At 37.8% G+C, this 72,089-nt stretch overlaps 1 protein-coding gene across 1 annotated transcript; it reads left to right on the forward strand.

The window, feature by feature from the left end:
* Positions 1-5,025: 5,025 nt before the first annotated feature.
* Positions 5,026-52,018, forward strand: SMARCA5 (SNF2 related chromatin remodeling ATPase 5). The gene is made up of 24 exons (XM_060012092.1): positions 5,026-5,611; positions 8,794-8,868; positions 14,063-14,229; positions 16,620-16,720; positions 18,212-18,312; positions 19,081-19,260; positions 20,626-20,781; positions 20,880-21,011; positions 23,310-23,378; positions 26,525-26,634; positions 34,747-34,973; positions 36,813-36,934; positions 37,012-37,164; positions 39,453-39,585; positions 42,370-42,518; positions 42,720-42,839; positions 43,617-43,727; positions 44,050-44,163; positions 44,623-44,745; positions 45,497-45,629; positions 46,618-46,736; positions 47,155-47,367; positions 49,837-49,944; positions 50,748-52,018. The coding sequence occupies exons 1-24, from the start codon at positions 5,435-5,437 to the stop codon at positions 50,811-50,813; spliced, it is 3,159 nt and encodes a 1,052-aa protein (XP_059868075.1). The 5' UTR covers positions 5,026-5,434; the 3' UTR covers positions 50,814-52,018.
* The last annotated feature ends 20,071 nt before the right edge of the window (positions 52,019-72,089 follow it).

Below are 72,089 nucleotides of genomic sequence, written 5' to 3' on the forward strand. Positions count from 1 at the left end.
TGAATTTAATTTCCTAAATAGTTATAAGGCTATTCAAATTATCTATTTCATATTGTCTGAGTTATGGTAGATTTTATTTTTCAAAAAAGCAGTCTATTTCATTTAAGTTGTCAAATTTATGTTTGTAGTATTCCCTTTTACCCTTTTGATGTTTTCAGGGTCAGTAGTCATAGGTCCTGTTTCATTCCTAATATTGGTGATCTGTATCTTTTTTCTTTGTCAGTTTTCCTAACAGTTCGTCAATTTTATCCTGTCAAAGAACCAATTCTTTGTTTTATTTTGTCTAAGTTTTTCTGATTTTAATTTCAATGATTTCTGCTCTTGCTTTTATTATTTCCTTTCTTCTGCTTACTCCAGATTTATTTTGCTCTTCTTCTAGGCTTCTGAGATGGAATCTTAGATTTGAGACTATTCCTTTTTTTCTGAATGTAAGCATTTAGTACTACAATTTTCTTTTCAGCACTGCTTTAGCTGTTTTCCACAAATTTTGATATATTGTATTTTTCATTCAGTTCAAAGTACTTTTTCTCTTGAGACCTCCTCTTTGACCCATGGGTTATTTAGAAGGGTGTCATTAAGTTTGGAGATGTAATTTTTGGTTATTGATTCCTAGTTTGATTCTACTGTGGTTGAAGAACACTGTATAATTTCAATTCTCTTAAATTTGTTGAGGTTTGTTTTATGGTTTCTCTTGGTATATTTTCTGAAGGTTCTCAAAAAGTATGTATTCTATTTCTGTATGGAATGTTCTATAAACGTTAATTAGATTCTCTTGGTTGATGGAGTCATTGAGTTCTATATCTTTCCTGATTTTCTGCTTAGTTGTTCTATTAATTATTAAAAGATACCATAGTCTTCACCTATAATTGTGGATTTTTTATTTCTCATTTCAGTTGTCAGTTATTGCTTCTGATACTTTGCAGCTCTGTTGTTTGGTGCATACATGTTTCAAATTGCTATGTCTTCTTGGTGAACTGACACTTTCATCATTATGTAACGTTTTTGCTCTTTGTAATTTCCTTTGCTCTGAAGTCTACCTAATAATGATATAGTCACTCTTGTTTTCATTTGAATAACGTTTGAGGGATACATCTTCCCATCTTCTTACTTTCAATCTTTTGAGCAAAGGAACACCAAATTTCTTAACCACAGCTTTGGCTACAGTTAATTCATTTGAAAATATTTCAGGAGTAGTGGTGGTTAAAATTTCATTTGGGATTATAATATTTGGGTTCCAAGAAGTTTTTTACCTAGAGCCAATTCAAGAAAGAAGAAAATATCTTTCACAAGGAAGGAAATGCACAGAGGACTCGAATTTTTAACTTGTAAATAGTAGGGGAAAAAAAGGTAATTTTAAATGACTACATAAATACATGAATTAACATCCAGCAGACACAAAGTCACCCACTGATATGAGTTGGTGACCAAATATGAGGGGGATGCATTGGAACCTTACTTAATGTTTTTGTTTAATAGTAGGAGAATTCTGAAAAAGATACATATGTGATCATTGGTACCTAGTGTTGGAAATCCCCATTCTTAAGATACTCACAAACTCAACACTGTTTTATTGTTGTCACGTAGTAGTCAGACTTTATTTTCCTAGGCTTTCACAAAATAAATGAGTACGTGAGGAAGACAGCCTCAACATTACTACTTTGCTTTTGATAAACTTAATAAAATCCTTTCTGTTACCATTCAAGGCCAAAATGTTGAGAGAGTCCTGGCTCTTTGGCATCTTTTGTCCTCTGGCAATATCTCTTTGCTCCACTCTATTCAGCATACAACATGCTGTTCCAGCACACTAAATCCAATAGAGGGAATTTTAGGTGTAAACAAAATGCATTTGCATATTTGAGATTAACATGATTTTACATTGTAGTATTCTATATCTGGGAACATGTTTAAAGTAGTAATTCCTTCTAGTGTTTTCGTGACACTACTCCCTTTACCCTCCTCCTTATTAAAAAACAATTAGATTACCCTTCCTACAGCTAGAGGCTGACCCTTAGGCTTATGAGTCTTCAAGATTAGAATACCCAAGACTTGAACCCAGAGCTCACTCTATGTCAGGCACTGTATTAAACACCCTATGTACACTAGGGTGTTTTACAATTAAATGATTAAATGTCATTTAATTCTTATGACATTATTATAAGAATGTTATCCAAACATAAAGGCGGCATAATATAATAGCAAAACGATGAGAAAAGACTGACTTCAGAGAAGTTAGATAACTTGCCTGCATTCACACAACTACTAAGTTCTTGAGCCTGCATGGGAATCTAGGCTTGCCTGACTCACTAACCTATTCTCTTGCCACTATACCAATCCTATGTTATACTATCAATTTCGGAACTAGCTGTTAGTTTTAGCCTCTTAGTATTTGAAGAACAACAGGCCTTTGTCATTTGGCCACCATATAAGTACTACCATCTGCCTAACTCAATTAACGTCCCTATAGCTCAATTTCCGGGCATCCTGTCTTTTCTGTAACTCCTCTCTCCCCTTCCTCCCTGCTTCTAGACCCTGCTCAAAATTGGTTTCTCTGTCCCTGTTGCTAGATTAGTGATTCAAACATTCAAACATTGTTTTCTCTTCTTCCTTTTTTTTTTTTTTTTGGCTGCATTGGGTCTTCGGTGCTGCACGGTCTTCCTCTAGCTGCAGCAAACGGGGGCTTCTCTTGTTGTGGAGCACGGGCTCTAGGCATGCAGGCTCAGTAGTTGTGATTCATGGGCTCTAGAGCACAGGTTCAGTAGTTGTGCACAGGCTTAGTTGCTCCGCGGCATGTGGGATCTTCCCAGACCAGGGCTCGAACCCATGTCCCCTGCACTGGCAGGCAGATTCTTTAACCACTGTGCCACCAGGGAAGTCCCTTCCTCCTTTCTTTTAAGTATCTTTTCTCTATAATTTTCCCCACAAGATTCTCATACAGTGTTCATATGCTCATATGAGAAACGCACTCACAATATAAATGTGTATGTTAAAAAAGACAGTTGTCATTTTGGAGGCAATTTTATTTATTGTTTTTCTTGCTATTTGTTTTTCTTAAATTGTCAGACTTAAGCTTCATCCATTTATATATTCAGTATATTTTTAGGGTTTCCAAATCAGGACCCAAGATATTTACCTTTCATTATAGGGTGAAGAAATACTCTGAATATTAAATAAATGTTATATTCTTTCTACTTAATGTCAATATTAAATAAATATTTACTCATAAGTATTTATTTTATTTTTATTTTTAAAAATATTTATTTATTTGGTTGCGCCGGGTCTTAGTTGTGGCAGTCTGGTTCCTTAGCTTTGGCATGAGAACTCTTAGTTGTGGCATGCATGTGGGATCCAGTTCCCTGACCAGGGACTGAACCCAGGCCCCCTGCATTGGGAGCGCAGAGTCTTAACCACTGTGCCATCAGGGAAGTTCTCATAAGTATTTATGGAGTGTCTATATGTCAGCTACTCCCCTAGACACTAACTTTTTACCCTTCCACACAATCTATTTTTGGTGAAAGTATTTTTTAGATATTAAAAATAAGTTTGCTCAATATAATAATACACAAATTCATTTTAGAAAAAATTAAAAAATACAAACAAAAAAGAATTAGGAAATATACACCAACAACAATCACTTTCAATACTTTTATGATTATCCTTCCAAAGTTTTATTCATATTTTTGAACTGCTAAATTTTCTTTTCAGTTAACACTATAGAACAAACATTCTTCTACATTAATTGTTGTTAAAGGTCAAGAATAGTTCATTTTGTGGGTGTACAATAGTTTTAAAATCATACTTTCAATGTTGGACTCTTAGCCTATTGCTAGTTTTTTTGCAATTACATGCGAAGCCTGTGATGAACATCATTTAGGTATTCTTCTTTTCATATATCCTTAGGCGGTTCCTTATAGTCTCAGAAATAGCATTTATAATGGGCTGGGGGACATTTTTCCAGATCTCAATTAAAGAATTATCACTCGATTGGTTAAAAGTTTGCAGCCTATATATTCATAGGAGATCCCTTCTGTTTGAAATTCAACATAATCAACAGTTTGCTCAAGCCTTAACTCTTTAAAAGTGTGTCTCCTTTATTCAATACGTACTGATAAGATACTGGACATGGGGATACAAAGATGAATAAGAGCCTGTGCAGGGCAGATAGCAATTTATTGCAGTGTGCAGATTTGCTACTGAATAGAACACGCTGCGCTTAAAATCTGCAGCAGATGGGTGCGCAAGACCCTCAGGCTGTGTTGAAGAGCGGGCAAGGCAGGGTACAAACCAGTGGTGAATAGTTGTAACATTTCTTAAGAAGAGAAGAATGTACATTTTAATTTAATATTTGGTGGTTGAGGAAAAGATACAACCCATCGCCTCTTATCTATTGATTACTCACGTTTCTCACTTACATGGTGGTGGGCACAGTTTGCTTACTTTCAGCATGTAAATTCAGAGGAAATATCGCCTAACTCTGCACCGAAGAGTAGAAGGAATTTAGAAATGACTGATATAGCTAACATCTGATGACAGAAAAATAAAAAATCACACTAACGGGCACTCTTCCTTAGACAACAAAACAGTGAGACGTCAACTGGAATAACCACAACGTCGTCAACACAGTGGCGTCACGCGTATAAGCGAAGGCGGTTAAAGTGTTAAGGCCTGCCCAGACCTCCATGCTGCAGTAGGCAGCGCAAAACCTGTGCAAATTTTCAGGGAGTGCTGCCGATCGCTGCCAGCCACAGGAGATGCGGCGTCCGGGGACCGTGTGCCGTTAAGAACGCCTGTAGGATTGCACTCGCGTCTTGCCCGGGAGCGGAAGCACAAACCTACGCGTCCGAGCCCTCCCTTGAGGCCCCGCCCACTCCTTGCCCTAGAGCTTGCTGGGGGCCCTGGAGGGGGAGTGGCCAAGGGCGAGGAGGAGAGAATGCGCATGCGCAACTGGAACTCAGTCATTTAGCCAACTATCAATCTCGCGAGTGTTGAAAGTCGGTGGCGTAGGTAGTAGACCTGGATGCAGGCGAGATAGATGATATCTACCACAGGAAGAAGAGGAGGCGGCCAAGTCACTGTGCGCTCCCGGTCCCTCTTTCGCTTTCCTTTCCTTCTCCCTCAACCCTCCGCCCTACAGTAAATCAGCCCGCCTTCCTGACCTCAGTGACCCGGGTGACCCCGCCCACTCTCGTCGACGTGATTCCCGCCGTGAGGTAAAGCGCTGGTGGAACCCCGAGCCCGGCGGAAGAGGAGGACGACGAGAGGGGGAGGCTGCTGGGCCTGGCTAGGGCTCGTCGCGGAGCCGCGGCGAAGGGGGCGTTCGGGTGGTCCTCTCGCTCCTCCACCAACTCATTGCGACGTAGCCTCCCAGGCCTAGGCCTCCTCCTCATCTCTGCCGGGCCCGGCCTCTGGCAGCAGCGGGTGACGCAGAAGGAACATCATGTCGTCCGCGGCCGACCCTCCGCCACCCCCGCCTCCCGAGAGCGCGCCTTCCAAGCCCGCAACCTCGGCCGCCGGCAGCGGGAACAACAACAGCAACAAAGGCGGCCCCGAGGGCGTCGCAGCCCAGGCGGCTGCCTCTGCGGCCAGCGCCGGCGCCGCGGACTCTGAGATGGAGGTGAGAGCGGCTCGTGGCGTGGGGAGACGGCGGGATGGGGAGGAGGAACTGGTTCCCTCGCCTCTGTGTTAGTGATGAGACGCAGAGCCGAACTTCACCCCTGTGCACCCAGACTCGGCCTCGGACCCTGTGGATCCGAAATGATGCTCTCACCCTTGCGCCCTGCGCCTAGCCTATCCCAGCCAACTCAAATGGATCTCTGGCACCTCACATTTACATTATTTGTCTCTTTGGCGAACCTTGCCAAACCCTCGAACGCTCTTGTTAGACACATGTTCTTGATTACTGAGGCCGAGTGGGATCTACCTTTTTTTTTTTAAGCTAGACTCCCATAATTCCCTCGCCCATCTCTGAATCTCGATTTTAGTTTCCACTAAACTTGGGGGGAAGGCGAGGGAGATTTCCCCTTAGGAAAGAGGGTAGATGGGCGCGGTGGGGAAGGCATTTAAAAGGAGCGCCTCTGAGGACTTGGGCCTCCTTTTCTTCATCCCGGTCCTTGCGGGGGAGGTATCTGTTCCGGGCAGAAACAATGGCGAGAGCTGGATAGCCGAGGGCGCAGTGGGGATAAGCGGGGCGCAGCTGCTCCCTTGGAGGGAGAGGAGGCTCCTCCCAGGCACTGTTCCATGGGGAGGGAACTGACCAAGGCGGCAGCAGCTGTCTTGAACCCCCATCTCATTTGGGGAGGAGTGATGGATGGATGGATGGATGAATGAGTTAGTGAGTCAGGGGCTTTCAGACCAGCGCAATTCGTCTTTGGGGGCCTTGGCCTTTTTTTCTGAAAATTGGTACTTTTCGCTGCCGAGCCTGTCTTCTGGGCTGGGGCTGGCCGGCCAGGGGATGGTGACAGTACTGCGGGGGTGGAAAGATTGGGGAACTGCCAGGCGGGTCTCTTGGGTGTGCTCCAAGGCTTTGCGATGTCTGGGAACAAAGTGATTGCTTGCTCCTTCCAAATTTTATTCTTGGCCTTCAGTCTGTTTTGAGATATTTTATAGTTGCAGCCCAAAGATTTCTGGGAGTTTTCCATCCTTGGACAGATTGAGCGAAGGTAATACTGTTCTAAAAACGAACGTTGCTGCAGGATTAATAAGGAATTGGTAGCGCAGTTTACCATTGAAGCATTTGGCGCAGTAGTTTTATTTGGGCAACAGCGGTCTAATCTAGGGTGAAGTAACATGTTACTAGTTTTTCAAAGAACTTTTAGGTGACGGTGGGTTTTGGTGGATTAGGACATCTGGTGTTCTGTAGTTTTCAGTGACGAGATTTGTTTCAAATTCATATCTGGTGTTACCTGTTTTCTCTTTCTTCAGGTTTTAAATGGTTCTTTTGCATTCCCAGGGTTAACTTGGATTCCTGCTTCGTGGTTTAAGGGGGTTTGAAGTTTGACACTAAAAGCAATTGTATGTAAATATGCAGTTCTCTGCAAATTGCTGTCCTTGGTTGTCCTCAGCTTCTCAAAAGGGGCTGTCATTCAACTGTTGGAATAACAACCAAAGTCTCACAAGAGGTGTTACGGAAACATCAGAAAGCAGAATAATTTAAAGCCTAAACTAAATATTTTGGCTTTCAGTTGCTATTTTTAAGTTAAAGTAGAATTAAAATTTAACTATGAATATTAATGTTACAACAAGTACCAAATGATGTCAGTGGTATTTTTATTTGCCGGATGGGGAAATTGAGTCTTCTGGTAAGTAGAACCCACATCTGGCTCTGAAGCTGACCCTTTCCCCGAATATCTTGCCCTTTCATATTCTTACAAAAAAGGTGTTTGACGATTTCATTTATTGAAGAGTGACTTAGTTATTTTTACCTTCTTAGAATAGGAACATCAGTAATTTTATCAATCTTTTTACTGACTAGTTTTAGTTTTTATTTTTTCCTTCACATTATACTGTGATTTTTCTTTTCTTGGTCTTTTAATTTGGGTTTTTCCAAAATCATCTATTTTCTGACAGAGCCCACTTTCCTAGAAATATTAGCTAGCTTTCCTATGTATTAGGTTAATTTTTTCTTTTTGCTTGGTACTGATAGGTCACAGAAGCAGTCTCATTTTTTGTTTATTATTGTGATCTTTTTGGCAATGTGGATGGGGGCCTGTCTTTGTTCATCCTCATTTCTCAGTATTGACTCGACTGATAGGTAGGTACACTGTATACCAATAACTATATGACCTCAAGAGTCCTAAATCCAAACCTTTTTTTTTTTAAATTAAAACTGTGAAAGAAATAATGACTGCTGTTGGAAAGCACATCTTATTTTTTTAGTATGTATTTGACCTTCCATGGTATCCCATTACCATTTTGTGAAGTAGGCTAGGTTGGTGGCTTTGTCATTTTTACTTGTGGAGACCAGAGATTTGTGATGAGCTTAAGGTTACACAGGTTCCTACAGGTCTTAGCAATGAAGTTAGACTTGAATTTGGGTCAGTTGACCTCTTAATTTTAGTGCTATACCAGCCCCATCCCCCCAACTTCTTAATCACAGGTAGTTTTATTACAGTATGTATTGACACACACAGATTAGTACATCATTAATGAAAATTAGACTTTCACCAGCTCTTCTTATGTTCTTTTAATGGATGAGTGGAACTTTGCAGTGTAGTTGTTGCTGTTATTTTGTTGTTTGTGGCGTTTTGAATGTCAGGGTGAATAAATTTGCAAAAATAGCACATTTATTACCAGTTAAGGAATCAGATTGTACTTAAAGGGTATTCACTTTAGGCTGCATGATGAAATTTTTTAATTTTCCAGAAGATGGGAATCACCGTTACTAATGCGGCTTTCCAGGTGTATATTTGTGTAGCAGTACAGTAGATACTGCAATTTTATGATTAAAAGGGAACGTATTTTCTTCACATTTTATACTGTTGAATTTAGCTTCATAATTTTTGATTAGAAAATGAAACATTTGCTGAAAGTAATTTTGTTCTGGGATGATGGAGATAATAATCTTGTGTTTCAGTCTTGGCAATAGCCATGCAGTTTACATATTTGGATTAAATAAGTTGTTATCATCATGGTATTTTTCATCAAGGTTTCCTATCAGGTAGGATGACAGCCATTTAAGTATCTGGGAAATTTGGGACAGGAGTGTATTACTTTGAATGTGTTTTGGGCAGAAATCAGTCTAATAATGGTGTGTTGAGTATTCTTGAAGAACAATCCATGATTTTTCCCTCCTACCAGGAAGTATTTGATGATGCGTCTCCTGGAAAGCAAAAAGAAATCCAAGAACCAGATCCTACCTATGAAGAAAAAATGGTATGTTCTAGGCATATGAAGAGTTTTATATCAGCTTTTATTAGGTGATTAAGTGTACCAAAATTGAAGCACAGATACCCAATTTAAATATGTATAACGTGGAGTACTATAACTTTTGTACCTTACTTGACTTACTTGACTGTGTAAACCAAATATAGAAGTATGGCATGAATTCACATATTATGTAAATATGTGGGTTATGCTAACACCCCTTATATTTTAAGATTTAGCATTTGGGAGTGAGGTGAGTTAAAGACCAGAGAAGTAATTATTCAAGGTAATGTTTATTCTGCATGTGTCTGGCATTGTACTCTACTGGTTATAAAGGAAATAATACATGCTCCTTGCCTACAGCCTTCTTATAATATGGATGGGATCTTTACAAAAGAGAATATGAATGTTATACTTGAAAAATACCCAGCTCATGTTTCATATCCTCTTAGGAAACTTTATTTTACCCTGAGTTAACCAGTACCTACAAAGAGCTTTAAATTTAAATTTAGATTCGATAATAATGACTAATAGTGAATGATTATTATGTAGCAGGCCCTGTTCTAAGTGCTTTGTATGGATTAAACTCATTTAATTGTTTTGAAGTCTTAAAAAGTTAAAATAGCAGGTGTAATAATAACACCACTACACAACACAGTATGCTTCTTAAGAGTGGGGACAGTGTCTTCATCTTTCTGTCTTCAACCCCCAGAACAATATCTGGCACATAGTACATTTTAACAAATCTTACTTTCCCCTTGTTCTTTGACTTTCTCTTCAATATCAATAAATGTTTCTGAATCTCTTAAATAGCTTCAAAATCCTAAAAGTATGCACATGTGTATATGTATACACACATATAGTGTGCATAATACATATTGCAATATGTAAAGTAGAAATGATGTATTATTCTATATGAATTCTATTACATTTATATATGTGTATATCTGTAACTGTCCTGCTGCCTTTCTTTGCTGTCAAACTTAATTGAAGGAAAAGATATAATTTCCAGCTCTACTTTTCCCATTCGTTCCATTAACGCTTCACAACTTAGATTCTGTCATTAACACTGTACTAGTGATTCTAATGGCCAGTTCTTTGGCTTAATTGTAGTTTGATTTTCCTTGCTGTCACTTGTGTTTGACACCATTGACCACTCCACAGAATTTTTTCTTGGCTTGAGAGACCTTTTTTTCCTTGATGATATCCTATTTACTTGACTAATTCCTTTGTCCTTCTCATTACATTATGAACATTTGTTCTTGGACAGTTTGATCCTTGTCACTGGTTTTCATCTGCCATCTCTAAGTGAATACTTCAGATGCCTCCAACCATTGCATTTTCATTTGTTTGTTGGACATTTAAGTTCCTTTGGTACCTCTTATATAGGAGTATCCAAAATTGAATTCCTTATCTCTACCTCACACTTACACTTAGGATTATCTCAATGAATGAAACTTTCTCTTAATAAATACCCAAGCTGTTACAGTACCTCATAGTTTTAATAGTCTTGGCAAATTTAACTTCATAAATATTTCTCTTATCTTTTCCTCATCACCCTAGTTCAGTATTCTTCTGTTGCATGAATAATTGTGTTGGCATCTTTATTTGGCTCCTTTCTGATGCTCTGGCTTCTTCCACATCTCTTTGTGTTTTTGCAAAGTATATTTACAACACAAATCTGATTATATAATGGAGGTTTTCATGGTTCTTTACAATGCTTCTTGTCTTCACGGTTCCCTTTATTGTAAATTTTTTCTCACTTCCTACAGATTTTTTAGTCTCCTAGTTTAATTTCCTTTTTCAACATCATGATCTTGAGAAGCAGTTTTCTTCCAAGCAACTTCTTTATCATCTGCTAGATCCTATTCATAGGTAAGTCTTGATATCCACTCTTCATTCTTGAACCCAAGATGCTGAGTACTACTTGAGAAAACTAAAATAATAGTGCTGACTGGTACCGGAATAAGTTTATGGTTTTTACTGTCTTTGGCTTTCAACAATCCCATTTAGCCATTCTAAAACTTTGCCACTCTGATTAAGTGTTCTACTCCTTTCTGCCACACCCTCATTTTCAGTCTTCCTCCACAAAGAATTGCAGGCCCATCATCAATTTACTTCCTCTCTGTTTCCAAGCATGTATGGCTTCTACTGTCCTGGTCGTTTCCTTCTGTCTCAGAGAAAGAAGCTTTTTCCAAGGCTATTGATTTTAATCTTCCATTTGATTTTATGCTTCATTCCTTTTAGGTTCCTAATCTTATTCTATTGTTTCTGATTTTTAGGAAGCGATTTTTCTCCTTAAACCTTTTTTTTTTAATTGAGGTGTAGTTGATTGACAGTGTTGTGCCAGTCTGTGCTGTACAGCAGAGTGACTCAGTTTTACACATATATGCATTCTTTTTTTAATATTCTTTTCCATTATGGTTTATCCCAGGAGATTGGATGTAGTTCTGTGTGCTAAGAATAGGACCTTATTGTTTATCCATTCTAAATGTACTAGTTTGCATCTACCAACCCCAAATTCCCAGTCCATCCCTCTTCCTCCCCTCCCCCCCCATTGGCAACCACAAGTCTGATCTCTTATGTCTGTGAATCTGTTTTTATTTTGTAGATAGGTTCATTTTCCTTACCCCTCTTTTAAGATCTCAAGTCATTTTTTTTTCCTGCTGAAATGTAATTACTTTATTTTTTTTAATTTTTTTAAATTTTTTTAAATTTTTTTTGTTTTTTTTTTTTTTAAGTCATTTTTATCTTAACCTTCTCATTTTTTCAAGCAGCAAGGTCTTTGCCTGTTATTCCCCTCAAACCTTTGCCACAGTTCTACTGAAAGCTTATTCTGTGTGTTCTGAACTTGGTTTTTTGCAACTAGTTTGTAACCGAGAGAGAATTTTGGAAATTATGGAATCTTTTGTAAGGCCCTGGTGAAACTTATATTTAATTCTTTAAGACAGTAGTTCTCAAACTTGACCTTGTAGAAGATAACAGAGAACAGAGATCTTGGATATTTTTGGTCTGATGGATCATGAACCACACTTTGAAAAAATACCACCTTAAGACATCTAGAGCCATTAAAGGTTTTTGAGCATTAGAGAGGTGTGATAAGGTCTAAGAATTGGGGGGACCCCCTCCCTTCTCTGTTGAAACATTACCTCTGTTCGGATTTTCCTGATCTTCGTGGTTAAAATTTCAGTGCTCCTTGCACTTGCCATCACTCTGCTTTATTTTTACTTCTGAGTATTCATCATTTTCTGACAATCTTACATAATTTACCTATTTTCTGTTTTCAATATTGGATTATAATGAAAACTTCCTAAAGAAACAAAACACCTTTTCTGGTAGACACACAGAAGTATTTTTTGAATTGAATAGGTATTTATGAAGAAAATTTTGATTTGAAAATGTTTTTAAAGAAGTGAAGAATACATATTCAGTGATTTGAATACTGTAGAGTACTTTTACTTTAAAATATCTAGACTCTGACCTATCTGAATTTATTTCCAGAGCTTATTTATCTTGATCCAAACATAGCAACAATAATAGTCTTTTTTAAGTAGCAGCATCTTTCTCATTGCATGTTCTTGGCTTTTCTTTTATTATACATGTATTAGGAAATGAAATTGTGCAAAATACATATATGTATATGGATCTCAGTTCAGTACTTTAAAACAGTTTTTTAGTCTTCAGAAACAAACAACTGAAGCTTGTCATCTATAGAACATTACTAAGGAGAAACATGTTGACCTGTTGTTAGTTGTATGGATTGGGCTACATTTGTGGTCCAGTGAAACAGTCACCCTGTGCCTTCCTGATAGCAAATTGGGCTTCAGTTTTACCTTGGTATGATTTAAAAAAATTATGTTTTCCTTTAAAAAATACATAGTTTTTACAACATTACGATGTTTGAGTATCTCTGGTGTTTGCTAGGTAAAATATTGTTTTGGAATTCATTCTAAAATTGACATTTTAAGCATTTATAGGTAGAGATGTTGAGTTGAGTAACTGGTTTCTCTGTTTATTGAACTCTTGTCTTCTTGTTTCTCCTTTTTTTTAACCAAACTGTTAGAGTGTCTGTAAAAAGTCTGTTGTCTTAAAGGCTCTCGATTTCCCTTGTTTATTTATTTTTATTTTTTAAAATTTTATGCAGTGTTTCACAGAACTAACCCCCAAGGGTTTTTTTTTTTAAATAATTCTACAGCATTTCTATTTATTGACTGATTGATTGATAGGCTGTGTTGGGTCTTCGTTTCTGTGTGAGGGCTTTCTCTAGTTGCGACGAGCGGGGGCCACTCTTCATCGCGGTGCTCAGGCCTCTCAGTGTCGCGGCCTCTCTTGTTGAGGAGCACAGGCTCCAGACGCACAGGCTCAGCACTTGTGGCTCACGGGCCTAGCTGCTCTGCGGCATGTGGGATCTTCCCAGACCAGGGATCGAACCCGTGTCCCCTGCACCGGCAGGCAGACTCTCAACTGCTGTGCCACTAGGGAAGCCCCACCCTTGTTTATTTTTATAAAAACTTCATTTCAAGATCTTAAATGTTTTTTGGTTTAAATTCTTCCATTCTCTTTGTGTGATAATAGGGAACATTCAAAGCAGTAGATCTTAGATATGAAAATAAGAAATGGTATTAAGAACTGCATTGGGTTAATGAATATTTCATGAACTTAATAGATGTTTTTCAAGCCTTATAGCCTTTTAAAATTTAAAACAGCCTAACTGATGAATGACCAATGCATTTTCCCCCTTCTGAATAAATACACTTGTATTGCATAATGTCTTTTGATTTTTTATTTGATATTTTTTCCTCAACTGTATTGAAGTATAATTGACACACAGTAGTTTTATATTTGTAATTCAGTGAGTTTTGGCAAACACATGCGGTCATTTAACCACCTTACAGTCATGATGTAGAACAGTTCTGTGATCCCCAAAACTTTTGCTCCTGCCCTCATCCCCTTGCCACTTCAGATCTGCTTTCTACGAAATCACTGCTTAGAATTTCATATAAGTTGGATCGTATAGTATGTAGTCTTTTATGTTTGGTTTCTTTCATTTAGTATAATGCTTTTGAAGCTCATCTGTGTTGTTACCCATAGCAGTAGTTTGTTCCTTTTAATTTCTGAGATTGTTGTGTGGAGGCATGTTGAAACCTTGATTTCTGAAGTTGTATTAATATTCTGATAAAATGTGTTTTAAAATTTTTTGCAGCAAACTGACCGGGCAAATAGATTTGAGTATTTATTAAAGCAGACAGAGCTGTTTGCACATTTCATTCAGCCTGCTGCTCAGAAGACTCCAACCTCACCTTTGAAGATGAAACCAGGGCGCCCACGAATAAAAAAGGATGAGAAACAGAACTTGCTGTCAGTTGGCGAGTGAGTAATATTTGATACTTAATAGTTGAAGCAAACTTATTTTTGATAGTCTTCATTAGGAGCATAAAATCACTTTATTAAAAAAAATTGTTTTGGTGCTGTTATTTATTTGGCCTGATTGGCTTGGCAGGATATAGCCATACATGTATAAATAAATAAAAATTTGCATAATGCTTTATTTTTATATGGACTGAATAGGGAATTCAGATGTATTCCACTCCTTGGAGTGGAAACAAATGCAGAGGTTAAGCGGCCTATTTAACATCACCTAGAAGGAATTAGAATAATCCAGCTTTGAACTTAGATCTGACTTGGGGTGTGCTCTGGTCTCCTAAACCACATACATGCATTGAGGGTATTGCTATTATCTGAAGTCTGTGCTTGTGTGTGGATGTTGTGATGATTTATGCCACAGCAGTTTGTTTAAAATTTTTGTTACATACTTAGTTTTCTTTATATAAATTGAAGTGTCAAGGTGTATGATGACACTGTTAGGTGGTGGTTCAATATGTGTAAAGTAATTCTTACATGTTGAATTTATAGATTTTTTTTAGAATTTGTGCTGGTTGGATAACTAAGATGTTCAGTTTGTAATAATAAATTTAGGGCAATCTCAGCTCCCTGGAATGGCTATATGTAATTTCCAAAGTGAAAAATGAAATGTGATCAGTAATTAAAATATGCTAGGTTATCTAAAAGAGGAGAGTACAAACTGTTATCAACACTGTTAAATTTACTACATAGTATACAGAAACATGGAGGTATTAGCTCTATCTCGAGGGCATTATCATCAAAAAGCATATTACCTTAATTTTATTTGGGGTATTCTACTCATCTGATATATCTTTTTTGCTAATCCATTGTTTGTAACCAAAGTGCTTTTGTTTTAATACGTATGAAACTTCATGAGAACTTTGCAATTCAGATGTATTTAAATTTTTCAGACTTGAAGTTTGCAGCTGTTTAAATAGCGTCAGTCTCGTGCTCTGGAAATGCAGACTGCTGTAATGGATATTGTTATGGGGTCATCAGTATGATGGCATGAGAAGAAACACTTCTATTAAGAGCCTGTAAGATAAAGATACCATGTAGTAAATAGATAAAAAATTGTTCAGCTTTGATCTTATTAGTGTTGGTGAAGAAAAGGAGTCTTGGTTAATAGATTTCTTTTCTACCCATCAAACCATCTTAAATGGAAAATTAGCTTAAGTGAAGTAATTAGGGTAATGGTACTGTCCTGTCCTTCAGTAAAAGTAGATATATGCTTTTTTTCCCCTTTCCATCATCCAGTTAACAATCAACGATGCCTCAATTTGACGTAATAAAGCATATTCCAGCTTTTATCTTCAGTTTTAACAACCATAATAATTATCTTGATAATATATTGTGAAGGAGATTTTATAAAGAAAAAAACGAAGTTAATATTCTCAGTTTATGGAGAATAACTTGGGGTTGGGGGGGCGGGTAGATCTTTGCACTAGGTTTCATAGGGTTGGAATGCAGAGAAGCACAAGAAATAACACTTTTCACTAAGACCTGATTAGAAGCACATAAAACAAACAAAAACATCCTTGCGTTTTTATTGCCTTGGCCTGTATTTCTGAGGAATATTTCTCTGTCTGGGAAGGCTGATTATCCTCTCCCATCAAGCATGTAGTTTTGGTAGAAATAAGCAGTAAGTTAGATTTAGAGGTCACAAGAGTGGAATAATCTACTGTTTTCTAATTTAAATGAAAATATTTGTTGAAAATATGAAGGTATAATTGGAAACTTGAGAATTGGGGAGTAAATAGTTTTACTTACCTGAGTCCTTTAGAGATTAAGACATCTGGCAATATTATAACTACAGAAAATTAGTTATTAAGAGGAAGTCTCTGATTCTCTTGGGATGTAGAATCTGGGCAAGTGTATTTAAAATGCTTTGAGTAATTCTGATGAATCTAGTTAAGAGTCATTGCTTAAGCCCAAAGTCTCTATTCTGCATATTCTGCAGCTTTTGGTGAAAGCTGTAGTTTTAAAAATGTGACTTTTGGTACTATTTGAGGTCGGGGGGCAAAATACTTAACTTTAAAATGCAAATTATGAGGTTTTTCTGACTGCATATTTCCTTGAAATTAGATTATCACATTTATGTTTATCAGGTTCTGGTTAACCTAAGGTATTACTCTATTTTGAAAACTGTATGTATATCTTAGAAAGCCATGTAAAACATTTCAGGTTTAAATTTACTAATTATTTCTACTGTTTACTTTTTTGTCTTAATTTACATCCCTGTTAAGAGATTATTGTGTAATCTTGGTCAGCCTCTTGACTATTATGTTGAAATAGTAGCTGGTAGTCAAAATTAAAGCCAAAACTCAAATCACTTGATTTTATTTTAAACTTGACAGCTATCGGCACCGAAGAACAGAGCAAGAGGAGGATGAAGAATTATTAACAGAAAGCTCCAAAGCAACCAATGTTTGCACTCGATTTGAAGACTCTCCATCATGTACGTTACACATATTTAATTACTTGATCTCTGAAACATCCCCTTGTGAGATATCCTTTGGTTAATGTTCTGGATTTTTCTTGGCTGTAATTTATAAATGGAATTTTTAGTGATCTTTTGAAATTTATTGATAATGAAATGAACTTCAGATATTTTTTGGATGGAAGCCATAGTATATTAGTACAATAGTGGTGCTGTATTTCAAAGGGTCATAAAACGCCATTGTGCTAGTTGTGGCCTGAATGTATATGTAAAACTGGGAATGAAGTTTGCCTTATATTTGCCCCAGATAAGAAGACTAATGTGTAAAAAAGGGCACTTCATAAAGACTGTTTTTACTCATCTTCTGATTTTCTATCTGTTTTAAATTTTTTTCCAAAATGTACTTGTTATTAAAGGTTTTCCAAGAGAAAACATGGTTAACAAGGTTTAGGTTTTACCCATATATGATCTTGGTTGTCTGGTGGCACGGTTGTCTTCACTGAAGCCCAGCGTTTTTTTCCTGACCTCCTTTCTCTGTCTCACTTGATGACAAGTTTGTATGATCATAGTGGTTGTGAGCAAAAAAAAATTTATAATAGTCAATATAGGATGTATAGTTTGGATTTGTTATCTTAATAATTAGCAAACTGAACTTCGGGGAAGATAGGATTTGGTTAGAAATTCAGCAGGCTGGTTAAAGCGTGTACCTCCAGATTTTTTTTTTGTTTTGCTACACAGTACGCAGTTTCCATTTCTTTTCATGAAGCTAGAGGCCAGAGCCAGATTTACCAGGAGAAAGGAAATTTGAATGATTTGTTATCTCTTTCTCACATTCCTACATTGTAACTAGTTTTCCCAGCATTGATGAACTCTTCATCTCAAAGCAGTGTTTTTCAAAAGGGATGGAGTACAGAATACATAGTTTTTTAAAAAAGTTGGGTTATTTATGTTCCATATACTTAGTAATTATTATGGGGTGGGAAATATGTAATAAACCCTGAAAGAGATACAGTTCCTTTTTGTAGGACCCCTTGGAAAAGTAAAAAAAGTAAATTAGGGAAGGGTAAAGGAAAAATGATCTCTTCTAATTCCTATTTCCTCTTTGTTAGGACAAAAACAAAGTCCCCAGAGGTCATCAGGGAAGGTGAAAATGTTTGGTTAGAAACACTTGTAGTAACATTGAAAAAGGAAATAGAGAGGCCAAAGAGTCTCTAGGACCAGTATATGGGTAACATAGGAACTGAGTGATTGAGGTACTCTGATGCCACCTGTCATGGTTCCTGTACTCGGTTGTCTTCCATATCCGTCATCTCCACTCCAGACCACCGCCACTACCTCCACTGATTTGAAACTTGCAAAATTCCCATTCTTAAGACCTAGTAAAGAAAGTACAGTCAGAATAAACATGTGTAGGCCCAAGTTAAACCTCTGAGTATCAGATGGAGGGGGAGCTTCCCACCTGTTTTTATTGTCTTTAAAATGTGCATGTCGTTTTTCTTTTGTTCTTAGATGTAAAATGGGGTAAACTGAGAGATTATCAGGTCCGAGGATTAAATTGGCTCATTTCTTTGTATGAGAACGGCATCAATGGTATCCTAGCAGATGAAATGGTATGTGTTTGATAGCTTTGTACAAGTCCACATTTTATAATTTAAAACCTTATACATCATTAGATTTATAAAAGTTAAGGCTTGCAGCATATAGTTTATTGATTATACTCTAGAACTGTTAGCAAACTAACCCTCTGTCAAACTGATAAAAGCTCACTTTAGTTGCATAAGTGGGATCTTACATCTGTACTTCAGCTGTGAGGAATTATTATCTATGAAAGTATAATAAATTTAAAAATAATACATTTTGAGAAACATGCCTTTGGTTGACTTTTACAATGTAATGATTTGGCCATCTCCCTTCAATTCTACAAAACACAGGTGGGGGTCAATTGAATGTCATCGAGAAATATTTTATCCATGATGGTAGCTTGTACAGTTCTGTCCCATAAAACATTATATCTTGTTTACTATTTACTAGTTATGTAGTGAATGTTTTATGTTTCCCTATAGCTATAGTGCCAAGACAATTGCTTAGAGAAAGTATGGAATCAAAAGAAATAGGTATCAATTCTAGCTCTGCTAGGTGACCTTGGGAAAGTCACTTAAATATCTGGGCCTTATGGAGATGGTAATAGTACATCCTTCAAAGGCTTGTGAAGGTTAAATGACGTAACACTTGTAAACTTGACACATACTAAGTTTTTGCCATTTGTTAGCTGTACACATAGCTTTTCTTTTAAATGTTTCCATATATGTCGGGAAGGATGAATATGGAAGTCTGTTTTGTTTTTGTATTTCATTGCTTTGTGTTTATTTTTCTTTCAGGGCCTGGGAAAGACTCTTCAAACAATTTCTCTTCTTGGGTACATGAAACACTATAGAAACATTCCTGGTCCTCATATGGTTTTGGTTCCTAAGTCTACATTACACAACTGGATGAGTGAATTCAAGAGATGGGTACCAACACTTAGGTCTGTTTGTTTAATAGGAGATAAAGAACAAAGAGTAAGTTTCTCATATTTCATTACATTTTTGATATTAAAAGAATTTGAATTTAGGTTTTGTGGGAGGGGGATAATTAGAGGAGGGATAAAAGGAGAGGAAAAAGGGTCCAATAATAAGCTTGGTCTTCACAAATATTAGTAATTTATAAGTGGAATATTTTTTTGATGGTTAAGATTTATACTATGAAAATGGAGTTGTAGACTGTAGAAAGCTATAAGAATATAGTTGTTTTCTCCTGCTTTCTGGGGGTAGTTACAAAATCAAAGGCTGTGTCTCATTCTAGCAGCATTTTCTTTTTTTTTCTTTTTTTTTTTTTGCCGTACGCGGGCCTCTCACTGTTGTGGCCTCTCCCGTTGTGGAGCACAGGCCCCGGACGCGCAGGCTCAGCGGCCATGGCTCACGGGCCTAGCGCTCCGCGGCATGTGGGATCTTCCTGGACCAGGGCACGAACCTGTATCCCCTGCCTCCGCAGGCGGACTCTCAACCACTGCGCCACCAGGGAAGCCCCATTTTCTTATTTTTAAAAGAAGTTTTGAGTGTGTGAGGTGGTTAGAAATTTAAGGAGCCAGATTTTTAGATTGATGTATATAATGGTAATAGTCATGGAATAGTAATTTGTAATAGTAAATAATAATGTAAATAGTAACATGATGAGTCGGTGTGATAACTATCGAAATAAGTTAAAATATTGATAAGTTGGCACATCCTTTTTGGAAGAAGATATGGAAATAATGACACTATTAAGAGTATAAAATTCAGATTAAAAAATGTACTCATACTGCATTGAAGGACTATGTACCTAATTTTGTTTTCTCTTTATTCAGATATCAGTGATGACTCTAGATTTCTTTTCTCCCTTTTTGTATTCTAAGTTACAAAATTGCTTATTATGCTTTGAAGCCCAATTGTTTAACCAGTCTTTAGTTTCCTCACCTGTAAAATGAGAAAATTAATAGCAGTGTCTTAATAGATCTATAAACATAAAAGGAATGAAAGTGCTTACTGCAAACTAGCCTTTACTCCTTATCTATCTTTATGTCAGAAAACTCTCTATCCTTTTCTAAACCTATGTGCTAAGAATTTCAGCACCTAGTGGAATCGAGGAAAGAAGACATTTTAATAGTTAGTCTGTTGACTTTTGTACCGAAGAATTTTGTCAGTTTGTTTTTACTAAATGGCTCTGACATGATTACTTCATGGTTAATGAAGTTACTTTGAGCTGGTTCTAGCTGCTTGCGTACTATAGATGACTCTTCTTTTTACTCTTCCCACCCCCTTTTACATAGTAGATTACCTCCTTGTCATCAGTAAATTTAATGTATAGTTTATTTCTGCATGGTGTAAATTTTTTCTTTTGCTACACAGGCTGCTTTCGTCAGAGACGTTTTATTACCAGGAGAATGGGATGTATGTGTAACATCTTATGAAATGCTTATTAAAGAGAAGTCTGTTTTCAAGAAATTTAATTGGAGGTACTTAGTTATAGATGAAGCTCACAGGATCAAAAATGAAAAATCGAAGGTAATTTGATATTTAGATGTGCAAATCATTTGTACCTTAGTTTAGAATTCGATCGATGTACAGAATATTCATCCTAATGATGAATTTGTTTCTTTCAGTTGTCAGAAATAGTGAGGGAATTCAAGACTACAAATCGACTATTATTAACTGGAACACCTCTTCAAAACAACCTGCATGAGCTTTGGTCACTTCTTAATTTTTTGTTGCCAGATGTCTTTAATTCAGCTGATGTAAGTATTTCTTATTATTTTCTAGTTGGAATAATGTTTTTTAATACTATACATTTTTGTAATAGAATTGGCCTGCTTCAGAAATCAAACAAATGGGGCTTCCCTGGTGGTGCAGTGGTTGAGAGTCCACCTGCCGATGCAGGGGACACGGGTTCGTGCTCTGGTCCGGGAAGATCCCACATGCCGCGGAGCCTGTGAGCCATAGCCGCTGAGCCTGCGTGTCCGGAGCTCTGCAACGGGAGAGGCCACAACAGTGAGAGGCCTGTGTATCGCAAAACAAACAAACAAACAAATGAACTCATAGAAAAAGAGATCAGATTTGTAGTTACCAGAGGCAGGGGGGGGGGGGAATGGGATGAAGCCAGTCAAAAGGCACAAAGTTTATTGTACTTATTTATCTTCCACTTACAAATAAGTAACAGAGATGTAATGTACAGCGTGATAAACGTAGTTAACACTGCTGTATGTTATACATGAAAGTTGTTGAGAGTAAACAACAACTAAGAGTAATTAATAGTAATAAATCCTAAGAGTTTTCATTACAAGGAAAAATATTTTTTCTGTTTCTTTGATTTTGTACATATATGAGATGATGGATGTTCTGTAAACATTGTGATAATCATTTCATGATGTGTGTAAGTCAAATCATTGTGCTGTACACCTTAAACTTACCCAGAGCTGTGTGTCAGTTTATCTCAATAAAACCAGAAGAATAAAAAAGAATTGGCCTACCTTTCAGTCTACTTGAGATAATCATTACTTTTTTACGCCTTTAGGTAGTTAGCCTCGTGTAACCTACTAAGTTTTGTATGCATTCTGAGAATTTACTTTTGTGCCTTTTGATTTTAGTCTTATTTTAGAAATCATGGTTGGTTCTCTCTGGAATGTCATAGAGTCACATTCTTATTTGGTGGTCCTGTTGGCCTGACATTGTTTCAGTGGCTCTAGGTGGATTGCTTATGTTTTTAAGGTAGTGCTCAGGGTGTTCCCCCAAGTGAATTTGCGTACTTCATGTTGCCTGTGTTTTAAGTCCCCAGGATGCCCTCTCCCCAAGATGGCCTTCAAGTTTGGTGAAATATGTCTAACCATTCTTTCTTACGGTCTAGCAAACATAGAACCTAATCCTCACCTTTGATAGATTATTTGCAGTGATGGAAATGGTTAATTAACTATTTGAACTGTTGGTTGTACTTAGGAACATAATGTACATTATGTCGAGAGTCTGTGCTTATTAGTAATTTCATTTTTTTGTTGGACTAGAATTCATTTTTGACCCTTTGTTCCCATTGCTGGAGTGTGTGTGGCTTTGAAGAGCTTATTCAAATAAGTTCCAAAAAGGTGTTAATTTTGGTTTGTTGTGTTAAGTAAGGATCATTTTAAGAGTAGAGAAAATTGTGTTCTTGAAAGACATTTAGTCAGTGTCATCAAGCTACTTTAGTTCTGCTTTATGTATTTTGATTTTGTTTTTGAGATAATTTTTTTCCTACCACATTGACACTTCCATTTGTTTAATAATCTCTGCTAAAGCTTTGTTTTAGTTAACACAGTGAACTCTAAGATTATGTTTACTAACAAAGCAAATACAGTTGACCCTGAACAATACAAGTTTGAACTGGGCGGGTCCACATTTTTTTTTTTCAGTAGTAAATACTATAGTTCTGCATGATCCACAGTGGGAGGGCTGACTATAAGTTACATGTGGATTTTCAGCTGCATGGAGTATTGGTGCTCCTAACCTCTGCATTGTTCAAGGGTCAGCTGTATATAATAAATATGCTAAAGAGGTAAGGATAGGGAAACTATCCTTGTTCAAATCCTACCCAAATACTAATGAAATGCTGATAATCTCAATTTCACTTTTAGTAAGTTTAATGAAAATTGACATTGCTCTAGAAAGCTTGTGTTTGAGTAGTCTGAATGGTCTTTGAGAACAAACCGTGAAGTGGTTTTAGTTTTTAAGGTTTTCTGAAACTGAAGAAGGATATTTTTTCAAGGATATTGATTTTCTAATTCTGTAAAACTTGGTTTCTAACAATTTTCTTTTCACTATGAAACTTGGCATCTGGATGTTTTTGAGAAAAATGTTAAGGAAATTATGATTCTCAAACTAGTTCTAAAATTAATTGCTAACAATAGCGCATATGAAAAATAAAGAATTGAACTAAATGATATTTGTGGTTCACAACTCAAACATTGAATTAATTTTAGAAATTATTATATGCTATATAACTAGCATAACAGGGTATTTGTAGTTAATATTATCTCTGATCTTAACGTATTTTTTATTTGTTAATCTAGGACTTTGATTCCTGGTTTGATACAAACAATTGCCTTGGGGATCAAAAGCTAGTTGAGAGGCTTCATATGGTAAGTATTTTGGAGTAGGGTTAGAAAGCATATTTCCAGTGGGAAAAATGCTACAGATTTAAATTAGTGCATTATTTTTCTGTTAACAAAAAGCACAGTGGCTTTAGCATCAGATCTGTTTGAATCCTGCCCACTTAACTGCTTAATCTTATGATGGGAGGAGGGGTAATATAGGCAGTTTTAGCCTTAGAACGAACCTAGGGTGGAATACTAACTTTATGAAGGAAAAAAGTAATCCCTTAGGGTTAAAAAAGTACAGTGGGGGAAAGAAGAGTTGCATAAGGACTTAATATAGATAAGTTTTGGAAGCTTAGTTCCATTTACATTCCGTAGGAGAATCTAACAGATTTTGTTCTAAAAGGCCAAAGGTCCATCTGTTGTTCTTAAATCCAGTGACTGTGTGTAAGCAGTTGCTAATAGCTCAGTGCGAGAAGAGTTGATATGTTTTTGCCGTGAAGTATGGCTTCGTTTCTTCCTGTGGAGATTCACAAGTGAAAGTTGGTAGGAAGATAGAAATTTCTCTGATAGACCACAAATTGTGATACCCTGGCCTGCAGGGTAAATCATGTAAGCATGACATAGAAGGCCTTTCATGACCTAACTTAGGGTTCCTCAACTTTTGTTGACATTCTGGTATAAATAATTTTTTGGAGGGCGAGGAAGGGTGGCTTTCTTGTTTGACAGCATCCCCAGGGCTTCTGTGCTCTAGATGCCAGAGTATATGCCCTCATTTGTGATAATGAAAAATGTTTCTAGGCATTATAAACATGTCTTGCAGGGCAACATTGCCCCTCCTCCAAAACGTTAACCTTTCGAGTATTTTCCAACTTCTGTTTCACTTCTTGTATCAAGCTTTAATTTGCTAGAGTTGCTGGCTCGATTGTCAGTTTTCTGTAAACATTGTGCTAATTTCAGTCTCTCTGCTTACCTTTTTTGCCACATCTAGTATCCCCTTTCCTGCCCTCTTACTGATAACACCTAGGCCAAGACTCAGTGGTGATGTCACTTTCTCCATGAATACCCAGGCTGAGGCCAGCCTAGAGACTCCTTCTGTATATTCTATCTTTACTAATCTTGACATTCTAAGTTATAGGACTTTGCACAGGGTACTGAAATGACTTATTTACACATGTTTTCCCTGCTGCATTGTAAACACAAAGGCAGAGTATGTCTTAACATTTGTTCTTGTATCCCTAGCACAATGCCTGGCTCAAAGTGGATATTTGATTAAGGGGAAAAAATTAAAAATTTTATGAATGTTCCGATATTTCTTTCTACATAAATTAATTTTTAAGATACTTTAAAATTCTATGTACTGAAATTTTATTTTGTTAAACATTTGAAGATGATGATCTAGACACCTTTGTTTCAATTTAGATGGCATTCAAGCATGTAAGCACTTAGATTTATCTGTTTGAAGGACTGTGGAGTATATATGTAGGCTTTGCTTTAATAAATAGATGGGTATATGTAGGTAAAGCATACTAAAATCCACACAACAGAATACCAGTTTTGGCATTTGTTTGTTTGTATGAAGATACTTACCAAATCAGGGGAAAAGGTCTGGTGGCTACCATTCTGCTCTGTCCTGAAAATCCCACCATAGCTCCTGTGATCTCATAATGAAAGAGTATATTCACAATCACATGGGTGTACTTAGGAATGAGATAATTCTTGTCGTATGAGTTTTCTATTGTTGCAACACCCCCCAGCACCCCCAAAAACCCGCACCAAAACCTAAATTGTATGTGTTTTAATAATTCCAGAAGTTATGAGTTGGCTGAGAGGGCTCTTTGCTGGTTTTACCTGTACTTATCCAGCTGCATATACCTGGACGGTTCTGGAAGAGGGCCAGTGGGGCTGAAGGTCCTTGCTCATGTGTCTGGCAGTTGGTGCTAGCTTCCGGCTAGGGCCGCACTAGCTTCCTTACGTGATGGCATTAGAGTACTGTTGCTTATTATTTTTCTCACCAATTTTTAATTTGTTTTGTGGTGATTATATTTTTATAAGCTAGTGTAAATAGAACAAAGGATGACACAAATAAAAGAATATCTTTAGTTTTATAGATGTCAACTGCATACAACATTGGTATGTCTCACAAGTATAATGTTGTGTAAAAGAAACCAGATATAAATGAGCATGAGTCTTTATAGTTAAAAACAGGCAAAACTAATTTATGATGTTAAAAAGTATGAATATTGCTTACCTTTGGGAAGAAAAAGGGGGATAGTGACTGGTAAGTTTACAGAAGGATTTATGGGATGTTCTGTTTATCTAGGAGATGGTTACATGGGTATGTTTACTTGATTAAAATGCATTCACGATTTGTATACTTTGTATACTTTACATTTGTATACTTTACATTTGTCTACTTCCATAAGAAAATGGTAGTAAATTAAAAAACTGTAACCATGAAGACATCTTAATGTAGACCTAGCTATTTCTTAAGTAATGTTAGACAGTCTACATGCAGGTAACTAGTTTGAAATCTGAGAGGCAATGAATGTTGAAAATATCATCTTGAAAATTTACTATTTTTAATACTTTATGACAGTATATATTTTTAAAAAATTTTTGTTGGAGTATAGTTGCTTTACAATGTTGTGTTAGTTTCTGCTGTACAGCAAAGTGAATCAGCCATAGGTATACATACAACCCCTCCTTTTTGGATTTCCGTCCCATTTAACTCACCACAGAGCATTGAGTAGAGTTCCCTGTGCTACACAGCAGGCTCTCACTAGTTATCTGTTTTATACATAGTATCAATAGTGTATATATATCAGTCCCAATCTCCCAGTTCATCTCGCCCTCCCCTTCTCCCTTGGTATCCATACATTTTCTACATCTCTTTCTGCTTTGTAAATAAGATCCTCTATACCAGTTTTTTCAGATTCCACATATATGCGTTAATATAAGATATTAATTTTTCTCTTTCTGACTACATATTGAAAAAATATTAATCTTAACATTACTCTTTAGGAAATCACTAATAATAAGCTGTATATTTGGAAGGAAGAAGTCCTAAGAATAATTTGATGTCCAAGAAGTTACATTTCTTTCTATGTATTTAATAGACACTTTTGAGATCCTGAAATAATACTTATATTACAGATAAGGTCATCTGCATTTCTTTTTGCTCTTTTAAGGTTTTGCGTCCATTCCTCCTTCGTCGAATTAAGGCTGATGTTGAAAAGAGTTTGCCTCCAAAGAAGGAAGTAAAAATCTATGTGGGTCTCAGCAAAATGCAAAGGGAATGGTATGTGTTCTGAGACGTTTTTGAAATCACTCTTGATCCTGTACTAACTTTCATTTGTATTTTATTTTCCTAACTTGTGTTGTCAAGGAATTCTGTTTGCTAGATTGAACTCAGCCTAAAGAGTTTCCCAGTCGTATAATTTGATTAGGACTTGCTAATCAAATTTGTGATGCAAAGCCTTTATTAGATGAAGGAATCAAGTTGGGAGGTTTATGAATTCAAAAATTAAACTTGGCATTTAACAGGGATGCATTTAAAGCCTGCTGCTTGGGTTTCTATAAAAGAAGCTGTGGTGGCACAGATGTGAGACATGTGGTTAACCCGGTGGTTCATAAATACTGGCCCGTGGACTAGTGTTAGTCCCTGATGAAGTTGGAGATTGCAGAGGTATGAGAAAACTTAAGTGCTTTCTCTTATCGCAGAAAGCTACATTTATTTAATTTAAAAGACTCCGTTCTGAGTTGATGTTTTATTTTAGGCAGGATAAAATATCCTTTTGTGAAATTATGGTGATGACACATGGTAGCTACTTCTACAATACTTGAATAGGACATACTAAAAAAGTTGAAAACCTTGTAAGTTTTTATTATCTTTTTCTTCTTTTCTTTTTTTTTGAATTTTATTATTTTTTTTATACAGCAGGTTCTTATTAGTCATCAATTTTATACACATCAGTGTATACATGTCAATCCTAATCTCCCAATTCATCACAGCACCACCCCCACCACCCTGCGGCTTTCCCCCCTTGGTGTCCATACGTTTGTTCTCTACATCTGTGTCTCAGTTTCTGCCCTGCAAACCGGTATATCTGTACCATTTTTCTAGGTTCCACATATGTGCGTTAATATACGATATTTGTTTTTCCTCTTTCTGACTGACTTCACTCTGTATGACAGTCTCTAGATTCATCCACATCTCTACAAATGACCCAATTTCGTTCCTTTTTATGACTGAGTAATATTCCATTGTATATACGTACCACATCTTCTTTATCCATTCATCTGGTGCTGGGCATTTAGGTTGCTTTCATGACCTGACTATTGTAAATAGTGCTGCAATGAATATTGGGGTGCGTGTGTCCTTTTGAATTATGGTTATCTCTGGGTATACGCCCAGTAGTGAGTCATATGGTAATTCTGTTTTGAGTTTTTTAAGGAACCTCTGTACTGTTCTCCATAGGGGCTGTATCATTTACATTCCCACCAACAGTGCAAGAGGGTTCCCTTTTCTCCACAACCTCTCCAGCATTTGTTGTTTGTAGATTTTCTGATGATACCCATTCTAACTGGTGTGAGGTGATACCTCATTTTACTTTTGATTTGCATTTCTCTAACAATTAGTGATGTTGAGCAGCTTTTCATGTGCTTATTGGCCATCTGTATGTCGTCTTTGGAGAAATGTCTGTCTAGGTCTTTTGCCCGTTTTTGGATTTGTGTTTTTGATATTGAGCTGCGTGAGCTGTTTATGTATTTTGGAGATTAATCCTTTGTCCGTTGCTTCATTTGCAAATATTTACTCCCATTCTGAGGGTTGTCTTTTTGTCTTGTTTGTAGTTTCCTTTGCTTTGCAAAAGCTTTGAAGTTTCATTAGGTCCCATTCATTTATTTTTGTTTTTATTTCCATTACTCTAGGAGGTGGGTCAAAAAAGATCTTGTTGTGATTTATGTGAAAGAGTGTTCTTCCTGTGTTTTCCTCTAAGAGTTTTATAGTGTCCGGTCTTACATTTAGGTCTCTCATCCATTTTGAGTTTATTTTTGTGTATGGTGTTAGGGAGTGTTCTGACTTCATTCTTTTACATGTAGCTTTCCACTTTTCCCAGCATCAGTTATTGAAGAGACTGTCTTTTCTCCATTGTACATGCTTGCCTCCTTTGTCATAGATTAGTTGACCATAGGTGTGTGGGTTTATCTCTGGGCTTTCTATCCTGTTCCATTGATCTGTATCTCTGTTTTTGAGCTGGTACCATATTGTCTTGATTACTGTAGCTTTGTATTATCTGAAGTCAGGGAGTCTGATTCTTCCAGCTCTGCTTTTTTTCCTCAAGACTGCTTTGGCTATTCGGGGTCTTTTGTGTCTCCATACAAATTTTAAGATTTTTTGTTTTAGTTCTGTAAAAAATGCCATTGGTAATTTGATAGGGATTGCATTGAATCGGTAGATTGTTTGGGTAGTATAGTCGTTTTCACAGTGTTGATTCTTCCAATCCAAGAACATGGTATATCTCTCCATCTGTTTGTGTCATCTTTAATTTCTTTTATCAGTGTCTTATAGTTTTCTGCATACAGGTCTTTTGTCTCCCTAGGTAGGTTTATTCCTAGGTATTTTATTCTTTTTGTTGCAATGGTAAATGGGAGTGTTTCCTTAATTTCTCTTTCAGATTTTTCATCATTAGTGTATCGGAATGCAAGAGGTTTCTGTGCATTATTTTTGTATCTTGCTACTTTACCAAATTCATTGATTAGCTTTAGTAGTTTTCTGGTGGCATCTTTAGGATTCTCTCTATATATTATCATGTCATCTGCAAACAGTGACAGTTTTAGTACTTCTTTTCCAATTTGGATTCCTTTTATTTCTTTTTCTTCTCTGATTGCCATGGCTAGGACTTCCAAAACTATGTTGAATAATAGTGGTGAGAGTGGACATCTTTGTCTTGTTCCTGATCTTAGAAGAAATGCTTTCTGTCTTTCACCATTGAGAATGATGTTTGCTGTGGGTTTGTCGTATATGGCCTTTATTATGTTGAGGTAGGTTCCCTCTATGCCCACTTTCTGGAGAGTTTTTATCATAAATACGTGTTGAATTTTGTCAAAAGCTTTTTCTGCATCTATTGAGATGATCATATGGTTTTTATTCAATTTATTAATATGGTGTATCACATTGATTGATTTGCGTGTATTAAAGAATCCTTGCATCCCTGGGATAAATCCCACTTGATCATGGTGTATGATCCTTTTAATGTGTTGCTGGATTCTGTTTGCTAGTATTTTGTTGAGGATTTTTGCATCTGTATTCATCAGTGATATTGGTCTGTTATTTTCTTTTTTTGTAGTATCTTTGTCTGGTTCTGGTATCAGGGTGATGGTGGCCTCATAGAATGAGTTTGGGAGTGTTCCTTCCTCTGCAGTTTTTTGGAAGAGTTTGAGAAGGATGGGTGTTAGCTCTTGTATAAATGTTTGATAGAATTTACCTGTGAAGCCATCTGGTCCTGGACTTTTGTTTGTTGGAAGAGCTTTAATCACAGTTTCAATTTCAGTGCTTGTAGATTGATCTGTTCATATTTTCTATTTCTTCCTGGTTCAGTCTTGGAAGGTTATACCTTTCTAAGAATTTGTCCATTTCTTCCAGATTGTCCGTTTTATTGGCATAGAGTTGCTTGTAGTAGTCTCTTAGGGTGCTTTGTATTTCTGCGGTGTCTGTTGTATCTTCTCCTTTTCCATTTCTAACTTTATTGATTTGAGTCCTCTCCCTCTTTTTCTTGATGAGTCTGGCTAAATGGTTTATCAATTTTGTTTATCTTCTCAAAGAACCAGCCTTTAGTTTTATTGATCTTTGCTATTGTTTTCTTTGTTTCTATTTCATTTATTTCTGCTCTCATCTTTATGATTTCTTTCCTTATACTAACTTTGGGTTTTGTTGTTCTTCTTTCTCTAGTTCCTTTAGGTGTAAGGTTAGATTGTTTATTTGAGGCTTCTCTTGTTTCTTGAGGTAGGCTTGTATTGCTATAAACTTCCCTCTTAGAACTGCTTTTGCTGCGTCCCGTAGGTTTTAGATTGTCATGTTTTCATTGTCATTTGTCTCTAGGTATTTTTTAATTTCCTCTTTGATTTTTTCAGTGATCTCTTGGTTATTTAGTAACATATTGTTTAGCCTCCATGTGTTTGTGTTTTTTTTACGTTTTTTTCCTTGTAATTGATTTCTAATCTCATAGCGTTGTGGTCAGAAAAGATGCTTGATATGATTTCAATTTTCTTAAATTTATTGAGGCTTGATTTGTGACCCAAGATGTGATCTATCCTGGAGAATGTTCCATGCGCACTTGAGAAGAAAGTGTAATCTGTTTTTGGATGGAATGTCCTATAAATATCAATTAAATCTGTCTGGTCCACTGTGTCATTTAAAGCTTGTGTTTCCTTAGTAATTTTCTGTTTGGATGATCTGTCCATTGGTGTAAGTGAGGTGTTAAAGTCCCCTCACTATTATTGTGTTACTGTCGATTTCCTCTTTTATAGCTGTTAGCAGTTGCCTTATGTATTGAGGTGCTCCTATGTTAGGAGTATATATATTTATAATTGTTGTATCTTCTTCTTGGATTGATCCCTTGGATTGATCAATCCCTTAATTGATCATTATGTAGTGTTCTTCCTTGTCTCATGCAACATTCTTTATTTTAAAGTCTGTTTTATCTGAAATGAGTATTGCTACTCCAGCTTTCTTTTTGCTTTTTTTTTTTTGTTTATTTGTTTTTTTTGCGGTATGCGGGCGTCTCACTGTTGTGGCCTCTCCCGTTGCGGAGCACAGGCTCTGGACGCGCAGGCTCAGCAGCCATGGCTCACAGGCCCAGCCGCTCCGCGGCATGTGGGATCTTCCCGGACCAAGGCACGAACCCGTGTCCCCTGCATTGGCAGGCGGACTCTCAACCACTGCGCCACCAGGGAAGCCCTCCAGCTTTCTTTTGATTTCCATTTGCATGGAATATCTTTTTCCATCCCCTCACTTTCAGTCTGTATGTGTCCCTAGGTCTGAAGTGGGTCTCTTATAGACAGCATACATATGGGTCTTGTTTTTGTATCCATTCAGCGAGCCTGTGTCTTTTGGTTGGAGCATTTAATCCGTTCACGTTTAAGGTAATTATCGATATGTATGTTCCTATTACCATTTTCTTAATTGTTTTGGGTTTGTTTTTGTAGGTCCTTTTCTTCTCTTTGTGTTTCCCACTTAGAGAAGTTGCTTTAGTATTTATTGTAGAGCTGGTTTGGTGGTGCTGAATTCTCTTATCTTTTGCTTGTCTGTAAAGCTTTTGATTTCTCCATCGAATCTGAATGAGATCCTTGCTGGGTAGAGTACTCTTGGTTTTAGGTTCTTCCCTTTCATCACTTTAAATATGTCATGCCACTCCCTTCTGGCTTGTAGAGTTTCTAGTAGAAATCAGCTGTTAACCTTATGGGAGTTCCCTTGTATGTTGTTTTTCCCTTGCTGCTTTCAATAATTTTTCTTTGTACTTAATTTTTGCCAATTTGGTTACTATGTGTCTCGGTGTGTTTCTCCCTGGGTTCATGCTGTATAGAACTCTCTGCGCTTCCTGGATTTGGGTGGCCATTTACTTTCCCATGTTAGGGAAGTTTCCGACTATAATCTCTTCAGATATTTTCTCTGGTCTTTTCTCTCTGTTCTCCTTCTGGGACCGCTATAATGTGAATGTAAGTTACGTTTAATGTTGTCCCAGAGGTCTCTTAGGCTGTCTTCATTTCTTTTCATTCTTTTTTCTTTATTCTGTTCCACAGCAGTGAATTCCACCAGTCTGTCTTCCAGGTCACTTATCCGTTCTTCTGCCTCAGTTAATCTGCTATTGATTCCTTTTAGTGTATTTTTCATTTCAGTTATTGTATTGTTCATCTCTGTTTGTTTGTTCTTTAATTCTCCTAGGTCTTTGTTAAACATTCTTGCATCTTCTCGATCTTTGCCTCTGTTCTTTTTCTGAGGTCCTGGATCATCTTCACTCTCATTATTCTGAATTCTTTTTCTGGAAGGTTTCCTATCTCCACTTTGTTTGATTGTTTTTCTGGAGTTTTATCTTGTTGTTTCATCTGGTACATATACATAGCCCTCTGCCTTTTCATCTTGTCTTTCTGTGAATGTGGTTTTTGTTCCACAGGCTGCAGGATTGTAGTTCTTCTTGCTTCTGCTGTCTGCTCTCTGGTGGATGAGGCTATCTAAGAGGCTTGAGCAAGTTTCCTGATGGGAGGGACTGGTGATGGGTAGAGCTGGGTGTTGCTCTGGTGGGCAGAGCTCAGTAAAACTTTAATCTGCTTGACTGCTGATGGGTGGGGCTGGGTTCCCTCCCTGTTGGTTGTTTGGTCTGAGGTGAGCCAACACTAGAGTCTACCCAGGCTCTTTGGTGGGGCTAATGGCGGACACTGGGAGGGCTCACGTCAAAGAGTACTTCCCAAAATTTCTGCTGCCAGTGTCCTTATCCTCACAGTGATACACAGCCACCCCCACCTCTGCAGGAGACCCTCCAACACTAGCAGGTAGGTCTGGTTCAGTCTCCTATGGGGTCACTGCTCCTTCCCCTGGGTCCCGATGCACACACTACTTTGTGTGTGCCCTCCAAGAGTGGAGTCTCTGTTTCCCCCAGTCCTGTGGAAGTCGTGCATTCAAATCCCAGTAGCCTTCAAAGTCTGATTCTCTAGGAATTCCTGCTCCCGTTGCTGGACCCCCAGGTTGGGAAGCCTGACGTGGGGCTCAGAACCTTCACTCCAGGTGGACTTCTGTATAAGTGTTCTCCAGGTTGTGAGTCACCCACCCAGCAGTTATGGGATTTGATTTTATTGTGATTGCCCCTCCTACCGTCCTACCGTCTCATTGTGGCTTCTCCTTTGTCTTTGGATGTGGGGTATCTTTTGGTGAGTTCCAGTGTCTTCCTGTCGTTGATCAGCAGTTAGTTGTGATTCTGGTGCTCTTGCAAGAGGGAGTGAGAGCATGTCCTGTACTCCGCCAGCTTGAACCAATCCTCACTGTGGTTTTAATTTTCATTTCCTCCTCTTTTTGTCTTTTTTTAAAAGTTTTATGGGTATCTGAAATCTAAAAGGCTGGAAACCGCTGACTTAAGTGTAGTGTTCAGAGGAGGGGAATAAATAGCCAATGTGGTATAACCAGGAGAGAACACATCTCAAGTATATTGTTTCATACTTTATATTGATAAGTATTTGCAAGGGTCTGCAGTTGTTGGTAAAAGGACAGAAGGGATGTAAGGCAAAGAAATGGGGATGTTATCTGGTAAAGAGATGACCAGTGTAGAAGATAGGCCATCCTAAAAATTTTGAAAGGTGTTAGGGTTAGGCTTGTCTTATATAGTTCTAAAATACAGAATTAAGACATGAGTCAATGCTGAGGGAAGACAAATCTTTTTTAGTTATAGTCATATTGAGGAACTTTATATCAGTCAGAATTGTGGGTGCCTTGAGTATTTCGTGCCCCATAATTGGAGTTGTTAAGCATAGATTGCTTTCATTGTTTATGTTACTTTGCTCAGTGGGTTCAAGGTGCTGAATATTTGGTATTTGGACAGATTGCTCTTTCCTTTAGAATAATGTCTAACTTCTTAGTGTATACAGTCAAGGCTTTTCATAATCCAGCCTTAGCTTAACTGATCTCTTCCCTCAGCCTGTACACTTTTACTTATATTTAAATCGCATTGTATTCATTTTATCATCATCATATGCTTTATGCTCTCATGATTCTTTCTCCCTCCTTAGCTCTTAATGTTCTTACCCAAATGCTACACTAGCTACGTTGAATTATAATGGAATAGTGGCACTCTTCTGTTGGAAAAGACTACGAATTGAAATTATGTTTAGGGCTTCCCTGGTGGCACAGTGGTTGAGAGTCCGCCTGCCGATGCAGGGGACACGGGTTCGTGCCCCGGTCCGGGAAGATCCCACATGCTGTGGAGCAGCTGGGCCCGTGAGCCATGGCCGCTGAGCCTGCGTGTCGGGAGCCTGTGCTCTGCAACGGGAGAGGCCACAACAGTGAGAGGCCCGCGTACCACATACACACAAAAAAATTATGTTTAAAACTGGTCTTTTAAGTTTTGCTTTATTACTTAAAAATGTTGTATCATACTGTTTCATTTCAATTCATCCCAAGGAGACGAATTTACTCTTTCGGGCCTCAAGGCCCAAAGCATTAATGGTACACATTAGAACACTGGGGGGAATAAAGAGAAACAGAAGAAGAAAGAGGTTATAGGTGATAGACTCCTAACTACACCTTAGAAGTTGATGGGTTGTTTCTTACAGGTATTTTGGGTTGAGATGGGATTGAGGATGTAAAGTGGCAGAGACTCGTCCCAGGAACATTTGAGCCCTCTTAAAATGTTTTTCTTCTCACTAGGTATACTCGTATATTAATGAAGGATATAGATATACTAAACTCTGCAGGGAAGATGGACAAAATGAGGCTACTGAACATCCTGATGCAGTTGAGGAAATGCTGTAATCACCCATATCTCTTTGACGGAGCTGAACCTGGTCCACCTTACACAACGGACATGCATCTAGTTACCAACAGTGGCAAAATGGTGGTGTTAGACAAACTGCTCCCTAAATTAAAAGAACAAGGTACTTACGTTACTGGTATCAAATGGAGAAGTAATGGAAACTGTCTTAAGACAGAATCTTAAGATTCTGATGTTAAGATGAAGGAGCCATCCTACCCTATGAAATGACTACTCTGGCACTTTCTAAAGTTGAAGTGTGGGACATTTAAAAACTTCTGTCCATTATCTGAGCTTCCCCCCCGCCCTCCTATTTTAAGCCTTAAATCTTTTAGAAAGTGATCAGTAGTTAGGGTAGCCACACTCCCTGGATTTGGGGGAGAGTTCTTTCTTATTTTATACATGCTTTCCTAGAAATGTCAACTTTTTGTTATAAAATGCCAAGAATGCTCTTCTCACCCATATGTAGTTCCCAGAGCCTTTGGTAGACAGTGGTGTTGTGTTCATGGTATTTTTTCTTAGCTGTTGGTGTGGATTTTTAATTTAATTAAATGACATGTGCACGGACCCAAAGCGGTTTTGTTTGTAACACATTGGCTTTTAATATGAAACTGAGTATGTGTACAGATGTATTTAAATTACAAGAATGTAGAGAGAATTTAGTAGGAAGCCAGCTTCAACAGTTATAAATTCATGGCAAAACTTGTTTTCATCTACATCGTACCTACTTTCCATCTCTGAGAACGTTTTGAACCAAATCCCAGACATCAAAGCATTTCATAGACAAATTATTCATTCTGTAATACGAAGTATACAGCCAGATTTAAAGTTTCTCCATTTGTGTTTCTCTGTATATTTTGGTAAGAATGAAAATTGTACCAGTAGATGAATTTCCTCTAGCATATTGACTGTTGAAAACATTGTAAGAGTTGCCAGTGAATTGGTTTACTTTTTTCTTTTTATACCTTTTTCTAAAATGTATTTTGTAAAATGCTTTCCTTGGGCCTCAGCCTGGCCTCACTGCATTCTAGGGGCAGTATCCCCCGCTTCTCCCGCCACTGGCCTTAACCGGCCCTCGGGCCCTCCCACCTCCCAGGACAGGGTGGCACCTGCCACTCTCAGGACCACCCTTCCAAGGCAGAGTAAACCGGGACCCTGTTGCTAAATAAATAAATAAAGATAGATAGATAAATAAATAAATAAATAGTTTTCCTTAAAAGCTTAGTAATTGAAGAAATTGAATACATGGGGAGGAGTGGCAGGAACTTGCTAGGAGACTACTGAACGTCCGTATGCATTTAGGATGTGGGAGGGTGGACAAGAGCAGATTATGAGCCTCAGCTTCTAAGAGAAGATAGTTTCGTAATCATTATTTTTTAAAAGGATCCCTTTGTCTTCGTAAGTCCTATTGAAGGTGGTGTGCAGCTGGCTGAAGAAATGCAGTTGGATAATTTGAGTCACGGCATAAGTGAAGGGTGATGGTCTAGATGTGAGGCGCATATTTATGGTCCTTCCATCTGGATTGGGTATGGAGAACTAGAATGAGACCAGGGTGTTGGGTGTGTGTTCGGAGATGTGTCGGGCTGTGCACAGGGAGGAGCTGTGGTGGAGGGTTATTTTTAAGTATGTGGGATAAAAAGATAGTGATTCTCTCAGCCTTTGGGATGGCAAGACCTCCCAGGCCAGAGGTGTAAATACCCTTTTCTGTTTACAAAAACACTTGCCTTCAGTGTGTTGTGTAAATACTACCCTTTTCTATTTGTGCATTGATGGGAATAATGTGGGGAGTGACTAACTTGGATAATAAATAATGTACAGTTTTTTTCTTGTAACTAACTACGTAACCTGGAATTAAGGAGTAATTGGTTAGTCTTGGTTTTGGTTAGCCTTAAATTTAAATAATTTTTTTTTTTCTTTTTACTTTTGAAGCTTCTGATAATGGGCTGTTAATGTTTGCTGACAGGTTCACGAGTACTAATCTTCAGTCAGATGACGAGGGTATTGGATATTTTGGAAGATTATTGCATGTGGAGAAATTATGACTACTGTAGATTGGATGGGCAGACACCTCATGATGAGAGACAAGTAAGTAAAATCTGGGGAGGGGAGATCAAAAAATTATCAGATAAAATAATTTTCTGACATTTATTTTGTGTCTATAGGAGTCCATCAATGCATACAATGAACCAAACAGCACAAAGTTTGTTTTCATGTTAAGCACACGTGCTGGTGGTCTTGGCATCAATCTTGCTACTGCTGATGTAGTAATTTTGTATGACTCGGATTGGAATCCCCAAGTAGATCTTCAGGCTATGGTAAGAGATAAATATATTCTGTGCCTAACAGACGTTTTAAAGTAAACTGATAAACAGTCTACAAATGTCAGTGACTTAATCCCGTAGAATTGTATTTTCTCTGACCTCATAGTACAGTGAGGGTATTTTGCTGGTGATCTTCCATCTAAATCAGGGTATTTCCATCTTACATCTTTGCCATATCTTAGGACCTTAGAGTCCTATTATATCTGCATCCTTTTGGTAGAAAGGGGAGGAGAGAAAGCTGAGAATTGCCCAGGAAATTTTTTTATGGGGCAGAACTGAAAGTGACCCCACATTCATTAGCCAGCACTCAATCACATAGCATAACTTACTGCAAGGGAGTTGGTAAATGATAGTATAGTTGTGTCCCAGGAGGAAGGGGTAGTGGGTTTGGGGAGCTACTAACCTGCCTGCCACATTAGATGTTTAAAATTTCAGGCCCATGTGTGGGACTATCTTGGCCAGATCAAGAGGATCATTTTTTTTTTTTTTTAATTAATTTTATTTTATTATTTATTTTTGGCTGCGTTGGGTCTTTCTTGCTGTGTGCGGGCTTTCTCTAGTTGTGGCGAACAGGGGCTGCTCTTCGTTGCGGTGTGCGCGCTTCTCATTGCGGTGGCTCGTCTTTGTTGAGGAGATCAGGCACTAGGCGTGTGGGCTTCAGTAGTTGAGGTGTGTGGGCTCAGTAGTTGTGGCTTGCAGGCTCCAGAGCACAGGCTCAGTAGTTGTGGCGCACGGGCTTAGTTGCTCCGTGGCATGTGGGATCTTCCCGGACCAGGGCTTGAACCTGTGTCCCCTACATTGGCAGGCGGATTCTTAACCACTCTGCCACCAGGGAAATCCCAAGAGGATCATTCTTTTTTTTAGTTATTTCTGAGATATACATTTTAAAGTAATAACTAGAATTATGACTTATAACATTATACCAGAACATATAAGATTTTTAGAAATTTCATGTAATGTCTGAAACATTTATGTTAACATACTTCCATTACAAATAACCCAAAGAAAGTTTAGTATTAGTTGTTTTGTTTTTTTATACTGCAGATTCTTATCAGTCATCCATTTTATATACATCAGTGTATACATGTCAATCCCAATTGCCCAATTCATCACACCACCATCCCCACCCCACCACGGTTTCCCCCCCTTGGTGTCCATACATTTGTTCTCTACATCTGTGTGTCAACTTCTGCCCTGCAAACCGGTTCATCTGTACCATTTTTCTAGGTTCCACATACATGTGTTAATATACGATATTTGTTTTTCTCTTTCTGACTTACTTCACTCCGTATGACAGTCTCTAATCATTCTTATGTTGAGAAACTTTATGGGCTATAGATTAATATGAAAACTTAAAAGTTCTAAAGTTTGATATTGCTAATAATTTGACCTGTGTTATTTACATCTTTGGTGTTGGCCACTTTCATCCTGTGACTGTTTGTAATGGTGGCTGGGGAAATTGATCAATTAGAAGTAGGGGTGCTTTGTAAGATGTGTTTTGTGAACTTACCAGAAGTTAAACAGAAAATGGAATTCAAATTAATTTGATTACTTATATGTAGTTAATTGGGCACTATTTAAAGACTAGGATTTTTTTTTTTTTTTTTCCGGTACGCGGGCCTCTCACTGTTGTGGCCTCTCCCGTTGCGGCTCCGGACGCACAGGCTCAGCGGCCATGGCTCACGGGCCCAGCCGCTCTGCGGCATGTGGGATCTTCCCAGACCGGGGCACGAACCTGTGTCCCCTGCATTGGCAGGCAGACTCTCAACCACTGCGCCACCAGGGAAGCCCCTAGGATTTTTATATTGTTTGTGGAGATTGTTTATTCATGTCACTTTTTCCCCTAATTGCAATGAAAATTTAGATTTGATTTAGGTAGAAAAGCATTTTGAATTTAAACGTAAGAAAAAAAGATTTTTTTAAAAACTTTTATCATCAGACTTGAAGATTATAATTGTGTCTGTCTTGTCTGGAGACATTATGTATATTTTATTTCCGTATAACCTAGACAAATTAATACAGTAGTTTCTCACAGATTCAGCAACTATGACGTGTTCTATACCTCCTAAAAGATTTTCTTGTGAGATAACCAGTTAATTTGATTGAAACTGAGAATTTAAGAAATGTTAATGGAATATGAATCCGTTATAGTTGTTTTGTTTCGTATTTTTAAAACTATTTTGTACATGAGAATATTTTCATTTTGTTTCTCAGTGTACACATTCAAATGTTATTTATGTGAATTTTCAACTGGATTCAAAGTAACCTGGTTATTTTTCTAGGATCGAGCCCATAGAATTGGACAAACCAAGACAGTCAGAGTGTTCCGCTTCATAACGGATAACACTGTAGAAGAAAGAATAGTGGAACGTGCTGAGATGAAACTCAGACTGGATTCAATAGTCATCCAACAAGGTGAGCCTTAGGACTTTAAAAATTTACTAGGTTGAATTTATAACACTTTTTTCCTGGATTTTTTTTTAGGATATTCTTGTTGTTAAACATATATTAAATCAAGCTACCAGGCAACAATATTTATATTCCAGACTAAAGTAAGCTTCAGTTTTGTTAAGAGGATGGGTTTGGGCTCAGGAAGGTTGAAATTTGAATATTGACTCAGCTGGTTAGCAATTCTTTTACACTATCTGAGCCTCTTCTTCATGTGTTAAATAGGGATACAGAGATTTTTAAGGACTAAAGGGGATAATGTATATAAAAATACCCAGCATTCAGTGTGGTACATATTAAATAGCGGTGTGATGAGTGATTTACATGTACTAACACTCAATTGACTACTCTGGGGAAACTGAAGAGATAACAGTAAAACTCAGAATTCTTTTTCCTAATCCACAACGATTTATTGAGCACCAGCAGATGTCAGGCACTGTTCTTAGTGCTGAGAATACAGTGGTGACTGAAACCAACCAGTGTTCTTACTTTCAAGGACTTTATAATTTAGTGAGAGCAAGACACACAATAAACATTTTTGTAAATAGGACTAGATGGTGAAAGTGGGATTTTATTTTGGATTAATTGAAGGGAACTTCAAGTTCTCATGCCAGATCAGCTTTCAAGGAAGACATTTATATTTTCATGAAGCTTAAAATAGAGTTAGTGATGGGATGTGTAAAATGTAAAAACCAAAACAAACCCTCAGTAACCTTGAGTCCACGTTGGTTTCCTTCCTTCCCAAATTGTGTCATGACCAAATGCATTTTATCTGTCTCTAAAGCTAAGAGGTATACTGTTGTATTATCCACTGATTATTACATTTGTGTATCTTGGTTTTGTCAACCAGTCTCTAATTTCCTTGTAAGGAAGGGAATGTTACATTTCTTTGTTATCCCTTAATGCCAACCATAGAGTTAGCCACGTGTCTGTATACATAAAGTCAGAAAGAGAAAAACAAATACGGTATGCTAACACATATATATGGAATTTAAGAAAAAAAAAAAAAGGTCATGAAGAACCTAAGGGTAAGACGGGAATAAAGACAGACCTACTAGAGAATAGACTTGAGGATATGGGGAGGGGGAAGGGTAAGCTGTGACAAAGTGAGAGAGTGGCATGGACATACATACACTACCAAACGTAAAATAGATAGCTAGTGGGAAGCAGCCGCATAGCACAGGGAGATGAGCTTGGTGGTTTGTGACCACCTAGAGGGGTGGGATAGGGAGGGTGGGAGGGAGGGAGGCACAAGAGGGAGGAGATATGGGAACATATGTATAACTGATTCACTTTGTTAAAAAGCAGAAACTAACACACCATTGTAAAGCAATTATACTCCAATAAAGATGTTAAAAAAAAAGACAATACATGATTGCTTTATTATTAGTTGTTTTTGTTAATAATTGCTTAACATAGTGAGCTTACTTTGTACCAAGCCATGTGCTAAATATTTAAATACTGAGTATTACCTTCTTTAGTCTTCATGCCAGCTGGAGGTTGGCATCAGAGGTAGAAGCAAGTCACTTATTTACCGTTTACACAGCTAGGAGGTGACTCATCCGGGGCATCAAGAGCTATATAAACTATTACAGTGCAGTGTTTAATTAGGAAGGTCTCTGGGGACTTCTGGGGCCTGCCAAACAGGTTTCTCATGAGTGATGTAATGGCTAGTTTTTTTCCCCCTCACATTCATCCATGCTTTTAGAAATACATCTGCCTTATGGTTCTTGTTCTCAATTATTTTCATCTCTGAAACCCTTCTCTTTTTTTTTTTTTTGAAGATTAAAAATATACAAATTCTTTTACAGTCAGCTTAGAAAAGCTTTTTCAGTCTTTTGACTTAATGTTTTTGGGGTATTTTTTAATATTTACTAAGGCAACTTTTGGAGCAAAATTTTGTGCTAGTAGCTTTGTTAATCCCATTTATAGACATATTAGTCAAACAAGCCTTGGGTGCATATGCCTCTGTGTTAACTGTTTTGTGGACTAAGGGGTATAACTAAAAATATGAGAATATACAGAAGTACTTTATGTCTGAAAAGTTCCCTCCCAGTCCACAGGGAAGTAATTTCTGTAAGCTTAAGAGCATTTTGATAGCAGTGAGATAGCTTTCAAGAAACATGTTCTGTGGATATATTCTAACTTTGAAAGTCACATATTTGATGGTGCATTCTATTAGGGATCCAAAACCATGATACAAGTATGTAAGGTCCCAGAAAACAGCTTGTATCTTTACCTACTCATTACAAGTTGGTTGAAGTAGAAAAATTAAAATAGAAGAAGTATATGTGAGTGGCTCTTGAAGTTTGGCAATATGAAGGTTTTTATACTTTTGTAAGTAGAACAAGCTGATTTGGGAGCATTAGTAATAATACTAATCAGTTTCTGCTTATCAGAAACTTCTTGTGTTTATAATACTCTCACCTTTTGATACTTAAAGTTATGGTAATAATTTTGATTTTCAGATATCCCAAGTTACTGTCATTCTCACCGTACAAGAATATATTTTATTGAAGTGGCATTCGGTAGGCTTCATTATGTAATATGTAAAGTTTAGAAATATTTCAGAGTTTACAGATTAGAATTTGGTATTTTATATAAAAATGAAAATTATCAGATGAGAATAAACAGAAATGATTGACGTTTGAGGCAAAATTATGTGGTATTACATCTAACATTTAAAATTCCAAATATCCAGTAACCTAAAGTTTGTTTGATTAACATTACACAATAAAACCTTTTTTTCAGGAAGACTTGTGGATCAGAATCTGAACAAAATTGGGAAAGATGAAATGCTTCAAATGATAAGGCATGGGGCAACACATGTATTTGCTTCAAAGGAAAGCGAGATTACTGATGAGGATATTGATGGTATTTTGGAAAGAGGTGCAAAGAAGGTGAGATGCAGATTAAATGATATGTTTAATATATAAAATATTTTAAACCAGAACTGTTTGAGGAAATGGTTATGTGAGTTATCGGTAATCTGACTTCCACAGAAAGAAGTTTTTATGTAGTATAAAGCCTAGTTTATTTTGACTATAGTTCTCATGCTTTTTAAATTCTCCATTTAATAGGATGTTTCTTTTGTTTCCTAGACTGCAGAGATGAATGAAAAGCTCTCCAAGATGGGTGAAAGCTCACTTAGAAACTTTACAATGGATACAGAGTCGAGTGTTTATAACTTTGAAGGAGAAGATTATAGAGAAAAACAAAAGGTAATTTAGAAAGAGATTTTGGTTACTTGAAGACTTAATATTTTACTTGAAACTTGGAATTTAAGTGTTAGGTGTAATGCCTTGTCTCAAACAGCAGTCATTTCTGTTTACTCACAACTAAACTATTTTCATTTTTGTGTTAAATTTAATGCGACATTTTCAGTTGGTAAAGTGAAATGTTTAAAAAGTTTATGTATACTGTTACAGTGCACGATGTTGTGTGGGGTGATTATGGTAATTTGGGATATTTGAAAATTAAAACTTGCCAAAAAAAATCGTCACAACCTTATTAGACTTTTTTTTTTAAAACAGCAGAATTGGCTGGTAATAATTAAAGGGAATAACTTCTTATTTCATAAGTAATACTTGCTGTTATATAGTGAAATTAGAAAATACCTACAGGGTAGAAGAAAAAAAAATTCTACCTAGTGCTTTCCCTTTTAATGTTTAGGCATGTACATCCTCTGAATTTTTTCTAGGCTAAATATATATCTACATTTGTCTCCTAATTGGGGTTCTAAACCTTCTGTAGCATTGTTTTTCACCTAGTATTCATTTGGTCAGGAAATACTTACTGAATGCCTATGCTCTTCACTAGACCTCCTGTGTGTTAATTGCATAGTCCCTAGCCTCATAGAGCTTGTAGTCTAGAATTTTATGAATATCTTTGCATTTATAAATAACAGTCGTAGTGATGTACATAGCTGGAGTTGCATTCATGTAGGATTTGCGACTACATAATAAAGTTGGTGATTTGAATTGTTTCCCATGTGCTAGATTGCATTCACAGAGTGGATTGAACCACCTAAACGAGAAAGAAAAGCCAACTATGCTGTTGATGCCTATTTCAGGGAAGCTCTTCGTGTCAGTGAACCTAAAGCACCCAAGGTGAGTTGACAGAGCACAAATGTCTAAAAATATTGGAACTGTAAATCATTTTTCTTCTTATACTCTTGAGATAAAATCAGATTGAGAATTAGATTTTATGGTTTCTTACCGTACACCTCCTTCAGCTTTTGTTAAAAGTTTTCTAAAGATTAATTTTGAATGTAAGCATTTAAAATTTGATTAATGTTTGTTCAGTTTTAGTGGAAGATGCATTCAGTTGCTTGGAGAATTGGCTGTCATGATTTTATAGAATGAATAAAGGTTATAGATAGATTTAAAGCAAAATAGTTGCTTTCTTATGAAGAATACTTTTTGTTTTTAGGCTCCTCGACCTCCAAAACAACCTAATGTTCAGGATTTCCAGTTCTTTCCTCCACGTCTATTTGAATTATTGGAAAAAGAAATTCTATATTACAGAAAAACGATTGGGTACAAGGTAGAAGAAGTAACACTTTGTTCGTAACTAACCTGGTTTTTTGTTTTGTTTTTTAAAATATTTATTTATTTATTTGGCTGTGCCGGGTCTTAGTTGCAGCATGTGGGATCCTCATTGTGGCTTGTGGGATCTTTAGTTGCAGCATGTGCACTTCTTAGTTGCGGCATGCGCACTTCTTAGTTGCGGCATGCATGCAGGATCTAGTTCCCTGACCAGGGATCGAACCCGGGCCCTCTGCGTTGGGAGCGTGGAGTCCTACCCACTTGGCCACCAGGGAAGTCCCTAATCTGGTTTGTTTTTAACTTAATAAATGCAGAATATCAATATGTTTTCTTTCATGGCTGGATTAAAAATTGTGAAAAATTTGTGAAATGTCATGTACTTGGTTAAGAGTTTAGTTGATTGCATACTTCCTAAAATATATTGACTGATGACATAGGAAAAAAAAAATATTTTTAGGTGCCTCGAAATCCTGACCTACCAAATGCAGCACAGGCACAAAAAGAAGAACAGCTTAAAATTGATGAAGCTGAACCCCTTAATGATGAAGAATTAGAGGAAAAAGAGAAGCTTCTAACACAGGTATAGCCTTCAGTCAACACAGAATTTAGTAACATTATTTTGTAAGGTGCTGTCTTAGGCTGTGTTGGAATATATAAAGGAAGTACATTTTTTTGATTTCAAAAATGGAATAATTGGTGATCATAAAGCATGGGCATATGGTGTTTGCTACATTTTGATTGTCATTAGTTGTTGAGGTGGTAGAGAAGATTATGGATTTGCACCAGCCTTGGTAGAATGGGTATCCTTTTGATCACCATTCTTCCAGCACTCCCATCTTCCCTTTCCTGTGAATCTTCTACGTTGCTACTAAGTTATAATTCTCAATGACAAATCTCTGCTCCATACTTTTTTAACATCCTTTAAGTTTCAGCCACGGCCTTTCAGAATCTGGCCTTAACCTACCTTTAAAGCCTTATTTTCCTTCTGTTTTCCCACTTGGTTTATATCTTTGCCCTTTAGTATATGTTCATTCCTCCTGGCAAACTTCTACTCTTTGAAAGCTCAGTGAAAATGTCACCTTTTTGTGCAGCATTCTTTATTCTCCCACTCAGCTTCAATTGCTTGGCTATCTAAGCAATATATGATGTATTGCTAAAAGTGCTCATCTATGTACATGAAAATCTACTACTTTAAAAGCACTTAACTTAAAAAGAAAACTTGGAGCAACTGAAAATTTTCTATAATACTCAGCAGCATTGGTAAAGTTTAATAGCTTTTCTCCCAAGTTCAGTGTGCTGTGATTGTATGTTTTGTTTCCATCGCTTTGAAGGGATTTACCAATTGGAATAAGAGAGATTTTAACCAGTTTATCAAAGCCAATGAGAAGTGGGGTCGTGATGATATTGAAAATATAGCAAGAGAAGTAGAAGGAAAAACTCCAGAAGAAGTCATTGAATACTCAGGTAATTCTCGTATTATTTTAATAGGTATAAGAATGTTCTCAGGCTTCTGGAGAGCTGTTGGAAAGTTCAGATTTTCTTACTCTGAATACTGTTTTGATAAGCTTAATTTCACCACAACTTAGTGCCTTGTTTTTTTTTTTTAAATAAATTTTATTTATTTATTTATTTTTGGCTGCGTTGGGTCTTCGTTGCCACGTGCAGGCTTTCTCTAGTTGTGGTGAGCAGGGGCTACTCTTTGTTGCGGTGCGCAGGCTTCTCATTGCGGTGGCTTCTCTGGTTGTGGAGCACAGGCTCTAGGTGTGCGGGCTTCAGTAGTTGTGGCACGTGGGCTCAGTAGTCGTGGCTCCCGGGCTCTAGAGCGCAGGCTCAGTAGTTGTGGTGCACGGGCTTAGTTACTCCGCGGCCTGTGGGACCTTCCCAGACCAGGGCTCGAACCTGTGTCCCCTGCATTGGCAGGCGGAATTTTAACCACTGCGCCACCAGGGAAGCCCTAGTGCCTTGTTTTGTTTTGTGTTTTTTAAAAATTGAATTGGAAAATCTCCCCTTCTTTAAAATGGCATTGTTAATTTTTTTTTTTTACCCCCGTTCACTAGCTGTAGCCAAGGAAACAAGAATAGGTCACTGAATAATAGTGCCTTCATTTTTATTTCATTGTCTTTCATAAGTTTTCAAGTGTTATGTGTTTCTGTGTCTCCTGGAGCCAGTCAGATTGTCAGGTGGGTATAGCTCTGGTGGTCCACCCAGAGCTTCAGAATAGACACAACTAAGAATTGGGGGATACTTCCTATAATCATCCAGCTTATCTTCCTGGTTTCTTCATAGTTAAGGAAACTGAGAAATAATTACGTGACTTACTAGTGTTAGATGTGGGGAAAATGGAAACATTTCTTAATCCTTAGCAAGTAAAATAGAGCACTTACAACAAGAAGTTATTTATCTTTCTGCCCTTCCCCCACCTATCTCATCTGCCCAACTCTTATTCCTACAGCTGTGTTCTGGGAAAGATGCAATGAGCTGCAGGACATAGAGAAGATTATGGCTCAGATTGAAAGGGGAGAGGCAAGAATTCAAAGAAGAATTAGTATCAAAAAAGCACTTGACACGAAGGTACTTTGAATATTAATAAATATGATAGTAAAATAACTCCTCTCAGTAATATGAGAGTTTAAAGTAACTTTTAAAAAGGAAAAGAAATGATGATATAAAATTTTTTTTCAAAGGACAGCATTCAAACATTATAGGTGTTCTCAACAGAATTTACCTCAGTATTTCAGTTGATATATCTGCGTCAGAGTCACTATGATTGGCTCTTTGCTGTGTGGTATACCAGAAAGTCTGAGTCTGTATTTCTTTTTAAAATAATAAAGACTGAAGTTGGTTTAGAACAAAGATTACAACGTAACTGACTTTGGATAGAAAGTTGATGTGAAATACAACATTTATAGCTAACTTTACTAAAGCCGAGTTTGAAACATAGATTATATAGGATTTGTATTTTATATAATATAAAATCTGATTTTCATAGATTGGACGGTACAAAGCACCTTTTCATCAGCTGAGAATATCTTATGGTACTAACAAAGGAAAAAACTACACTGAAGAAGAGGATCGTTTTCTGATCTGTATGCTTCACAAGCTTGGATTTGACAAAGAAAATGTTTATGATGAATTGCGACAGTGTATTCGCAACTCTCCTCAGTTCAGATTTGACTGGTTTCTAAAGTCCAGAACTGCAATGGTGAGTACTGGGGGCCTTTTTCTGTAATGTAGTAGAATTAAACTTCCTCTGACAGTTCAAAGGAAGTAGGTTATTTAATGTTCTTTAAGGTAACTTTTTAAATTCTATTAAGAGAAAACTGTGGTTCAGCTGTATCTTTGAAGTAAATTTTTGTTACAATATTGTTTGTATTACAGTTTAAATCAGTTCCTTAAGAAAGTTACATCCACAGTTAAAAACCTAATGTCATAAGTAACTTACAAAGTTTATTTTTTCTATTGTTTAATAGCACATCTTTTAACATCACTATATATGATAGGACTAATTTTTTATGTGAATTTTAATCAGGTTTAAGTAGGAAATGTCACCATCAATTTTAACTTCTGAATGTAATGATCACAATTTAAAATTTGACTTTTGGTTTTATAAATGAACACATTTCTATAAAGAAAGGACTTGTACTCACGCATCTGCCCATCAGAATGCTGAGTTTGAGTTATTTAAAAAGAGCTTAATGTAGTAAAACACTATACTGATTTAATCCTAGGTTTTGTTTTTATTCCCAATATCAACCTGTTTCTGATCAGCAAGTTCCATTTGTAATGACCTAAAATTAGAATTCAGAAAAGTTTAGCTTTGATGAATTGCTCTTCTCTTATGTATTTTTTAAACTTTTTATTTGATATTAGAGTATAGTTTATTAACAATGTTGTGTTAGTTTCAGGTGTATAATAGCAAAGTGATTCAGTTATACATATATCTGTTCTTTTTCAGATTCTTTTCCCACTTAGGTTGTTACATAATATTGAGCAGAGTTCCCTGTGCTATACAGTGGGTTCTTGTTGGTTATCCATTTTAAATACAGCGGTGTGTACATGTCAATCCCAAACTCCCTAATATACTTCCCTCATATACTCCCTAATATACCCGCTTCCCCCCGGTAACCATAAGTTCGTTCTCTAAGCCTTTGAGTCTGCTTCTGTTTTGTAAATAAGTGCATTTGTAGCATGTTTTTTTAGATTTCGCATATATCATATGATATGTCTCTTTCTCTGTCTGACTTACTGTATTTTACCACCTTTGAGTTTTTAGCTTCATCTTGTGTTCTTCAGGATGATGATAATGCCAAAACAATTCTGTAGTCTTAATTTTGAGATGTACTAGGATAGCAAAGTTTAAACAACTTTATAGTAGGATTTACCTCAGTATATTTAAAATACATTGTCACTCTTCAAGATGGAGGATAGTGTTTAGTCTTTAAATGTGACCACTGAAGGGGTTTTTTTCAGTAAACATCAACAGAGGCTACTGTTTTATGAAACCCTAGTTTGGGAAATGTTGCACTATAAATGCATTGTAAATACATAGTTAGAGGAGACACATTCAGTTGCTATAAGCTCTGTATTACGTCTTTTAAAGTAGGAACAATTTTAATAAGTGATTTTGTGGTGAGTGAAACAAGATGCAGTGTCACATTGATTTACTAGTACAATACCATGGTCTAAAACTGCGTGTTATTTCCTAATGTGTTTCATGTTAAGGCACACATACAAAATGATAATATGCGTATGGCCCCTTGTGATAAACAGTTGAGGCATAATCCTTCTCTAAGAGCCAAGAAGATTCATGCCATAGTACATCTGTAACACATTCTGGCATGTGTATCTCAGTGTACCTGTTAAAGGTAATAAAGGCAGTGTACTACCTTCTCTCTATATATACTATTGCAAATATTTCCAAACCTTATATGGTTGTGTCCTATACAATAATATTTTTAAATGATTTTATCGTGACCATTTGTGTAGAATGTTACGACGAGGAGAGGAAAAAAACAATTTTACTCAGTAGGTAGCCAGCAATGATACAAATGGACTCCTGTTTTCTTAAGGGGTATTTACTATTTCTACACTATAATTTAAAATCCTTTCTGGAGCCTGTGTAGACTGCTAAGGAGAGATGAGGTAAAACTCATCATAGATTTCTATGACTATTTTTCCCGAACTGGGAAAGACGGCAGGTGGTACACCGTCTACCACAATTCTAGTGGTAATGCGTTTAAGGGAAAGATTATATATACCTCTTATTAAGTTTTAGTTGATTTTGACCCTCAAATATGTGCTCTGTTAATTTTAAGTTTTGGAGGTAGACGACAGTTTTCAGGCATAGACACTATGTAGCAGAATTGCATATATTAAGAGATGTTCATTTTCACTGCTTCAGTTCCTAAGTGAAGGAAGGATTTATGAAAAATACACAACAGTATGGCCTTAAATAATGAAGTGAAAAGTTTACAGATACCTTTTTTTATCCTCCTAGCATGGATTGTGTATGAAAATTACCAGTTCCTTTTGCTTTTTAAAATTTTGTCTATTGGGGGTATATAAGTGATACTACACTGTTAAAACATACCTTTGGTTTTGAAATTGTAATCATGAAAACTTATGGATGGAGAATACAAGTTTACCATGTAAATTTATGTTTGTAACTCAGGAGCTCCAGAGGAGGTGTAACACTTTAATTACCTTGATTGAAAGAGAAAACATGGAACTAGAAGAAAAGGAGAAGGCAGAGAAAAAGAAAAGAGGACCAAAACCTTCAGTAAGTACTCATGAAAATGTAAATATTTTCTTGGGGAACTTAACTTTTTTCAAGAATTTGAACATTACTTGGCTATCACTGATGTGTTAGTTTTTTTTTTTTTTTTTTTTTTGGTAAGTAGTATGGCCTTGGATTGCTTTAAAAGTATAAATTAAACTTGATTGCATTGTGTGGGGAAAATCATGTTATGATGGTAGTTCACAGTATGGGGATTTGTGAGAATATGGGAAGGTCTGTCTTGTGAATGGCAAGAGCCTACACTTGATGTTGAGAGTACACATTATAATTTTAGAATATGTAAAGAAATATTAGGAAGGCAGTGGCCTTTACAACCTTTACTGTTCACTTCTAAACTTTGATTTATTGTACCAATGATATCTTAGCAATGTGAAGGCAAGAATTATAAGAAAAAAAGTCATCTAATAATGTTATCTAATTCTGTTATCTAATAATAATTTATATAGTCATGCGTAAGTGAACGTATCAGGAAAGTCTAGTTTACTCACAAAGTATTTCTCATTACTGCTTTCTTTTGATGAGAGGGCATGTTATACATTTGTTTGGTGTATTGATTTACTATTGCTAATTGTGAGTTACTCATTTACTTCATTATTAGCATTAAGGTATTTATGTTAGTAAAATATGTAGATAAGATTATTTGGAGAATTAAGGTTATTCTGGTTAAGAAAAGTAATACCTGTTACTAAGTGGCAGTTATTAATAAATTGCTATCATGAGTCTTCCAATGTATTTCATGTTAATATTACTCTTGTGATGAAGATAATCCTTCTGTTTGTTTGTAGACCCAGAAACGTAAAATGGATGGAGCACCTGATGGCCGAGGAAGAAAAAAGAAGCTGAAACTATGAATACATAATTGTTTCATAATCACTAACTTTAAACCAGTAGTTCTTTAATTTACGGGTCTTCATAAGATGTACTGTACAATGCTCAATTGTTATGTCATTCAAAGACATCAGGTTCATCTGTTTACCAAGCTAGAAACATAGTATGTAGTTTCACTTTTTTAAATGCAACAGCTGTGCTGAAAATTTTTTATCATTAACACTTGAAGTAATAAAATAGGCTTCATTTATTAATAAATGTTTCATTTGATTTATTTTTATATTATAGTTCCATTTGTGAGGCTTGTGACTTTTGTTTATCAGCTATAATTTCTACACTTGTAAGGCTTAAAAAGAAGCAAACAAGTTAAAAAACAGAAAATTGCAAATAACATTTGTCCCTTCAGTCTTCACTTAGTTGTGTAATTGTTTTAATTCACTTTGCCTTTGCAGAAGTTTGGGTATCTTTGTAGTGCTATTGAGTCTCATCTGGGAAGATTATGTAAATTGCATTCTCCTTGCTTATTATATGGGTAGAATGGGAAAAAAAGGCAAGACAAATTCTCATTAAATTCTATGCATATTTCTGTTACGCTTTCTGTTTCTGTAGTTGGTTCTGAGGTGAATATGCCCTATTTTGTTTGGAAGAATGGCCTTTTAGTTACATAGCCAAAGACATTTAGTATTTTCTGGTTCCTTAAGGTGTTGTTGTACCATTTTGTAAAAGGAATATTATTATTACTTTTTTTAATTGTTCGGTAAATATTTTTGACAAATTACCTTCTGAAGCAGCCACAGCTTAGAAATAATGTCAAAACTAAGGTGATTTTTTTTTTTAAAAAGACCTAGCCAAAATAAGGTGTGAATTTGTCATACTGTTAAAATGAAATTGGTAAAATATATCCCCTTCCAGTTTACTTTTTTGGGTTTTAGAGTAATTGAACGTTTTATTTTATTATATTTAAAATAATTTCTAAGTGTGAGCAGCAAGACTGACTATAATTCCAGTTTTTATTTTCTGTGGACAGACTTGATAAACTGGAGACCCTGAAGCAGGATTACCCAAATTGTAGTGTCAGGATTTTAGCTGTACCAGAGGCCTTTATGTGCTACACATAATTTGTATAAAGTTTTATATGTGCAAATTGGGTACATAAATAGTCTCCATTTTTCTAAGGGAATGCAATAAATGTAGCATCGTGAATAAATATAACTTTTATAATCCTTAAGTGGTCTTTTCTTTCCATTGCTGTGATTTTCTTTTCTCATTTGATTTTTATTTGCTTTTTTCCTTAGGACGTTATCTTTTTTCCTTAATTGGATTTTTTCGTCTCAGATTTCTATCAGTTGTTTTCATTTGCCCACACATAATTGGGATTTTTATTTATAAGGGTGATTTCTATAGTATTACTACTACTGCTTGCTTTTAAAAAGTGGGATTGCTGCCATCAGTGTCAAGCAAAATGCAGTGTTCATGGCTATTTTTGGAGTAATTTGGTTTGTTTTGTGTTCCCCCCAAATTGACTTCTTTATAGCCTTGGATTCTTAAAATAACAATTATGGATCTAATATATGCAAAACGTGAGGAATGGTTGTTCCTTCCATGAAAAGAGCTATCATTCTTGAGTGGTGGCTTTATTTTGGAGGAAATAATTGGGAAAATATAAGGCCAAAGAAAACTTTACGGAGCTCACAAAGGAAGTGGTGATTTCAAGAGGAAGAAAACACAGCCTAATTTGTGTGTGTGTGTGTGTGTGGTGTTGGAGGAGGGAGTGGAGGAGGTGGGAGGAGGTTGAGAGTGGAAATACAAAAGGAACCTAGTGCCAGCCCTTCAGAGCTCAGGGACATGGGAACATGTGTACAGGGAAACACTTGAAAAAAGCATGAAAGAAACAATATTAAATTTAGCATTGTGGTTTAGCCAATGTGTGAGGCATTTGTGTTTCCCAGGTCAATTAGGATATCGCTCTTGTATGTCTATCCAGAATAAAGTAAAGCCAAGTTTTTATTTACACTGCTAGTTAAGGGAAGGAAAAATGGTAACTAAGCTCAACCCAACTGTTTTAAAAGAGGAATTGGTGGTTGGAGTGGACTCAAAATTGGAACCCAGTTTCCAGTTGATTTCCTCAATTTCCAGTTGAGGAATAGGAGGGCTTAAATAGGGGGAAGGGATGGTCCCTAAAACCAGCTTAGAAAGAGGCTGGATGTTTACACAGGTGACCAGGGTCACTGTCTATTGTTACCCAGAATATTTCATTTAATAGTTAATTGAGTAAGGCTCTCTATATTATTCTCTTGGGAAGATTATATTCTATTGGGAAAATATACAGGTAAAACTAATAAAATGTAATTTTAACTTAAGTCTTTTAAATATTAATGTAACCTTGGAGAAAAAAGATAATGGAAAATTTTCCAATAGCAAACATTTTTTTAAAAATTTAGGGTATTTTGTATTCATATAGTAGACTTAAGGTGTGTGCTTTAATTTTATAGCAGTGCTTACATACGCTCATTTTAATGTGTTAAAGTTTTATTCATTTCCTTAGGAAATCTGAACTGAATAGCCCTAATTGAGGGTAGTGGCATTTATGGATCTCTAAATGTTGGTCTTTAAAGGATACTGTCTACAATATTAAAAAAACAACCCAATCCAAAAATGGGCAGAAGACCTAAATAGACATGTCTCCAAAGAAGACATACAGATGGCCAAGAGGCACATGAAAAGCTGCTCAACATCACTAATTATTAGAGAAATGCAAATCAAAACTACAATGAGGTATCACCTCACACCAGTTACAATGGGCATCATCAGAAAATCTACAAACAACAAATGCTGGAGAGGGTGTGAATAAAAGGGAACCCTCTTGCACTGTTGGTGGGAATGTAAATTGATACAGCCACTATGGAGAACAGTATGGAGGTTCCTTAAAAAACTAAAAGTAGAAACCATATGACCCAGCAATCCCAGTACTGGGCATATACCCAGAGAAAACCATAATTCAAAAAGACACATGCACCCCGATGTTCATTGCAGCACTATTTACAATAGCCAGGTCATGGAAGCAACCTAAATGCCCATCAGCAGACGAATGGATAAAGAAGATGTGGTACATGTATACAATGGAATATTAACTCAACCATAAAAAAGGACGAAATTGGGTCATTTGTAGAGACGTGGATGCATCTAGAGACTGTCATACACAGTGAAGTAAGTCAGAAAGAGAAAAATATCGTATATTAACGCATATATGTGGAATCTAGAAAAATGATACAGATGAACTGGTTTGCAAGGCAGAAATAGAGACACATGTAGAGAACAAACGTATCGACGCCAAGTGAGGAAAGCACGGTTGGGGGGGTGGTGGTGGTATGAATTGGGAGATTGGGATTGACACATATACACTAATGTATAAAATAGATAACTAATAAGAACCTGCTGTATAAAAAAATAAAATTCAAAAAAGATACTGTCCAGTTAAGTGTAACAGGTACGTGATAAGATAGTAAAAAGGGTCAATATGTTAACATTTAAAACTTTAACCAATTAACCTATTTGTTGGTGGTTTCAAGTAATTGTTTTTCTCAAATAGGATTATGCTTTGTAATATTTTATTTCATATTTGTGTATTTTAAAAATATTGCTATTTTTTTAAAGATCAGTATATCAGTGTGGTAGATAAGTTCAGGTATAGTAACATTTTAAGGAACATTTATAAATCCCTTTTCTGAGAGGCCACCAGCCCTTAACACCAGACCCTTCCTGTCAGTGTGTCTCAGGGGGAATTAATTCAGTGGGCAGGCAGGCTCAAGTTGAAAAAGTATGAACAGGTTGAATCAAGTGCACAATAAGGCACTTGTTTCAGGCATAGAACACAGTTGTCCTGATTCCTATGACCATTTTAAAGGCAGGGGCAGCTCTTTGTAAAAATAATAGTGTAACCTATCTCGTGTCTGGAGCCAGAATACTCCTGCACAGTCCTCACACTCAGATTTGTGCACCAAGTTTTAGAATTACGGCCTATGTTTAGGCAGTCACTCACTGAACACTGGTGAACCTTGACAGCAGAAGCAGTCGGGGCAGTGTTCCAACATCCTCACCATGTACACCTTTCTCAAACCACTTTTCTTTTCTGCTTATATCTCAGGCATCACTCAGTACTGCAAATTGCACTTAGAAAAAAGTATCACCCTGAATCTGATGTATTTTGAAAACGGAGATATCATAGTAATCTGTGGACTTACAGTGATAAACTAAAACCTTCACCTTGGGAGCTTGTAAGAAATGTAGAATCAGGCATCATGCCAGACCTGCTGAATTAAAATCTGCATTTTAATAAAACCCTCCAAGGTGATTCATATGCACGGGAAATTTTGAAAAGCACTGCTTTAAACTGCCAAAGTAAAATAAAATGAAACCTTAATAGTTGTTTAACAGATATATTGACATGATATCATCAGGGTAACAGATCTTTTAGTTTAGGTCAGGAAGATCATTCAATACTATTTCAGAGAAAATGCTTTTATGTTGAATTTTGGATCTGCAGATAGTTTTAGCAGGGGTTCCTCTGGTGAGCTGTAATATACTAGCATTTAAGTCACCACATTTCAATTACATTGGAGCAGCGTGTGGTCCGAGGACCAGCAGCAGTGGCGGCACCTGGGAGTTTGTTAAAATTACAATTGCCACAGCTTACCCTTCCCCCTCCCCATAAAGCGAGAGAGAGGCATGGACATATATACACAATCAAATGTAAAATAGATAGCTAGTGGGAAGCAGCCGCATAGCACAGGGAGATCAGCTCGGTGCTTTGTGACCACCTAGAGGGGTGGGATAGGGAGGGTGGGAGGGAGGGAGATGCAAGAGGGAGGGGATATGGGAACATACGTATAATGGATTCATTTTGTTGTAAAGCAGAAACTAACACACCATTGTAAAGCAATTATACTCCAATAAAGATGTTAAAAAAAATTACAATTGCTCAGATCAGATCACACCACACTCCGTTCTGCTGAATGAGAAGCGGGGTTGGGGGTGGGTGGCTTGCATTTATGTCCGAGGCTCTCCAGGTGATTCATACTGAAGTTTGAGATGCACTGGGTTAGTACCTCTCACTATACCTGTTGGTTTCCCCTTCCTTTAAAGGGAACAAATGTTATATGACTTTGGATGGTGACTTGCTTTTTTCTACTCACCTTTTTATAAATCCAATTATGAGAATATAAAAGGAAGCAGGCTGAGTGCGTGGGTCATTAAACAAATCATGCCTGAGTCATCTCATTTTTATAACGAAGGTGAGGCGTTCATGGGTAGAGCTATAAGCCACCTCTCCTTATAGGGATGATGTACAAACAGTGGTTAAAGAACCAGACGTGGTGACAGAAGGGTTTTGGATGAGTGTGTCATCTCTTTCACAGGAAGGACCATTTTTAACATCAAAAGTTATTCTCAGCACATTTGTCCTGCTGTATGTTGTCACTTTCGATACATGGTTGATCTGGTTTGAAGTCAGAAACTTTTGTCCCCCTGTTGACGCACAGACGACAATATCTGCTGCTAGGGATGGTCAAGGTCAGCTTGTAGCATGGCAGACTTCTGAGGAGTCACCATAACTGCTGAGTGGAGTTACTGTCTGGTTGCTGTTAAAGTAGCTTACAGATTGGTCATTTTTCTCATCTGCGACATCAACCTTATGTCTGAGTAGAAGGGAAGTCAGTAACATGAGGCAGCTCAGGAACAGGAGCTGTCCCCCAGATGGACATGGTGCTGCTTGGAGGATCCATACCTATAGTTTCTAGTCCCGTGAGCTGCGCCACCTGGGAGCAAGTCTGGAGGAAGCTGGCTTTTTTAAAGGTTCGGGGCGATATGCTGAGTATGGGTGCCCTTGTTTTTATCAGCAGGTGTATCTGGAGATAGAGTCGGGAACTCAGGATTGGCTCTTCTGCATTTGAAGGCTTTGCCCCCAGCAAAGGAGAGTGTGGACTGATAATATTCCGGACTCCTCTTTCCAAACGCTCTGTTGGCACTCTTCTTCTCTTTTTTTTTGGCTGCAAGCTTGCAGGATCTTAGTCCCCTGACCAGGGATTGAACCCAGGCCACAGCAGTGAGAGTGCCAAGTCCTAAGCACTGGACCGCCAGGGAATTCCCTCTGTTGGCACTCTTTCTTGATTCGACAGTATAAATTGTATGTATGTACCACTCTCTTCCAGTTGCCACCTTTGAAAAAAGAAATCTGCTTTGAGGAAGTTTACACAGTAAGAGAAATTATAAGGGGGTGGGAGTTTGGAAGCTATCGTTAAAGGCATTGGTGGGGCTGCACTTCTTCCAGGGGCTCTAGAGGAGGATCCAGTTCTTGCCTCTGCCAACCGTCCGTGGCTTGTCACTTCGATCTCTGCTTTTATGGTCACATTGCCTTCTTTTCTGTGTCATCTCCACCGATTCCTTCCTATAAGGACACTTGTCAGTACAGTTAGGGTGCCCCAGGATGATCTTCCCACCTCAGAATCTGTAACTTAATCCTATCGGCAAAGATGCTTATCCCATATGAGCTAGGGCTCACGGGTTCCATGGATTAGGACCTGAATTCTTTGGGGGCCGTTACTCAGCCTGCTACACCTGTCAAATTCAGTTTGTTTCGTTTCCTTTGTCTTACCTCCCAATGTTTAGAGACACATTCAGTGAAGCCCAGTTACTGAACTCCACTTTTCTTTTTCTTTTCACTTCTATTGTACTTAGTTTTGATGGCTTGCATATACCTCTTGGTGTCTGGCTCATTTTTCCAAAGTCAGAGTTAATGTTCCCAAAGGGACCCCATACGACTCTGTCCCAAGTTGTGATATTACAGTAGAGAGAAGTCATTACAACCTGTTTAATTTCCTTAATTTCATAAATAGCAACAACTTGCCATTGAAGAGATTTACCAATAGAACTATACAGTAAGTTTGGAAAAAATGAGTGATAATCTCATTACCCTAACACAAAGTTCTTATCTTTTCGAGGCATGTCCTTTTAGTTTTTTTTTTTTTTTTTTTTTTTCAGTACACGGGCCTCTCACCGCTGTGGCCTCTCCCGTTGTGGAGCACAGGCTCAGCAGCCATGGCTCACGGGCCCAGCCGCTCCGTGGCATGTGGGATCCACCCGGACCGGGGCACGAACCCGTGTCCCCTGTATCGGCAGGCGGACTCTCAACCACTGCGCCACCAGGGAAGCCCAGTTTTTTCCATATTTTTTAAGGCTTGCAGTAGCAACATGATCACTGATAATCTAGAATGCATTATGCCATCAAGTGGCTATCTCATGATTCAATGAACTATTTCCTGAGTACTGGACATTTAGGTTGCTTATTATTATTATAAAAAAGGTTAGTAGGAGCAATATTGGGGTGACTAGTGTCAAATAAATTTTAGAATGCTTACCTGGCAGAAAACTAATTGTGGAGTCATCCTCTGTCATCACCTGAGCCCTGGTGGGTGTAGCAGCACAGCAAGGACCTGTGCCTGGTGTCTCCACTATGGGAAGTGAATGCCCTTAGCTGCCTTTTTCATTCACCCTGTATGTGGGCTCCTTAAATTTGGCACTGGGTACTGGAATGAAAATGTACAACATCTTTCCATTCATAGTTTACACAGTAACAGTGATGTCATGGGCATCTGGTATATCTCCATTATGCCTTCCAAATCCCTAAGAAAACTAAAATATTAAATCAGGAAAAATGTATATGCTTTTTCTCCATAAAAATGTTATCCCTCGGGAAGAATATGTGAAGAGTGAAAATAAGCCCAATTTTCCATAGTGTGTAGCTCCATTCTTAGTAGGAAATGAGGCATTTTTCACTCTCTTAAGCCATTAGATCATTTTCATAACCCAGCTACCGAATACACCGTAGGTTGTATCTAGAATACACTAGGTTTTATCCTAGAAGCCTAAAAAACTTAGTTTTGCTTCCCTGGCATGTCTTACTGGGAGGAAACTGGGAATGTAACAGATCAACTTCATAGAAATCGCCGTGGGTAACGTCACCCAGAAAAAAAGATGTATGCATAAGCACTGCATTCATCTGAATGTAATTCCTTAACAAAAGACAGAATAAGAGAGAGAAAGAGAGTGATTTTCTGCAAAACACGGAAAGGCTAGGATTAATTTCAGGTGCAAAATAGAATCCTCCTTGGCTTTTTTTTTTTTAACAAGGCTGATAATGTGAATTTCTCCTGGGCACAGAAGTACTCAGTGGGAAGGTCAAATTGGTTGCTTCATTTGGAGACTAAGTCAGGGCAACAGTAGGACCTGTTGGGTGTATCTGAGAGTTATCCTGGCCAAGATGTAGTTTTCTCATTATTATTATTTTTTTAAACATTTATGAAGGATCCATATCTCTCTGACATGCTGGAGAAGGCCAGTAAGTGTTTGTTGAATTTAACTGAGTTTAAAAGATTTTTGATTGTGGTGGTTGGGAAAATTGGAAGATGAGGGAGGGTGACTTTCTGTTGGTAGATACTTACTCAGACAGGAATTAGAACTGAAAGGGATCTTAACAGAAATGGAGTGCAAACTTCTCATTTTACAGAGGGAGAAGTGAGGTGAAGAGTTGTGAAGTAGTTTGGAGAAATCTCCTCTCTGGTTGGGGAAGCTGATGTTGTCTAGCAATGAAGCACAACCTGGGCTGATGGGAGAGAAGGACTTCTCTACTTATATATGCAGACCCCATGGTAGTCAAGAGCCTTCTTATCCTTGCCCAATATTTTGGGAGATGGCTTCTTCTTCTTTTCTTTTTTTTTGCATTTGTAGTTTTTTAAATTTATTTTTTATCAAATAATACAATATTGTGTTACTTTCTGGTGTACAGCAAAGCGATTCATTTATACATATATATATACACACATATATATTCTTTTTCAAATTCTTTTCCATTATGGTTTATTATAGCATATTGAATATAGTTCCCTGTGTTATACAGTAAGATCTTGTTGTTTATCCACCCTATATATAATAGTTTACATCTGCTAACCCCAAACTCCCAATCCATCCCTCCCCTACCCACCCTCCCCCTTGGTAGCCACAGGTCTGTTCTCTATGTCTGTGAGTCTGTTTCTGTTTTGTAAGTAAGTTCATTTGTGTCATATTTTAGATTCCACATATAAGTGATATCACACGGTATTTTTCTCTTTCTGACTTAACTTCACTTAGTATGATAATCTTTAGGTCCATTCATGTTGCTGCAAATGGCATTATTTCATTCTTTTGTATGGCTGAGTACTATTCCATTGTGTATATGTACCACATCTTCTTTATCCATTCATTTGCTGATGGACATTTAGATTGTTTCCATGTCTTGGCTATTGTGAGTAGTGCTGCTATGAACACTGGAGTGCAGGTATCTTTTCGAATTACAGTTTTGTCTGGATATATGCCCAGGAGTAGGATTGCTGGATCATATGGCAACTCTATTTTTAGTTTTCTGAGGAACCTCCATACTGTTCTCCACAGTGGCTGCACCAATTTACATTCCCACCAACAGTGTAGGAGAGTTCCCTCTTCTCCACACCTCTCCAGCATTTGTTATTGGTAGACTTTTTGATGATGGCCATTCTGACCGGTGTGAGCTGGTACCAGGAGATGACTTCTTGAAATGGCTTCTGTCATGTGCCATGTTGGCTTGAGAATACGTTAAGTCATGTCTGTAATACAAATTTAAAAATGTTTTTACAAGAAATACCTAAAAGATAATGATGGGGCACAAAGATGTGGTTTTCAAAATAGTTTGGAAACTCTAATTTATGTAATATTAGCTGAGGCACAATAATGGTGATTTATATTGTCAGCTTAAAATGAGTAAAGAATTGGCAGTTTGAAGATTTTACAATTCTTTAAATTTTCTTTGTTCTCTCTTGTGATACTTGCATTTTTACACTTTATTGTTTATTATCTTCTTTTATAAAGGAGTTTGCAAAAGAACGGAGAGTTGATGAAAGGATTTCCCTTCTAAGTAGCCCTGATAAAGACCTGTGGAGGAAAACTGAGCAACGGGCAAAAAGGAGGTTTAGGCTTATATGCAAATCTCAGTAAGGGCACTCAGCACTATAACCAGAAAAACTGACAGAGGATGAGGGTCTCTCTACAGTTGAAAAGTGCTTCCTGTCCAGCATGAATCAGCAAAGAAATGTCGACCCTTTTGTTCTTAACTGTTGATTTAATTGAGGACAGTGGGTTTCACTGGCCTTGGTAACAAAGTAAAAGAAAATAGAAAAAAACAAAGAGCACGGTCTAACAATCCTTTGTCGGCTGGATCCTTTCTCTGTTTGTACATATTCATACAGTTACATAAACTAGATTTGCACATATCACTAGAATATATGTAACACCAATGTCAGTTCAATACCATTGATATCCTGGAGTTGCTAAGATCTGGAAACTGTGGTTAGGAGATGTGTTTTGGCTGTTTCCTCTCCCTTGAAGTCTTTCAATCAAAAGAACGACAAGCACTCTGTTTAGAGTCAGTGACGATGTCATTGATGAAAATGGTGGTTTTACTGGGTTCTCCAATTGCTGTGTCCAGAGGCATCTGGAGAAGTAATTCAAACCTCTCTGCACCCTCTGAGATGGGCTGTCCCAGGTCATCAAGGATTGTCAATTGGAACATCTCAACACATACTCCTGGAGTGAAGACCAGTTTTGGGCTGATGCCAACATAGTCTAGCCCAGCTAGTGGGAAAGGAAAGCCAAGAGTGAGACTGCAGAATTCACTGCCAGAAGTTTTCCTTCAGAGAAAAAAAAAATTCAGAGACTGTCTGTAGCATTCTTCTATGTACACAGTACTTTCAGATGCATATTTTTTTGGCTTGATCCTCAGAAAGGGGAAATTTCCATGTTCTACCAAATGCCGCAATAGCCAGTGATCTGTCACCACATGCTCTCCATCACCTTCCAAGCACTTCCACAAAAATCCCACCTATAGACTGACGGCTGTCTGAAGGCAAATTCAATTTGTAATGAAAGCGTTTCCCTTTTCTATTTGGAACTGTTAAGATGATGATCATGACTTTTATTTTGACTAGGTTTCACTCATTCACCTTTGCCAGACCTCTGGTTTAACCTTACAACATTCCGCTCAATTTACTCCGCCATGAAGGCTCTGCTATTTTCTGGGTTATTAATCATTTTGCAAGCTGGCTCACCTGATCGTATCGCTTCTTTGCTACTTATTTAAAAAATCATCCAGGGCTCGAAGGGAAGATGGCGGAAGAGTAAGACGCAGAGATCATCTTCCTCTCCACAGATACACCAGAAATACATCTACACGTGGAACAACTCCTGCAGAACACCTACTGAAGGCTGGCAGAAGACCTCAGACCTCCCAAAAGGCAAGAAACTCCCCACGTACCTGGGTAGGGCAAAAGGAAAAAAGAATAAACAGAGACAAAAGAATAGGGACGGCACCTGCACCAGTGGGAGGGAGCTGTGAAGGAGGAAAAGTTTCCACACACTAGGAAGCCCCTTCGCGGGCGGAGACTGTGGGAGGCGGAGGGGGGAGCTTCGAAGCCGCGGAGGAGTGCACAGCAACGGGTGCGGAGGGCAAAGCGGGGAGATTCCCGCACAGAGGATCGGTGCCGACCGGCACTCACCAGCCCGAGAGGCTTGTCTGCTCACCCGCCGGGACGGGCGGGGCTGCGAGCTGAGGCTCTGAGGCTAGGGTTTCGGTTTCGGACGGAGCGCAGGGAGAGGACTGGGGTTGGCGGCTTGAACATAGCCTGAAGGGGTTAGTGCACCACAGCTAGCCGGGAGGGAGTCCGGGGAAAAGCCGGCACCTGCCGAAGAGGCAAGAGACTTTTTCTTCCCTCTTTGTTTCCTGGTGCGTGAGGAGAGGGGTTTAAGAACGCTGCTTAAAGGAACTCCAGAGACGGGCGCGAGCCGCGGCTAAAAGCGCGAACCCCAGTGACGGGCGCGAGCCGCGGCTGAAAGCGCGGACCCCAGAGACGGGCGCGAGCCGCGGCTGAAAGCGCGGACTCCAGAGACGGGCGCGAGCCGCGGCTGAAAGCGCGGACCCCAGAGACGGGCGCGAGCCGCGGCTGAGGACGCGGACCCCAGAGACGGGCGCGAGCCGCGGCTGAGGGCGCTGACTCCAGAGACGGGCGCAAGCCGCGGCTGGAGGCGCGGACCCCAAGGCGGGCGGGAGACGTTGGGGCTGCTGCTGCCGCCACCAAGGGGCCTGTGCGCGAGCGCAGGTCGCTCTCCACTCCCCTCCTCCGCGGAGCCTGTGCAGCCCGCCACTGCCGGGTTCCCGGGATCCGGAGACGACTTCCCCGGGAGAGCGCACGGCGGGCCTCGGGCTGGTGCAGAGTCACGCCGGACTTTGCCGCCGCAGGCCCGCCCCGCATTCCGTGCCCCTCCCTCCCCGCCGCCGGCCTCCGTACGCCAGAACCCCCGAATCAGCGGCTCCTTTAACCCCGTCCTGTCTGAGCAAAAAACAGACGCCCTCCAGCGACCTACACGCAGAGGCAGGGCCAAATCCAAAGCTGAGCCCCTGGGAGCTGTGAGAACAAAGAAGAGAAAGGGAAATCTCTCCCAGCAGCCTCAGAAGCAGCGGATTAAAGCTCCACAATCAACTTGATGTACCCTGCATCTGTGGAATACATGAATAGACAGCCAATCATCCCAAATTAAGGAGGTGGACTTTGGGAGCAAGATCTATGATTTTTCTCCCTATTCCTCTTTTTGTGAATGTGTATGTGTATGCTTCTGTGTGAGATCTTGTCTGTATAGTCTTGCTTCCACCATTTGTCCTAGGTTCTATCCGTCCATGGTTTTTTCTTAAAATTTTTTTTCTTAATAATCAATTTTAATTTTAAGAACGTTATTATACTTTACCTTCGTCCTTTCTTTCTTTCTTTCTTTCCTTCCTTCCTTCCCTCCTTTAGACAACGAATCATCCCAAATTGAGGAGGTGGTCTCTGGCAGCAAGATTTATGATTTTTCCCCCTTTACCTCTTTTTGTGAGGGTGTATGTGTACGCTTCTGTGTAAGACGTTGTCTGTATAGCTTTGCTTCCAACATTTGTCCTAAGGTTCTATCCGTCCCTTTTTTTTTTTTTCTAATTAAGAATTTTTTAATTCAATAACTTTATTATACTCTATTTTATTTTTACTGTATCTTCTTTCTGTTTTCCCTTCTTTCCCTCCTTCCTTCCTTCCTCCCTCCCTCCTTTCGTTCCTTCTTGCCTTCTTTCCTTCCTTGCTTCTTTCTTTCTTCCTTCCTTCCTTCCTTCCTTCCCTCCTTCCTTCCCTCCTTTAGACAACGAATTATCCCAAATTGAGGAGGTGGTCTCTGACAGCAAGATTTATGATTTTTCCCCCTTTACCTCTTTTTGTGAGGGTGTATGTGTACGCTTCTGTGTAAGACTTTGTCTGTACAGCTTTGCTTCCAACATTTGTCCTAAGGTTCTATCCGTCCTTTTTTTTTTTTTTTTCTCTAATTAAGAATTTTTTAATTCAATAACTTTATTATACTCTATTTTATTTTTACTGTATCTTCTTTCTGTTTTCCCTTCTTTCCCTCCTTCCTTCCTTCCTCCCTCCCTCCTTTCGTTCCTTCTTGCCTTCTTTCCTTCCTTGCTTCTTTCTTTCTTCCTTCCTTCCTTCCTTCCTTCCCTCCTTCCTTCCCTCCTTTAGACAACGAATTATCCCAAATTGAGGAGGTGGTCTCTGACAGCAAGATTTATGATTTTTCCCCCTTTACCTCTTTTTGTGAGGGTATATGTGTACGCTTCTGTGTAAGACTTTGTCTGTACAGCTTTGCTTCCAACATTTGTCCTAAGGTTCTATCCGTCCTTTTTTTTTTTGTTCTAATTAAGAATTTTTTAATTCAATAACTTTATTATACTTTATTTTATTTTTACTGTATCTTCTTTCTTTTTGTTTTTACTTCTTTCCCTCCTTCCTTCCTCCCTCCCTCCCTCCCTCCTTTCGTTCCTTCTTGCCTTCTTTCCTTCTTTGCTTCTTTCTTTCTTTCTTCCTTCCTTCCTTCCTTCCCTCCTTCCTTCCCTCCTTTCCTTCTTTCTTTCCTCATACGTCTACTAATTCCCTCTACTTTTTCTCCCTTTTATTCTGAGCCGTGTGGATGAAAGGCTCTTGGTGCTCCAGCCAGGAGGCAGGGCTCTCCCTCTGAGGTAGGAGAGCCAACTTCAAGACAGTGGTTCACAAGAGACCTCCCAGCTCCAGATAATATCAAACGGCGAAAATCTCCCAGAGACCTCCATCTTAACACCAGCACCCAGCTTCACTCAACGACCAGCAAGCCACAGTGCTGGACAACCTGTGCCAAACAACTAGCAAAACAGGAACACAACCCCACCCATTAGCAGAGAGGCTGCCTAAAATCATAATAAGGCCACAGACACCCCAATACACACCACCAGACGTGAACCTGCCCACTAGAGAGACAAGATCCAGCCTCTTCCACCACAACACAGGCACTAGTCCCCTCCACCAGGAAGCCTACACAACCCACTGAACCAACCTTAGCCACTGGAGACAGACATCAAAAACAGGAGGAACCACGAACCTGCAGCCTGCAAAAAGGAGACCCCAAACACAGTAAGATAAGCAAAATGAGAAAACAGAAAAACACACAGCAGATAAAGGAGCAAGATAAAAATGCACCAGACCTAACAAATGAAGAGGAAATAGGCAGTCTACCTGAAAAAGAATTCAGAATAATGATAGTAAGGTTGATCCGAAATCTTGGAGATAGAATGGACAATAGAATGGACAAAATGCAAGAATCAGTTAACAAGGACCTAGAAGAACTAAAGATGAAACAAGCAATGATGAACAACACAATAAATGAAATTAAAAATACTCTAGATGGGATCAATAGCAGAATAACTGAGGCAGAAGAACGGATAAGTGACCTGGAAGATAAAATAGTGGAAATAACTACTGCAGAGCAGAATAAAGAAAAAAGAATGAAAAGAACTGAGGACAGTCTCAGAGACCTCTGGGACAACATTAAACGCACCAACATTCGAATTATAGGGGTTCCAGAAGAAGAAGAGAAAAAGAAAGGGACTGAGAAAATATTTGAAGAGATTATAGTTGAAAACTTCCCTAATATGGGAAAGGAAATAGTTAATCAAGTCCAGGAAGCACAGAGAGTCCCATACAAGATAAATACAAGGAGAAATACGCCAAGACACATATTAATCAAACTGTCAAAAATTAAATACAAAGAAAGCATATTAAAAGCAGCAAGGGAAAAACAACAAATAACACATAAGGGAATCCCCATAAGGTTAACAGCTGATCTTTCAGCAGAAACCCTACAAGCCAGAAGGGAGTGGCAGGACATACTGAAAGTGATGAAGGAGAAAAACCTGCAACCAAGACTACTCTACCCAGCAAGGATCTCATTCAGATTTGATGGAGAAATAAAAACCTTTACAGACAAGCAAAAGCTGAGAGAGTTCAGCACCACCAAACCAGCTTTACAACAAATGCTAAAGGATCTTCTCTAGGCAAGAAACACAAGAGAAGGAAAAGACCTATAATAACGAACCCAAAACAATATAGAAAATGGGAATAGGAACATACATATCGATAATTACCTTAAATGTAAATGGACTAAATGCTCCCACCAAAAGACACAGATTAGCTGAATGGATACAAAAACAAGACCCTTACATATGCTGTCTACAAGAGACCCACTTCAGACCTAGAGACACATACAGACTAAAAGTAAGGGGATGGAAAAAGATATTCCATGCAAATGGAAACCAAAAGAAAGCTGGAGTAGCAATTCTCATATCAGACAAAATAGACTTTAAAATAAGGACTATTAAAAGAGACAAAGAAGGACACTACATAATGATCAAGGGATCGATCCAAGAAGAAGATATAACAATTGTAAATATTTATGCACCCAACATAGGAGCACCTCAATACATAAGGCAAATACTAACAGCCATAAAAGGGGAAATTGACAGTAACACATTCATAGTAGGGGACTTAAACACCCCACTTTCACCCATGGACAGATCATCCAAAATGAAAATAAATAAGGAAACACAAGCTTTAAATGATACATTAAACAAGATGGACTTAATTGATATTTATAGGACACTCCATCCAAAAACAACAGAATACACATTTTTCTCAAGTGCTCACGGAACATTCTCCAGGATAGATCATATCTTGGGTCACAAATCAAGCCTTGGCAAATTTAAGAAAATTGAAATTGTATCAAGTATCTTTTCTGACCACAACGCCATGAGACTAGATATCAATTACAGGAAAAGATCTGTAAAAAATACAAACACATGGAGGCTAAACAATACACTACTTAATAATGAAGTGATCACTGAAGAAATCAAAGAGGAAATCAAAAAATACCTAGAAACAAATGACAATGGAGACACAACGACCCAAAACCTGTGGGATGCAGCAAAAGCAGTTCTAAGGGGGAAGTTTATAGCAATACAAGCCCACCTTAAGAAGCAGGAGACATCTAGAATAAACAACCTAACCTTGCACCTCAAGCAATTAGAGAAAGAAGAACAAAAAAACCCCAAAGCTAGCAGAAGGAAAGAAATCATAAAAATCAGATCAGAAATAAATGAAAAAGAAATGAAGGAAACAATAGCAAAGATCAATGAAACTAAAAGCTGGTTCTTTGAGAAGATAAACAAAATAGATAAACCACTAGCCAGACTTATCAAGAAAAAAAGGGAGAAGACTCAAATCAATAGAATTAGAAATGAAAAAGGAGAGGTAACAACTGACACTGCAGAAATAAAAGAGATCATGAGAGATTACTACAAGCAACTCTATGCCAATAAAATGGACAATCTGGAAGAAATGGACAAATTCTTAGAAATGCACAACCTGCCAAGACTGAATCAGGAAGAAATAGAAAATATGAACAGACCAATCACAAGCACTGAAATTGAAACTGTGATTAAAAATCTTCCAACAAAGAAAAGCCCAGGACCAGATGGCTTCACAGGCGAATTCTATCAAACATTTAGAGAAGAGCTAACACCTATCCTTCTCAAACTCTTCCAAAATATAGCAGAGGGAGGAACACTCCCAAACTCATTCTACGAGGCCACCATCACCTTGATACCAAAACCAGGCAAGGATGTCACAAAGAAAGAAAACTACAGACCAATATCACTGATGAACATAGATGCAAAAATCCTCAACAAAATACTAGCAAACAGAATCCAACAGCACATTAAAAGGATCATACACCATGATCAGGTGGGGTTTGTTCCAGGAATGCAAGGATTCTTCAATATACGCAAATCTATCAATGTGATAAACCATATTAACAAACTGAAGGAGAAAAACCATATGATCATCTCAATAGATGCAGAGAAAGCTTTTGACAAAATTCAACACCCATTTATGATAAAAACCCTGCAGAAAGTAGGCATAGAGGGAACTTTCCTCAACATAATAAAGGCCATATACGACAAGCCCACAGCAAACATCATCCTCAATGGTGAAAAACTGAAAGCATTTCCACTAAGATCAGGAACAAGACAAGGGTGCCCACTCTCACCACTCTTATTCAACATAGTTTTGGAAGTTTTAGCCACAGCAATCAGAGAAGAGAAGGAAATAAAAGGAATCCAAATCGGAAAAGAAGAAGTAAAGCTGTCACTGTTTGCAGATGACATGATCCTATACATAGAGAAGCCTAAAGATGCTACCAGAAAACTACTAGAGCTAATCAATGAATTTGGTAAAGTAGCAGGATACAAAATTAATGCACAGAAATCTCTGGCATTCCTATATACTAATGATGAAAAATCTGAAAGTGAAATCAAGAAAACACTCCCATTTACCATTGCAACAAAAAAAATAAAATATCTAGGAATAAACCTACCTAAGGAGACAAAAGACCTGTATGCAGAAAACTATAAGACACTGATGAAAGAAATTAAAGATGATACAAATAGATGGAGACATATACCATGTTCTTGGATTGGAAGAATCAACATTGTGAAAATGACTCTACTACCCAAAGCAATCTATAGATTCAATGCAATCCCTATCAAACTACCACTGGCATTTTTCACAGAACTAGAACAAAAAATTTCGCAATTTGTATGGAAACACAAAAGACCCCGAATAGCCAAAGCAATCTTGAGAACAAAAAAAGGAACTGGAGGAATCAGGCTCCCTGACTTCAGACTATACTACAAAGCTACAGTTATCAAGACAGTATGGTACTGGCACAAAAACAGAAAGATAGATCAATGGAACAGAATAGAAAGCCCAGAGATAAACCCATGCACATATGGACACCTTATCTTTGATAAAGGTGGCAGGAATGTACAGTGGAAAAAGGACAGCCTCTTCAATAAATGGTGCTGGGAAAACTGGACAGGTACATGTAAAAGAATGAAATTAGAACACTCCCTAACACCATACACAAAAATAAGCTCAAAATGGATTAAAGACCTAAATATAAGGCCAGAAACTATCAAACTATTAGAGGAAAACATAGGCAGAACACTCTATGACATAAATCACAGCAAGATTCTTTCTGACCCACCCCCTAGAGTAATGGAAATAAAAACAACAATAAACAAATGGGACCTAATGAAACTTCAAAGCTTTTGCACAGCAAAGGAAACCATAAACAAGACCAAAAGACAACCCTCAGAATGGGAGAAAATATTTGCAAATGAAGCAACTGACAAAGGATTAATCTCCAAAATTTACAAGCAGCTCATGCAGCTCAACAACAACAAAAAAACAAACAACCCAATCCAAAAATGGGCAGAAGACCTAAATAGACATTTCTCCAAAGAAGATATACAGACTGCCAACAAACACATGAAAGAATGCTCAACATCATTAATCATTAGAGAAATGCAAATCAAAACTACAATGAGATATCATCTCACACCAGTCAGAATGGCCATCATCAATAAATCTAGAAACAATAAATGCTGGAGAGGGTGTGGAGAAAAGGGAACCCTCTTGCACTGCTGGTGGGAATGTGAATTGGTTCAGCCACTATGGAGAACAGTATGGAGGTTCCTTAAAAAACTACAAATAGAACTACCATATGACCCAGCAATCCCACTACTGGGCATATACCCTGAGAAAACTGAAATTCAAAAAGAGTCATGTACCAAAATGTTCATCGCAGCTCTATTTACAATAGCCCGGAGATGGAAACAACCTAAGTGCCCATCATCGGATGAATGGATAAAGAAGATGTGGCACATATATACAATGGAATATTACTCAGCCATAAAAAGAAACGAAATTGAGCTATTTGTAATGAGGTGGATAGACCTAGAGTCTGTCATACACAGTGAAGTAAGTCAGAACGAAAAAGACAAATACCGTATGCTAACACATATATATGGAATTTAAGAAAAAAAAAAAATGTCATGAAGAACCTAGGGGTAAGGCAGGAATAAAGACGCAGACCTCCTAGAGAACGGACTTGAGGTTATGGGGAGGGGGAAGGGTGAGCTGTGACGGGGCGAGAGAGAGTCATGGACATATACACACTAACAAACGTAGTAAGGTAGATAGCTAGAGGGAAGCAGCCGCATGGCACGGGGATATTGGCTCGGTGCTCTGTGACAGCCTGGAGGGGTGGGATAGGGAGGGTGGGAGGGAGGGAGACGCAAGAGGGAAGAGATATGGGAACATATGTATATGTATAACTGATTCACTTTGTTATAAAGCAGAAACTAACACACCATTGTAAAGTAATTATACCCCAATAAAGATGTTAATAAAAAAAAAAAAAAAAAAAAAAAATCATCCAATGTCATGACAAATTATAATCAAGAGAATAAAATAGGAAACCCTGAGTGATATAGATAACTATATAAATAAATGGAGGAATAGAATATTTACATTGTCTTAAAGTATCTCTCCATAAAAGTCTTCTTAATTGCAAAGGAAGAAAAGTAACTTTATAGTAAAGAAACCTGGCAGGTACCACTTTCACCAAGTGGTCAAAGTTAATACCACCAACAGTGGGGTAAATTGAAATTGGGTGCCACTGGGTAGAATGCAATGAGAATGCAGTACCATCTCTGTGATATTCCTGCTGCAGATTCATAGCCTGAATCTGATTATGAGGAAACATCAGACAAGCCCAAACTGGGGGATATTTTACAAAACTGGTTTGTAATCTTTTTTTTTTTTTTAATTTTTAGTTTATATTGGAGCATAGTTTATTTACAATGTTGTGTTAGTTTCAGGTGTACAGCAAAGTGATTCAGTTGTACATATACATATATCTGTTTTTTTTCAGATTCTTTTCCCATATCTGTTATTATAGAATACTGAGTTCCCTGGGCTATAGAGTAGGCCCTTGTTGGTTATCTATTTTATATAGAGTAGTGTGTCTATGTTAATCCCAAACTCCTAATTTATCCCTTCCCCCTGGTTTGTAATCTTGAAAAATATCAAAGTCATGAAAGTCAAGGAAAGACAAGGAACTGTCCAGATGGAAGAAAACTGAACGACATGATGACTAAATACAATGTGTGACTCTGAACTGGATTGTTTTGCTATGATTTGGGGGACAACGGGTGGAACTTGAATGAGGTCTGAAGATGAGATTGTAGTAATGTATCAGTTAATTACCTGATTTTATGCTTGTACAGTGAGTATAGAGGAGAATGTCTCTGTAGGAGTTGCATTCTAAGTTTTTGAAGAGATGGGTCCAGATTTACTGGCAATCTATGGTTCAGGAAAAAAAGTGTTTTTACTGGACTTGTCACTTTTCTATAAGTTTGAGATTGTATAAAAAATTTTAAAGCCATTAAATAATTACATTAAGAAAAAACCAAAATGAGATTACGGTGAAAAGTACCAAGTCAGGAAAGTAAGGGAAAGGGGATTTGGGATCTTATGCACTTTGGTTCAGATCTTAATTCCACTGCTTACTTGTACAAACTATTTCATCTGTTTGAGTCTCAATTTCTTTAACTGCAAAATGGGGATAATTATTGCTACTTTACAAAGGTAGTTGTGACGATTAGAGATAATACAGCAAAGATGCTAGCACAGAGTCTGGCATATAATAATGATAATATAAATACATATGCATAATTATTATTGTTAATTAACCAACCTGAGCTGATGTCAGGTATTTACTAGCTTCTGGAGATTATCAAGTCTAAACTGCTATCTCTGCATATCTCCCATGAATCACCACCTCAAGCATGGATTAGTCCATCCCTACCGGAAAGCTAGCAGATGGGTCATTCATTATTTGTATGCAAGGAGATTTATCTAAATGAATGTTAATTTCTTTTCCCAACCATA

The sequence above is a fragment of the Delphinus delphis genome, chromosome 5 (assembly GCF_949987515.2).
Source record: "Delphinus delphis chromosome 5, mDelDel1.2, whole genome shotgun sequence".
Classification (NCBI taxonomy): Eukaryota; Metazoa; Chordata; class Mammalia; order Artiodactyla; family Delphinidae; genus Delphinus; species Delphinus delphis.

What these genes read in the sequence shown, in the direction of transcription:
- SMARCA5 (XM_060012092.1), top strand. Translation starts at nt 5,435, where the DNA reads ATGTCGTCCGCGGCCGACCCTCCGCCACCCCCGCCTCCCGAGAGCGCG. An exon ending in CTACCTATGAAGAAAAAATG is followed by an intron (nt 8,869 to 14,062) that starts GTATGTTCTAGG and finishes AATTTTTTGCAG; the next exon opens with CAAACTGACCGGGCAAATAG. An exon ending in TGGAAAGAGGTGCAAAGAAG is followed by an intron (nt 42,519 to 42,719) that starts GTGAGATGCAGA and finishes TTTGTTTCCTAG; the next exon opens with ACTGCAGAGATGAATGAAAA.